The sequence below is a fragment of the Cornus florida genome, unplaced genomic scaffold (genome assembly GCF_030987335.1).
Source record: "Cornus florida cultivar Cherokee Brave unplaced genomic scaffold, ASM3098733v1 CherokeeBrave_3.0.0_Hap2_Chr08, whole genome shotgun sequence".
NCBI classification, from domain to species: Eukaryota; Viridiplantae; Streptophyta; class Magnoliopsida; order Cornales; family Cornaceae; genus Cornus; species Cornus florida.
Window position 1 is genome coordinate 7,376,369 of NW_026775578.1, and position 54,596 is coordinate 7,430,964.

Sequence of the window (54,596 nt, forward strand, 5' to 3'; positions counted from 1 at the left end):
TATATCATGGTTAATGCTTACCATTTCCAAGGAACAAATTATTTTAAACAGAGAATTACAATAATAACAGGCAGTAGGAATCAACTATTTTAACGATTTTTTATTTTTTATTTTTTTGTATAAAAAAATCAGAACTAAAATCATTAAAATATGGAACCGAACTGAATCATCCATAACCGGTTAAATTTGATTCTAAATTATGATTGTATGGTAAAATAGATATTCATTTTAACTATTTAGACTTGAATTTTATCTAATTTTCATATGACATCCAAACACACAACATAAAAAAAGAGGTCATAAACTGAAAACCAGAATCAAAATAAACACCAGTAATACAAATGAGAATACTGGTATCAAATTTATATCATATATGCATCATCCTATTAATTTTTATAAATTTAAGGTAACGCAGATTTGATTGTCAGTTAAATTTTTTTTTTTTTTTTTTAATCGAGATATCGTAGAAGACTAGAAAGTTAGTGCAGTGGTATGTTAATAATAGCTCTGTAAATCTTTTACATTTATATATATTGTTTAACTTTTCAATTATTTATTTATTTTTCCAAAATAGTTATTTATTTATTTTTTAATATAGATTTTCATAGTTTTTTGGGCAATTACCATAAGAAATTTCTTTCTTGTGCAGAGTAAGAAAGAGAGACTTTCAAAACTGAAGAGAAGACTTCCAGGGGAGAGAGAATATAGAGAGAGAAAGAGAAGGTGAATGGTCAAACATCACCGGTGGCGCCGGTCCATGGTTGATATACCCATCTCTCCCTCTCTCTCTCATCTCTTTCTCCGCCACTCTTTCTTGTGCGGGTCTCTCTCTCTCCTCTTGCTTCTTAGTTGTTGAAGGACCTTGTGTGTGAGCTCCGAATCTCTGTATTGGTTTGGTCACAAATATTGAATTAATTTGAACAATCATCCTTCTTTGCCATTTCTGGTTTCTTCCAAGCTCCGTGCCGAGAAATGGCTGTGAGTTTCTTTCTTTTGATTCTTTTCTGCTATGAATTGATTTTTTATTTTATTTTATTTTTTTGTCTTTTGTCTTTAAAGAAATTACAATGATTATGTTGTATTGTATTGTTTGATGAATTATCTGTACAAAATTTTGACGGTTGTGTTGTCTGTTTAATTGTCTTCAATGGTTTTGTTTCTTTGATTGTTTTTTTTTTTTCCTTGGAAGTGTTACTGTTATTTTTCCTGTTAATATCTAAAATTTGGGTGATATGGGTTGGTTTCAAAATTGTTCAATTCAGCATAACACATTATTATGAATATAAGTTGGTTTCAGATTACTTAAATTCTGATTTTGGTTTAATATTTTTAATTGAAGGTGTTCTAATTTGAGTTTTGGTGTTTTGGCATTTGGGTTTGGCTTGATCTGGTTTGTTTGGTAGTATTAACTCATTTTGGGGGAAATAATTCCCAGCTGTTGAGGTAATACAAGGACGAACACAAAGCAAAAATCAAGTAAAAATCATTGTTAGTCCCAGCTGTTGAGGTAATACAAGGACGAACACAAAGCAAAAATCTGTGTTTAACTGATGAATCCAACCACAATCACAAGAATGGAGCACCCAAGAGAAATCCACTTCACTCCAGAACATTTTTTCTTTCTTTCTTTCTTTTGTGTGTTCTGACATGGGGCTTCTGCTCATACATATATTGAATTGTTTTAGCCATTTTCTTTAAGGCTCCATGTCTCCTTTGATGGCCATATGACAACACATTTACCTCCATGACACACCTCACAAATCCACCCGCTAGATGCACAAGAGAAAACATCAATTAACCCCTCAGCAGACTCCAATTCAGCCAGCTTTCATAGCTAGTGCTATTTGATGGGAATGACCTTAGTCATCATATAAGTATATATATATATATATATATATATATATATATATATATATATAGATTCTTGTCAGTTTGAATTTCCTCGAAATGCATACATTTTTTTAATCACCTTACATTTGTAGTGATATCTAACTAAGAAGTACATTTCTAGTGATATCTAACTAAAAAGTACTTACTGTGGGATTAGTATGTTGCATTCATACTCAAGTCAATAGCCCCTCTCATTTTATAAGTATACCACATATTCCGCATCTTGAGTCACAATCCAGTTCTTGTTGGAGAAACTGTTTCATCCACAACATTCCTTACCTACTTTAGTAGTAACAATATATTCAACGCCTACATTACCCAAACAGATAATTGTATTGGGTGCGGGTGTGTGTGTCGTCTTGGACCTCCTTCAATGCCAAAATGCAAGAATATGTGTTCAAAAGTTGGATATGATTATGTGCACATGTACTAAGAATTTAAATACATTATATATATATAATTAGATAAGTACTCAAAAACACATTTCACAAATTGCCCATTACGGGACTCGAACCTCTCACATCCCTTTTGAGGGAGGAGAGGTTATACCATTTAGGATTCTTATTGGTTGGATTTCCAGTTATCTTGGTAGAAATTTGATATCTTTACCAATGACCTATTGGTAAATACATTATATGTTTTATTATAGTGTAAAGTTCAATATTGTTGCTTTATAAGAATATACTCGATTATTATTCAAATTAAATAAGATAGAAAAAGGCTTCCAACTACTACTAAATTTGATTTTTTTCTTCTTTCTTAATCATGACGTGAAGAATAGCAGTGTCCAATTTGGGCTCGTGTGTCGGAGACATATCCTGTATTCATACCCATTTTGGGTCGACATGTGTACATAAAGAAAAATACGAGAATCCTTGTAACTGAGTTCAACCTCAGTTGTAAACAAGGCAACATAATATTGTTGTTGAAGTTGTTATGATATTATTTTCACTACAAAAGTAACAAGGATTCTGATATAGACTGTTTACCATCAATATTATTTGTCATGTTTGCATCTCACAAGACCAACTGCACAAGCAGCGTCATGCCATGTGCAAACATAAGACATTCCTTTGCTGAAGAGTAGAGTTAGGAGCTTCTGTCTTCTGTTCTTTGGTAGAGGGACATAAGCTTTTACTTAGCTTAAAATAACTGGCTTCATGTGTGCTAACTAGACTAACTTAAATGTGCTAAACATGTGCCAATCACCTCTTACATTTCTTGTTTCAAAAGACCTTAGCAGATTTGCTGTGTCGGGTCTAAGTCCTTCGTATCAAAGGGCTTGAGCAACTCCTCTTTGAGTTCTTTTGCACTTATGACCCACCATAAGTAAGTTGAACATTTGTAAGTACCATCTTGATGCTTGCTTGAGAATATAAACATTGTTTTTTTCCGTCTAAAATAAAGCTCGTCCGCGCAAGTTCTTTGCCAAGAACTTTAGATGAGAATGATAACTTGTTTGATTCATTTCCTTGGTGTTGTAAGTTTCAAATTAGGGAAAAAAGAGCAACTTGGGAGTTTGTGCATCTGAATTTTGGTTAATTGCTTTATTGTTGAGCTGAGTCTATATTTGCATAATATTTTTGTTGATTGTTGGAGGTTCTTCAATTGTATGTATAATTTTGGGAAGGAGCAATTTAGATATTAGTAAGTTGTTTCGAGATATGGATTATGTTCTTCTCTTTTTGGTTATAGTTGAGGCTACGGCTGAAGCTTTCTCGGATCTGGGCTGAATATAGCTGGTAATATATTTTCTGATTTTCAATTATTAAAAGTCTAGTTCGTCGAGGACATCTGTATGATGGCTGGGCTCTGCATTATTATTTGATTTTTTTGCTTGCAGAAAATTGTTAACTTATCTAGGAAGCATTTGCACGAAATGGAAAAATATTTATGTACTACAATGTCATTGTGCACTCAGTACCCTTATAGTACAATATCATTATGCAATTGTGCCCAATAAATGTAATTATGTTTTCATGATGCCCAATGGCCTTTACCACAGCTACTCATTCAAACATGTTTGGTGATTTGGAACTTCTCATTTTTCCGGGTTTCATCACCCCAATTGTGGCCTATGTAATTCATGGCTGTGCTGCTAATGGATTGGCCATGTAAACATATTTTTGTGTTTAATGGATGTGATACTAATGATCAAAAAGGAATCTGTAAGAATGATGATGCTCTTGATCTTGTGGTAGGACCGTGCACATGTACCCAAGTTTGGCAATTGGGAAAGTGAAGAAAATGTACCTTACACGGTCTACTTTGAAAAGGCACGAAAGGGTAAGGGTAGAACAGGTGGGAAGATGATAAATCCAAATGACCCCCAAGAGAATCCAGATATGTTTCCCGATGTAGCACCTCCAGCTCAAGCTCAAGCTCAAGCTCCTCCCTCGAGAACCAGAACTGCACCGGAGGAACCAATAGGACAGGTAGCAGTTAGGCCAACACATGAGCGTCGAGTGAGCAGGGAAGATGTTGACGCTATGAATTCTACTGACTCTCTGGCGCGTAATGGCAATACACCCCGCAAAACTGCTAATGATCATCAACGTCATGGAGGCCGTGGAGCGGGTTCTGGTCGACCTGCAAGGCAAAGTGCTGGATCTGAACACAGCATTGAGCGGTCACCACTCCATCCACATTACCAGGCGAGGATTGTTGGGAAAAGTAGTGGTTCTCCCTCCAGGGAAGGAAGGAACTCATACGATGGTAGCCATGGTACTCCTGGGAGGTCCCGATTGAAACCAGTTACACAAGGAGATGAAAGTGTTAGTTTTCTCCTAATATCCTTTCAATTCATATATATATATATATAATACAGTAGACTTCTAGTAGCTCCACTTGATTCTACAAAAGTTACTTCCTAATGAGGAGGTTGTGTTTTGATTTAGCAAGCTCTACTTGTTGCTTTAATTGGTTGCTATGCTTGTCGTGTTTTAATCCTCCTAAATAATGTAATAACCTGCAATAAAAGTTAATCAAAGGAAAGAAAATGTGGAGCAATTTATTTGAACACTTCTCTAGTATGATTCAAAGCACTTGCATCACTGTGGTAATTATTATGTGAAGCATTTTATGAAGATCCCTTTCCCTGAAATGATTTGCATGTAATGGCAGCCTGATAGAGGTGCTGCAGTTCCAAGATTCGGTGAGTGGGATGAGAAGAATCCTTCATCAGCGGATAACTACACTCACATTTTCAACAGAGTGCGAGAGGAAAGACACACAGGGCCTGGAAAGTCACCGGGAAGGGATTCTGAGCATTCTTACAACAACATTCGGAAGCAAAATCAGAATGATAATGCTAAGGTATGTTGATCAATTTCCTTACGCACACTCAATTGCCTATGCTCTTCTCATTTCGGTTTTGCTTTTTTCTGATTCTATTTCTCTCATCTTTCTTTCCTCAGATATGCTGCTTTCCATGGGGTAGAAAATGAGAGACTTTCACTTTGTGCTATGTAAAAGGTTTGTGGGACCTGTAAATAGCTTTAAAGGCTCTATCTATCTGTCTATGCAGAGCTAACCTCTTAAACATTATGCATTCTTTCTCTGTGTTCGTGTGCTTTTTTTTGTGACAATAAATAATATAAGGTTTTGATGGGTAAAACATTTCTGCTGCTGCTCTTCGTCATTCTTCTTTCCTTGGCTGTCCACTGGTGTATATTACTTTCATACTTTGAATGAACTAAGTGTTCTCCGATTCCAATTATGATTTCAATGCATCGAATCGGTGCTCCCAAATGCAACATTCTTTTACGTTTGTCATAGCACTAAGTTGCTGCACATTTTTCTCCTCAACTGGAGGATCCTATACAATCTTAGAAGTATCAAATTGTTAAGCACATGGCTTTCTTCTCTTTCATGTACATCCTGCTCCGCAATTTCACTGTTCTAGCGTTGCGAAGGAGTAGCATAACAATGTGGTTTAATTTTGTATTTTCAAACACTTTTTTTTTTTTTTTTTTTTTTTTTTTTTTTTTTTTTTTTTACAGCTTTACCAAAGCAAGCACTTAAATTTTTTGTTGCAAGGGGTATATATCCAGGAGAAAATTTTATAAAGGTCGAATTATTTCTATCCAAGTTTTTTCCCGGGAAAAAAAAAAAGAAAAAAGCACTAATCAATTGACACGGTGAAAAATTCAACTATTTTTTTTCTTCTCTAATTTCAATTCTGAAGTGCTGATTGATACTCTAAAAAATAAAATAACATTATTGTTTTAAAATGACCAAAATCTCTACTATCTAAAGGCTTAGAGTAAAAATAAACTCCAAACCAAATAAGCTTGTAAGCACTAATTTGTTCATAAATTAATAAAACTTAAACTGCAACAGGGACTAAAAGGCTATATAAACTTGGGTCTCTATTCCAATTCCGGTTCTGGGCATTTAAATAATAATAATTTTCTAAACATCTCATAATGCAATTTCAATCAAAGAAAAATTATAAAAAAAAGGTGTAATACTCATTTGAGCCTCGGGGAAGTTGAAGCACACACTTTTGCCTGTTTAATTTGACTTATAATAAAATAAATTCAACATTCAAACACGGATAATGGTGACTTGAACATGTTTGACTATGTGAGAAGTGAAAACACATGTGGGAATGACATTTAGAAAATGAATTTTCTCCATTAATTTTTTATTTTTATTTTTTTTTCTAATCTATTGTCCAACTTAACATGTCACAGTGTAATTATTTACTATATTATAGTTATGCACACAACTAAATCATAATAAAATGATGGCATGACATGTTTATACTCGTTGAATGATAACTTGGAAATAATTAAAGGAGATGATCAAAATTCATTATTTCAAAAGTGTAATGTTGGTATATTTTAAAAATATATAATACCTATTATATCAAGGACCAAAACATTATTGATATTACTAAGTTCATGATATTTGTTCCTTTAGAATAACATATTTTTTAATCAAAATAATGATAGAAAGTTGAGAATGTCACAAATGTGAATTTCTTGTCAGAAAAAAAAATAAAGTGCAATACAAAAGCAATTATGTTAGGAAGTGTCAAATCAATGGCTTCAAATTCAAATTAGGACGGTCACTCACCAAATCGACCGTTGGGATTAGAATCGGTGGTCCTCAAGACGCAGATTGAGTGCACCAGTCGGTCCAACAGCGTGGACTTGAGAGACGTGTTCCAATTTTGGACCAAACCGACTCGGCTCAGGAAAAACCAAAGTAGTGAACGTCTGGTTACAGTATTCCCCTCTTTCTAACGCTTAAAAGCCCTAGACGGGGAAGCATTGAGACCTTTGTGCTCTCTCTGTCTCCATCTCCATCTCCATCTCCATCTCCATCTCTATCTCTGTCTCCATCTACATCTCTCTCGCCATAATATTACAGAACAAATTGGTTTCAAAATCTTGGATATTAGGTACGATCTTCGACCTAATCTCTCTTTTTCTTTTTCGAAATTGATTGATTTCTTTGTTCTTTGTTCTTTGTCGACCCTTCTACATTTTCATTGCTGTATCGATTGTTTGATTTTGGTCTATACTCCATAGAGTTTCTTTTATCTGTGTTTGTGTATATATATATATATATTCCTTCTGTATTGCATGCTTCATCAATCGGACACATACTTGTGACCTGATTTTCTTTTATTTTCAAAATGGATTATCGGATTGTGTTGAAAAGTTAAAATTTTGTGCCTTTCTAGAACTGTTCGCGATCAAAAATTAAATTTTTTCATGGTAATTGAAATTTATGCAATAAAATTTGGCGATGCTTGATTTAAGTAATAATTGTAGAAAAAGAAGTTGATTAAAATTTAATATGATCATATATATATAATCTGATTAGAAACTAATGCTATAATCTGATTATTTTTTAGATTTACCTTACCATTTTATTGTTGAAATTAGGAAGTTCTATAGAAAAACCATTTCTGACTGATAAAATTAAAAGATTATTATATGTTGGAGTATCTCATTCTTTTGTGCAATTTAAGTTTTAAGGTTGGGGATTTCAAGGGAAGAATCTGTCTTGAAGTAAATTAAGCATCAAGATGAATCTAAGATAAAATTTGATATTTTAGGGTAAAATATGGAATTTTGCATTTATGGATTATGAGAGAGTAGTGTGCGTATGTGTGTGTATTTGATTTAGTTGTTAAGGATTGTGTTACCTTTACAGGAAATCCATAACTAAAAAGAATGAGCACCAGAGGGTTAAGGGGTCCTCCTCTAAAAGGGTATGTGAGGAACTCTCGGCGTAAGAGAACAATACTAGATGTGGACCTTAATGCACCACCTGCGCAGAACAGGTATGAGGAAGGAACTTCAACTCATACTAATTCTCAAGATGTGCAAGCTGGCCAACAAGGAGGATCTGCGCAACCTGCAACTATTGACGTAGAGGCGTTTGATGATGATGTTATTATATCGTCCCCCAGGGCTTTTGCAGAAGTAATATATTTTTTTTTTCTTCAAAATTGTAGTCATAGACATCACACTTATATCTATATGGGTTTACTCACATTCTTGTTTTTTATTTTATTTTATTTTTTTTGTTTTTGTTTTGGTAAGTTAAACAATTAAATTGGTTAAAAAGGTTTACTTACATTCTTGTTATTTGTTTTTTAAATTTTTGATCAGGCTAAAAACAATTCCAGAAGGAATCGTGGAAGGACTGTTGTACTTGATGTAGATTCAGGTAATTCAAGTTTTCCGCTGGTGTTTTTATTGATAGCTGCAAGTAACTTTGTGTGTTTCTTTTTGGTTTTCTTTTGTATTTTCTTTTGTTGATTTTTCTTTTGTATTTTACTTTGTAGTTTGTTTGAAAACTTGAAGCCTTTGAATTATATAATTATTCTTGCTATTATTGCAAAAGTTATGTTTTTGAAAATGCTTAGCTATTATGTTCTGGTTGCATACGGTAATGTTGCTGGTTATTTTTTTGTTGTCCACATTGCATACTAGTTGTGGTTGGATGAAAGTTGTTTTCTTGGATTTCAAACTGATGTGTATAAATTTGTCTGAACTCACTTCAGATTTGAACTGCACGCCTATTATCTTTTCTTTCTTTATTTTGGATGGATGATCTTTTTGAGGTCTGGGTTTTAAAATAAAAAGCCAGCTGCTTGATTAAATACTGAGAAAAGAAATAGAACAGTCAATGAGAGAGTTACGTAGAACTAAATTTTGGAACAGTCCATAAGAGAGTACCATAGAACTAATTTTTGCCTTACAGCGAATGTGATAGGCATTTTATATTTATTCCTCAATTCTAAAGATAGGTGTCTTACATATTTTCCTTTTTTTGACCATGCGGATGAAGCATGGGGAGCAAAGAGCGACCTTACTGGTTATTTGTTAACCTTCCTTTTTCTTGTGTCATGCTTCCAACAGAGCGGGCTACTGGTCATATCCATACATTTAATTTACCTAATACTCCATTAATTGGTGTAACTTATGTTATCTCTCTCTCTCTTTCTCTCTCTCTCTCTCTCTCTCTCTCTCTCTCTGTGTTTTAATACTGAATCGATTCATAATCAATGCAGAAGAACGGTCATCGAGGTTCCCTCCTAATAGTCATAACAAGCGCAGAAGAGTTTCTTCAAACCAAACTATTATAAATTGTGACCTTTACATAAACTTGGAAGGCAGTAGCAACTCTATGGTAATAATCAATTTCCTTTCTTTATATGCTTTTTTTTCCTGCCTTAAGTTCTATATGTCAGTTGAGGCATGTTGCATGGACAGTTCTGGAGGAGTTAAAACTTCACTGTGCTGTCATATATGGATTGACGTGTTTATTTAGGAGGTCGTCATATTTTAATCGCACTATAAATTCCTTTCTCACCTTAGCTTTGTTGCATGTATAGTTTGAACTCCGAAGCAACAATCCAGTAAATACCGGATTTCATATACACTTCAGTTCCCCTAGGGTATGGACCGATTGGCACTTAAACATACACCTTGGGAACTGGACTGTTTGGCACTTCAAATATACACCTTGGGGACTAGACCATTTGGCACTTAAACACACCCGGGAGCTGGACTGTTTGGCACTTAAACACACACCGTGGGGACTGGACTGTTTGGCACTTAAATACTCCTTTATACCTGTGTGTTGCAACAGACAATGTAGACACAATGCACCCATAGCACGTCTGTTCATTGTGATACTTGATGCTTGTGCTGTGGTATACTTGTGCTCTGTATCACAAAATTTAAGATGTTCTATTTACTTTGGACTCTTCCTTTTTTGAATAAATGTTGTTAATTGGAGTCACCATTTGCATAAAAATTAACAGAAAAAGAATCTGTGGATATGATTAGTAAAAGTGAAATGTGCTGGTGGGACCTGCTTCATGTGCATTTATAACCATGCATGGGCATTTGTATGTTGTTTACTCTGCTCAGTAAGATTTGTTGTTTATATTCAATGACAGAGAGAGAATGTTTGTAGTATGGTTCCGCCCCCGCAGTCACGGCCACCTCCGCCCAAGGAACCCACCTTTAGTTGTCCAATTTGCATGGGCCCATTAGTTGAGGAGATGTCAACAAAATGTGGTCACATTTTCTGTAAGGCGTGTATCAAAGCTGCAATTTCTGCTCAGAGTAAATGCCCCACCTGTAGGAAAAAAGTCACCATGAAAGATACCATTAGGGTCTATCTTCCTGCAACCAGCTGAATGCAAGGTGCGTTATTATGTAGTTTTGCTCTTTTGTTCCCATAGTATCTTCTAATCAAGCTAAGTCGAAATGAAAGTATTATGTGCTATTGTTAATTTTAAATTGTAAAGGTGTACAATTATATACTGACTGAATAATTTGTGAAAATAATGAAATGAAATGCAATATCCATACAAAACTAACACAAATTAGTTTAATATTCATCTACTGACTGGTTGATGTGTTGGCCATATTATTAAATTCAGGTAAAAGTTCTCTAAGTTGGTTCTAAGAATTTTAGTATGCAGTTTGGTGGATTTTTATTTTATTTTTTACTAATTATTTTATTTTATTTTATTTTATTTATTTATTTGCATGAAATTAAATGAATGACCCTAAAAGTGATTGTAAGATTGCCTATATGTTCATCGCATCGATTAGATGGAGAAAAAGTAATTATTTCGAAGCTTGTTTTATTTCTGAGACTACCGACTGCAACATATGTAATCAAAATCATAACAAAAACAAGTTTCTACATGGTCAGATTTTGGATGTTAATGATTATTGTACGGAAACTTATGCTATGTTTGGTTGGAGGGAAGGATTGAGGGGGGATGGATGAGAGGAGGGATGGATAAATATTTTCGTGTTTGGTTGGAGGGACGGGAAGAGAGGGAGGAAACAAGGAGGGATGCTTCATCCCTCCTTCCTTTATGTTTTTCTATCCGCCCACTTTTGGGGGGAAGGGAGGAGAGAAAGAAGGCATAACTACCTATGAATTGGTAATTTACATTTTTAACCTTTTCAAAAAATTTTAAATAAATATCTACCTTTTATAATTTTATATAAAATGGTATATTGGTAAAAATAATAGAAGAACTCTCCTTCCCTTCCTTCCAACCAAACAAGAAAAAAGTATCACTCCATTCATCATTTATACTATCCATTCCATTTAACCAAACATAAAATGGGAAAGACACCCTCCCTTCCCTAGGGATATCTCATCCATCCCTCCTCCTATCTCTTCCATCCATTTTTCCATCCCTCCAACCAAACGAAGCATTTGGGAGGGGAAAAAAGGATTACCGTGGTACCATTTAGATTTAATCAAAACAGAACATGTTGGTTTTTGTTGTCCTTTTTACTTTTATAACGTTTTCAACTTGCTGATTATTTCCATGTTTTGTCTGGGATTCTTGATGCACCATTTTTGGCCAAACACTACATGATTTATATTCTTCCTGGTGAATCTTGAGAATTTTGATCTTAACATGTGCATAGCTGGGAGTTAATTTAATGCAGTTTTGTGACCTTTTGTGTCAAATTATTAAATGTTCCATTGCTCTGTGAATATAAAGAAAAGCGATTTCCGTTTTGTATATATAATTTGTATCAATATGTCTAATAAAATATTTTAATTAACAGGATTTGGCTCTTTTGTGGATGCAAGAAGCTAATATTTACAGAGACTGCTTTGCCCTTTTGTGAGAACTAAACAATGGTTGCTGAACTCTATCTTCAACTTTGGAACCAAGGAGTGATTATGTGTTCATTTACCTCTTTTTCCCTTTTTAGAGAGAGAGAGAGAGAGAGAGAGAGAGTTCCTATTGGCAATATTTTTTACATTGTTCTTCAGTGAAAGATTTAGTTATCTTTTAAAAGTTTGTACCTGTAGGCAGTATTTTGTCTTGGACTCCTGGTCTAGGAATAAACATTTTTTATTGTTGGCGTAAAATTCTAATTTTATTATTTACTTGTCCTAGTCGAATGATTGCGTGGCTCAAAAAAGGTTGCCCTCTCCCGCTTTTTGATGTCCATGGTATTCTAGTTGTTGAATTCAGCTGTGAAGAGTTAGAATTTTGTAAATTGGGGCTTTACAGGGAGATCATCTTGATGGGTTAATCTAAGGGTTCAATTATGGTGAACTGACTCGAATCCTTTGAGATTGTGAACAGTTGGATTTTGTAGGTGCCAAATGGTAACCAGTTAGTGAAACCCTATATGCTTTTGACAATTCTGATGCAGCTGAAGTTTGGCGACCGGTCGAGTTTGAACCTGTTGGTTGATGTAACAACCAAAAATATTGGAGGAGTTCATTTGTATTTTACATCTGAGGTTGTTTTGGTGTACGAACTTATGCTGATAGTGTTGGATGTGCATAATTGTCTCTTGCAGCTCCTATAATGCCAGCGTATTGAGGATGTTCAAAATCACAGGTTTTGAAGTTGCAAAGTGAGATTAGATTAGGAGAAATGTTTTATTACAATCATTGTTCAATATGAATCTCTTTCAGCATAAATTCTTATTCACTCCTTAGAATTTGTTAGGAAAATAGTTTTTAATTTTTAAATTCATTCACATTGATTTGAGACTGAAAGAAATTTAGTAAAAATTTACAATCTCAAATCTACAAATCTAGAGTCCAATTCAAGGCCATCAAACATAACAATTTTTCATTGGAGAGAGAATCACCAAACTCCCCAAGGCCAAAATGGAAAACCAAAATGGAAAACTTTGGTTTATGAGATTAGATCATCATACTATAGGGTGCTTCCGTTTATGTTCATAGTCAGTTTTGATTAACACAAGCGGAGCTAGAAATTCAGATCTCCAGTATCGAACTGACATGGTGAGATGAAGTTGGATCAACTGAGTTTGCAGTGAATGACTCGTACCTAGATACACTTCATCTTTGCTCAGTTTATTAATTTATATAAAATCTGTTGATCAATCTACAGACAAAATAGAAGACAAAATCGAAAAATCTGTCCTAACTTCCGCATAAAACCCGAAGCAAAAGCCCTTTATAAGGAAGCACATTAAAAAAGGACAAAAGCATCAAAAAAAGATAAAAGGGCATAAAAGACCACTAGAATAGGCAAAAGCGAAAAAAGGTAACTCAAAACTCATTGTAAAGCCTGGTGAAACCAAGAGGAAGGTACAGCAGACGGAATAAATTGCTCATCTTTGTGGTTTCTTTCTCCACTCGGTGCGACCCCTGTTTATTTCTTGACCATCATGAGACAATCTCAACAAGTGCAAGAACTCACAGCAGTCTTGTTTGTCTTTAGTTGCACGGGGAGATCCATTAGTTCCTTGAAGCTGTAAAACTGCAGCATCTAGTTCTGGATTTGTAAGGGAGTCAACTACATCATCATGTTGGCATTCACGCCTGTAATCTAAGGTGATAGTTTGTAGTTCATGGGTGTCGATGATTTCTTGAGGCATACTCTGTCAAGAGAGAATTCATTACTGTTAGATGGAAAACTGAAACTAAGAGCCACAATCGGATATTTATGAGCAGTAAACTAGGGTGGTATATTCCAACCCTAGTCTATTTCCTCCATATGATGCAACCTGCTGTCACAGTTTGAGAGAGAAAGAGAGTACCCTACAGTTATTCCATTCATGGTTTTTTGAGTCTTCAGATTACTTTGCGCCAAATTATACCAAATGTCATGTCTATATCACCCAACGGGAGAAGGCTTGATAGACACTAGATAATATATGATTTCTCATTTTTGGGTTTTTATTCCTTTAATGAATAGCAGGACGTTATAAACCCGAAAACGTTCCTTCTCCTGAAGTAACAATCAAGACAGTTCGTTTGCCAATAGGCCATTAGCCAAATGGTTAACCACTCCTCCCCCAAAGGGGAGGTGAGGGGTTCGAGCTCCATAGTGGGTCCAACCAAAAAATAAAAAAATTCAAGTCAGTTTTTAATAAACCTAAGAAAGTGTTAAACATGCTTTCCAGTTTTCATGCCCCCGAAAGGGAAAATTTTAGTCCTTGACAGAAGAACCAGCTTCCATCCATGAACTTACGTGGCTGTGTGAGCAATTTTTTATCTTTTGTCTGCAAAAATGCAGACATTAGACACTCTGGAGAAAGATGACCAATATTTAGGTTTACGTGATCTCCTAATCTTTGACCATGAAATGATCATTTCCTAATTTGATAATTCTGGATGATGGTTGATGACGTGTTTATACTTTATAGTGCTTAACCCCTTTCTAAAAGTGTCAAATTATATTTAATCAGGAAAGGGAGATTCTGTATTAAAACAATGAGATCAACACATACTAAAATGAAGGGGAAGTGCATTTCTACCAACCTCCAGAACCCATCCAATGTACGTGACGTTGTTGACGTGCTGGTTCATGTCCAGATCAGCTCTTCTTGGCTGTAAATTTAAAAGCGTGCTGAGAATTTAAAGAACTTGGGTGGAAACCGTGGAATATAGATAAAACCAAATGATCGTACCACCAGTCCCAGCCTGGAATACTGAGCTGGATCCTCCAGCTTTGATATCTTCCTCACACTGCTATTGTTCGCCTCAGGAAATGCTAATCTAGAAGCAAAAACAAAACCGATCAAATACACAAAGCTATATTCATCCAAATCATTGTTTCAGAGAGAACATGAATAATTAGATAGTTTGGACTTCTGACAGTAGGAAGTTGGCGATAATCCACTTTCCATATTTTACAATTTCAAGTGATTTTTTAGTGGATCCTGTAACCTGTAAAGTGTATACCCTATAAACTAGGTTTATTTACCATCATTACAAACCTTGAGGAATCCCATCTAGCATTGTGTTTCATACTGAAGAAAAATTCAGTCACAAGAACTTCATCAGGCATAAAAATTCCAATTCTAAATTGTCTGCCCCTTAAAGAAGATATCATGTATTGCATTGTTGTTGGGGAAAAATAAAAGAAGATTCTGTAACATTGTTAAAGATAATGAAATGGAATGGGATTTTTGGGAAATATAGCATTACAGAGTAGTATTATATGGAGGCATGCAGCAAGAAGAATGAGGTAGCACCGAGGAAAAATGACGTGTCATCCAAGAAAATTCAGATGTGTGCCATGAAGAAGAACAATTTGATCAGTAGGAAGAAACACTCTTGGTCAAGCTGGGGCAAGGAAATTATGCAGTTAGTTCCAAGTAGTTGGGACAGAGGTCTTTCTTGAGTTGAGTGGGCCTGAAATAATTCTACAATTTGAAAATTCTAAAAATAATATTCAAGTACAATCACATATTATATTTTAGATATTTCCAAAGTTGATATGTAGTAATGACGGATAGCTGCTTCATTGAACAATTAGAAATATTTTCAAATTGAAAAAGGGAACCCCTATTCTATGGACTGACCAATAAAATCTGAAAAGGGAAATCCTCTCTAAGAGCTACTGGCACCTAACCAAGCCCATGGGAATAACGATAATAACATTACTACAACTTTAGAAGTACAAGGTCAGTGTTATTAGAAGATTTTAAACTTCTTCTAAATGCATAAAATGGCAAGGAGAGTTATCAAGATTGGAATAGCAACGAACCGGAACAGAAAACACAGCCAGTGATTCTTAACCACAAACCATTTCCACCATATACCTAGATGAGCGAAGGACTTTCTGTATATTGAGATGAGCTAAGCAGCTTAAATAATCAGGTTTATTGTAGGCAGGTAAACACTCGATTGAGTTCCCATCAGTTTGAAAATTACTGTACAAGATTGGAATAGCAACGAACCGGAACAGAAAACATAGCCAGTGATTCTTAACCAGAAAACCATTTCCACCATATACCTAGATGAGTGAAGGACTTTCTGTATATTGAGATGAGCTAAAGAGCTTAAATAATCAGGTTTATTGTAGGCAATAGACACTAGATTGAGTTCCCATCAGTTTGAAAATTTCTGTACACACTCCCCAAATTCCAAGATAATCCCACAAGGCGAGACTCCGACTAGAAGCCAAATAGAAGTATCGATAACATGGAGTACCTTAACTGTCTGTATATGTGTAATGTTTGTTTACATTTCATTACAATTCACCAGTGCAGCACAATTGTTTTTTCAATATATCATCTACAAACATATATTACAGAGAAATTTAGATTATTATCTAGACAAATTTTTATTTTCACAGTTAAGTAATCCATTTGATAACAACTAATCATTTACTAGGTTCATTTGGTCTTGCCTCGTATTTAAAACCACTATCCTACAATTTCAATGTTTGAGATTCTATTCACCAGGGGAGGGGGACTTTTGAGTTGATTCTTTTATGTTATGCAACATTTCAGTTCTTATTAACCAGAAGAACACACATAATTGGAGTTTAATGTTTCATTTGAAGTTGAAGATGTACAGCTACAAGCTTGCTATACCCTGTAAAGATTGTGAATCTAAATCTTGCCATGCCTAGAAAAGACCGTGAATCTATCCATGGCTAAAATGATCAGTAAGTAGCTTAATTTTTCCTAAACCTCAACATGGAGTACATCATCAAGGTATTCTCAATAATTTTATGCTACTTTATGCTGTCCATATTCAATCCCCTAAATATTGAAGTGGCGAGCACAAGGCCTTGAATAAGTAGGTCAAGGGAGGGGCTAAGAATGACTATAATTTTATTATCTCGTAGAATTTAATCATAACCAACTCAGTTTCACTTATGCTTGACACTTCAAACATATACAAAGGCATCCAAAGAATAATGAACTAGATAGTGAGGGCTACAGGGAAAAACAGCTTACCTGGGTTCTATTGGACAGAATATTAAATATTCATCTCGGACATCATCATTGACTCTCTGAAGTCGTCTAGTATCTTCATTCATCATCACCCACTTGCTGCGATTAAAAATTATAAATGGTTTAATTTGTATACACAGATAAACTAAGGAAAAAAGAAAATTAGATGTAAAGTAAAATATGTGCAGTTAATCTGAAACATAGGAAAGAAGCTGCAGCCAACATAGATTGCTTCAAGATGGTTATTGACACAAGGAAGGAATTTCAAATCATTGTATTGAAATTTGGAAAGGACTATGTTCAAATCAAATAAGTATGATAAAGGGAGAAGGAGGGGGTGGGGGTGGAAGGCTTTGTAGGAGAAACATAGAAAACCACCACAATTCACAAACTTATATTGTACAGTTATATGGATTTCCTCCAGATTTTTTAGAAGAAAGTAACTGAATAGCACTTATATTGTACACTTATATTGTCTAGTCTTTATAAATAATTGCATTTAACCGCAGTTGAAAGTATACCCCACCCCAAAAAAAAAAAAAAATGATGCTTCTACAACTTCTTAAACTCTATGGTTTAAGAAGACAAAATGCCCCTTGCAGAAAACAGAGCCCGAAAAAAATCTTTTCCCCTCCCATTTCCACAATCTTCCTCTCATCCTCAACTCCATGCCGCTGTTGACTTGTCACCACTGCCAACAACTATTCCAGCAATAGTGACATCACCAGCGAATGTCTATATCATTCTCTATTTCCTATCCTTTACATAACACCATTATGAATATTGCCTGATCAGGATGAGGATGAGGGGAAGACAACAACCATCACCATTATTCCACTCACTGATGACCTACCAATTCCTCCATCATTGCCATTGTACACCACCTAACTGATAAAGAGTATTGCACACACTGTTCATATCATGCTCATCCTGGATCATCAAATCACTATATACATGAGAAGTCATACTTTACTGAGGTGATGCTATTGGTGTATTTGTAGAATGAATATAGAAAGTAAAGGTGCCTATGGAGGAGTTGAGATGTTACTAACGAAGTTATTGGAAGAGGGGAGTGAGAGAGATAACAGTTGCAGTGCCCACACAATGGCGTAAAGATGGCGTTCTTAAGTCCACCAGCAAGGAAGGATTAGTGAGAAATGGAAGCTACTTTTTGAATAAATTCTTTTGATTTCAAGGGGGCACATAAGTCTTTTCAAATTTTAAGCTTTAAAGATGCCATAGAAAAATCAACCTGGAAGTTCAGTTTTTTTTTACAATAGTTTTATGTTCTCAGACAACTTGAAAAGCAAAAAAAGTTCAAAAGTTTGTTTATTGACATTTTTCTGAAAATTGTTCTTAAGAAGAAGACCCAAAATCAGATTCATGAAAACAGGTCCCAAATGTTTCTTTGGCAATATAATCATCCTCGATGGCTAGTTCAACAAAGCGAAAGAGTAATGCGTTCCCAGTTTATTAAATCTTGCCGCTGCTATGTAGAACTGGTTGCTGAGTTTCAATTTCTTTCAAAATCAGTTCCCTCGTTGAATGCTTAATTCCAACATCTTTTTTTACAAAAACTAGATCCACTCTCTCACAGCCCCTTTCAACTTTTTTTTTTTCAAACGATTAAAAGAAAGAATAAACTTGAGCATTTCCTTGCCAAGTCAATTAACCCCTATCCGAAAATGGCTTCTTCATTTTTTTTTAATAAGTAAATGTTTTCTGACTTCATGTTTCTAGAAACACATCCTTCCTCAGGCCTACGTGATCACCTAGTCTGGAATTCTCAATCACCATCGAATTTGTTGAGGGTTTTATCAAACCCCATACAATCATAACTTTTCTTACTATTTGAACCCGTCTTTTTTCAGTCTTCCTATTTTTCTAAGATGATTCTCAATGTCTGTGACTCTTCCTCAATAATGTAAGCCAGTTGTCTTTGTGCTGCATAACTAAATATCCCCACTTCAATAATATACTCGTAGTTCGGACTATGTTAAGTACCACAACTCCTATTAAACCACATATTATCAAGTCTTTTCCTTGCTTTCAGAACCCATATTACCTTTTCTCTTCCTATTATCTTAACATAACAAAGCCTACATAACCAAAAATCCCTTCATGGTATCGTCCTTTATATACGTCCAAGCCTCAATAGGAAGACCATTTGGCAATGAATTTGCGCAGATTTTTTAACATCATTCTTAAGGAGAGTTCAGTGTGGCGTGTAGCCGTTGGAGTATGTTCCCAGGGCTTTTCTGAAGTGATATACAGCTTTGCAAACATTGGCAGAAAGTTGTCTTGGGTAAACTAAGTCCTGTCAATGAAGTTCAGGTCATTTATTATCATGAACATGCTAATTTGCTGTGATAATCAATTACTTGGGGACAATAATCATATACTTGTTGACAATTTGACAATAATTATATACTTGCTGTTGACAAATTGTTAATACCAAGTGTGGTATTAATTCTTTTGGTTAGGGGAAAAAATTTGAAGTTTAAATTGGCAAACAATGGAAATTGAACATGTAATCTATTCTTTGATTGGGCTAATTTCTGAGAAGCCCCCGTCCCACCAATCCTATCCAACCCGGTATTATATAGTTCGGATTGGTTTGGTTTTGACACATCGGATTGGTTCGGTTTTGATGCTCACATCGGTTCGGTTTGGTTCGGTTCATTTTTTATGGAACCGTTTGGGCAGAGTGGTTCTGGTTATGGTTCTATAGGTAAACCAAACCAATCCGATCTTTGTACACCCCTAATTATTAAATGCCACTCATACCACATATGAAATCTGGTTCAATTTTGATACATATGGACGTCTACAAGACACAATATATATTAAAATCAGTTCTAAGTCTGCAAAATCTTCTTCTTCTTCGAGTTTAACTGTGAGGAACAGAACACAAGAATAGATAAAACACACCTTGTAGCCCTCCCAATGACCTCACCAGTGGCATAATCTTTGAGAATCCAATCACGTCTGGTCCCAATCCTTCCTTCACCTTGGCACCATGTCTCTATTTCAACCACATCACTCCTGTCCGAATATCAATGTATGAAAGGTAAATAAGAATTTCAAACCCAAAATTTTTTATTATCAATGTCATATCAGGAATCAAAAATTTCACCAAGCTGGATATTTGTAGATTTCGATGTGCATGCGAGCAGTCACCCATATGAGATGCAGTTTTCTCATCGTGTGAGTTGTTGCAAAACCATCTGTTGAAAATCCAACACTCTGAGCATGGTTGCATCCTACCTCCTACATTTTGAATTTCCCACAAAAGTTAATGACTGAAGCAAAAAAAATGAAAAAGGGGCATGAATGGTGCAAAAGATCCAATAAACGATTTGCCCAAAATCAACAGTAGCACACTGAAGAAAACTCTAAATTTACAATCGATAGCGATTGCAGCAGAATTTGTCATTATAAACATGCAAGAAACCAAGAAATTATCAGAATGAGACAAATAACCTCCAGTAAACAACAAAACCGCATCTGACAGAGTAATAGAAAACAAACAAAATTTCAAAGTGAATCAACAATACCAAAAGAAACAAAAAAGGTTTGTTAAGCCAACAAACAGCAAAACCACATGACCTAAAGGATGAGAATTTGCTAAAAAACAACAATTTGCCGAAGAAAAATATCTTTATTAAGAACACATACCACATAATTCAAATTAACACATGCAATGCGATTGAGAAAAAGAACGCCAATAAATCTGGCGAACATTTTATAATTAAAAAAAGAAAAATTGAAGTTCAAACACTTGCAATTGCTAGAAAGAGAGAGACAGAAATGCCAAAGGAGAGATTACCTGCAAAAGATTGGCAATGGTTTCAACAGTGGCAGTTTTGTTAATCCCAACCTCATAACACCTCACTATGAACCTCTCCTTATAAGAAAGGCCGTCCTCCGTCAAGCTCCCCAACCGGAGCCGGTCCGCCAGGCTCTTCTCCAGAACGATCGGCCGTTCGGTCCCGACGGCGAGAATCGGAGCTCTGCTGTGAGAAGAAGAAGAAGAAGAAGAGGAGGAACGGCAGGACACGACGACCTTTGGTCGGCGAATTGAGAGGGGGTTACAAGTGCCAACAAAGCGGGAGTGGTTTAGGGCTCGAATGTGATCTCTCGCCGCATTACAAGGTGAAGGTCCCCTCAACATCTTCTCCTTCTTCTTCTCTGTTTCTCTCTCTACTCTCTCTCTCTACAACCACACAGAGAAGAGAAATCTGTGTTTGTAAAGAAAGCCCCCCCTTCTATCAACGAACACTTTCTGAGTCGATGGGACCGAGGGTGTGAACAACAACGAAGTTGCCACCTCTTTTGCACAGTATTTGCGATCTTGCCATTTCTAGTTAGTTTTAGATGTTGACTATATTGCGTGGGGAAGACCATCACGTAACACGTCCGGACTACGAATCCAAGTGGAGTCTGACCTCTGTTAACGTGGCAATGAACAACTTTAATTACCGACTTTTCTTGTTCTCCTTTTCCCATTATTATTATTATTATTTTTTTTGAAAAAAAAAAGAAGATATTTGTGGTGCTAGTGGACCAATTAATTTCCATTCATTGCCTCAAAATTAGTTGAGAGTCCTTGTCAAAACTTTAATTTATAGTATATTAAGGTAAATAATTATGTTTAAAATTTCTTACCACATATCTCTTATTATTTGTGTGTGTGAGAGAAAAACATTTAAAAAGAAATTTTATGATGTGTCTTGTTAATTTATTTTGAATTTTAATTTTATCAGAATAATTAACGAATTAGTGAACCGACGGTATCAAATTCAACTTTCCTTCCAGCCTTAGCAAAGGGGACGTGTGTTAGTGAGTTTTTTTACCTTTCATTTGTACGATTCATACACTACTTTAATCCGATCACTTTTTTCTTTTGACAGAGGAGGGAGTATAACAAATATTAGTGGTGATTTTGCTACCTTAAAGTTTAGGATTTAGGCTAATACATCTGGTGGCATTGAATGAATATGGGATTGAATGGCAGACATAAAAGTAAAAGAGTAGTGGACGAAGTTGACGAACTAGGAAGGAAATGCTTTCATTCTCTCTGGTCTTCATCAACATCAGTTGTCAAAATAGAAATCACCTTTAATCTGTGTGGAAGTGATGTGATAGTGACGTGGCTGAATGCAATAGCTGCAATTTTCTTGTTTTTAATATGTGTGTGTATATATATATATTTTATTGTATACGACGTTCTATCTTTTAAAATATGAAATTAGTAATTTGAGTAAATGAAAATGGATTTATATTATCTATCATTTCTCATTAAAGGTTTTAATTTGTAATTTTGAAAATAATTTTTTAAAATTAAAAAAATAGAGAATAATTTTTAAAGAATTATAAAAAACGTTATCTGAAAATAGATATTTGTAAAACTTAATTTTCAGAAAATTGAACTAAATTAATTTTTTGAATAATTTTTTATTTTTACTTTTTTGATAATAAAAAATTATTTTCATAATTACAAACTAAGCAATACTTGCATGACATACTACCATTCCATTATTCTTCTCTCTCGTTAATTTCCTCCACCATAATTTCTTCCTCCTACCTACCCATGCTGGCAGTACAAGCCGCTATATCAACACCGCCAATTAATGGAATTTAGGCGTTCCATCAGTTTTCACAACCTTCTGTTCCCCCACCCACCTAGGCTGTCCGAACCACTCACATGAAGCCGGTGTATAAATTGGTTAAATGGAATGCGATGAGCCCCATTACACTTGTTTGCTACTGTCTTTTCATATTCATTTGGATCTAGACATGAAATATCTTTTTGTTCTTTATAAATTTTAGATAAATCACAGTACATAATAGGAATCAGAATTATACCATTTGGACTAATATTATTAATATTATTATTTTTTTTTGGATTCTTTCTGCATTGCTTTTCCATCTTTTCCCTACCAACTTGAGGAAAAACAAAGAGGCCACTCGTATGGAAACTTTTACCTCAACACACACACACACACATATATATATATTGGATATACATACAAAAGGTCACTAAATTAACATGAATATATTTATACACCCACACATAGATTGTATCACCATGCAAGTCAAATATAGCTCACTCTGTACAACAGGCATGTGGCATAGCACTACAAGACTCTTACTTTTTAAAGGGAGGTCAGGAGTTCGAACTCCAATAAAAACAGTGTGTGTGAGTCCCAACTGAAAAAAATATATATATACATAGCTCACTTTGAACCCCAGATGCATCATGGTCAAGCCCAGCTCAAAACTATTAATTGCTATTAATTGTTACCAATGCAAACAATGCCAATCCATGAATATTACCCGTTGATTGCTCCATCTCCAGCTTTTTCCATTGTCTTATTCTAGATCCGTCGACGTAACAAAATCTTAATGGTATTACAAATCCACAAGCCAAGAACATATCACAGACACTGCAAGCTGTCATATGGTATCTGACGTTTCCAAGGTAATAACCAATAAGGAAGACCGGACGGAACTTGTTAGAAAAGGCTTACTATTATTGAACCGATATAATAAAATAGTAAGTATCGGAGTTTAGAGGTGCGTAATCGCTTTTTGAATATAGTTGAAGTCTCTCTCACCTGCATTAGAAGCCAAATGACAACACTATCTCCGAGATTCAACTAAGCCCAAATATCAAATTTATATGTTTACGAAGGTTGCACTTCTCTTCATAAACAACTGAAAATATAAAACTCACACACTCAAACTCAATAGTTTGAAAACATTTTTTCAAATCTCTTTTTTTCTCTTACTTGTATTGAGAATATGTCCTTAGGCTATGTAAATTTATATTAGCATAAGTTGGGATATAATAAATTAGTATTAATGAAGTTATATTTAATTTTTCTCTTAAATAACACATAAGTTAAAAGTTAAGGTAAGTTAATATATCATGTATATAAAACTTTATTTATAGTTGTAGACAGTAAAATTTTAAGGACTTTTGTTTGGACAAATTGACTTATCAAATATGGGTCTAATGTTTAATTAAGTTATTTAATTGGCCCAAATTTGGTCCACTTAAATTATTTAATTAGCCTAGTCCAAATGATTAAATGGAAAGATCATTATTCCTAATAAAATATATTTGGAATAATTATTTTTAAGGATAATTATCCTAATATAACCGACCGGCCCAGTTATGATTTTTTTCTTATCGGGAGAGGACACGTGTCATCATCCTATTAATCCAAGAAACCTATAAATAGAGGTCTGAATGAAGGAGGAAAGGGTATATAAATTCAGAGTCCATAAATCTAGAGACTCAGAAATCCAGAAGGTTCAGAAATTGAGAGAATTAGAAATCCAGAGGACTAGAAATTCAGAGAGCAAACCTGAAGGCGAAGAATACCAAATACATCAAAAGTCGTGCCATTCGTCACCAAATTCAACAAATTCTCTCTTCTCTGAAGACGAAGAATAACAAACACATCAAAAGACGTGCTGTTCTTCCTCAAATTCAACAAAGGACACAAATTCAGAATTCAGAAGTTCAGAAATTCAGAAATTCAGACACAAATTCAGAATTCAGAAGTCCATAAATTCAGAATTCAGAAATCCAGAATTTTAGAGAGAAATACAGAAACTTTGCCCCAACATCCAAACCCAAAGACGAAGAACACCAAGCACATCAAATCGTGCCGTTCTTCATCCAAATTCCAAGTGATTCAAGCTCAAGCTCGTGCAGCCCTTGGATCCAACCAACCAAAAAAATGAGATCGAATCAGAGGACTATCTTCTTTGTAAATAATATTATTACATAGGATTGTACTCAAATTTTCCAAATTAATAAAATATTCTATTTAATCCCAATTTATACACACAAATTTTGTAAGTTTGCAAATAGAAACAAAATTGGGAGCAAATAGAATATTTTATTAATTTAGAAAATTTGAGTACAATCCTCTGTAATAATATTCTTTACAAAGAAGACGGTCCTCTGATTCGATCTCCTTTTTTTGGTTGGTTGGATCCAAGGGCTGCACGAGCTTGAGCTTGAATCATTTGGAATTTGGATGAAGAACGACACAATTTGATGTGCTTGTTGTTAATCACCGTAGAATTTGATGAAGAATGGCACGATTTGATGTGCTTGTTGTTGATCACCGTGGAATTTGATGAAGAACGGCACGATTTGATGTGTTTGGTGTTCTTCATCTTTGGGTTTGGATGTTGAGGCAGAGTTTCTGTATTTCTCTCTGGAATTCTGGATTTCTAAATTCTGAATTTGTGTTTGAATTTATAAACTTCTGAATTCTGAATTTGTTTCTGAATTTCTGAACTTCTGAATTTTGAATTTGTGTCTTTTGTTGAATTTGAGGAAAAACGGCATGTCTTTGGATGTGCTTGTTGTTCTTCGTCTTCAGAGAGGAGAGAATTTGTTGAATTTGGTGAAGAATGATACAACTTTGGATGTGCTTGGTATTTTTCTCCTTTAGGTTTGCCCTCTGGATTTGTGATTCTCTCAATTTCTGGACCTTCTGGATTTCTGAGTCTCTGAATTTCTGAACTCTGAATTTGTGCACCCATGTCCTCTCCTGATAAGGAAAAAAATCATAACTGGGCCGGGCTGGTTATATTATGATAATTATCCTTAAAAATAATTATTCTAAATATATTTTATTAGAAATAATGATCTTTCCATTTAATCATTTGAGCTGGGCTAATTAAATAATTTAAGTGGACCAAATTTGGGCCAATTAAATAACTTAATTAAACATTAAACCCATATTTGATAGGTCAATTTGTCCAAACAAAAGTCCTTTAAATTTTATTGTCTACAATAGTTTACTAAAATATCATTAAGACATTAGTTAGAGTTTTAGTAAATTAATGGCTAATTAATTTGAAAATCGTAACTCCAACAATCCAACATGGCCAAAGAACAAACCCACACGCTATTGTTCTTGGCAGCTAACTTCTCTTTTTGAGATATATATCGGGAAAATAATAATAATAAAAAAAATTAATAAAAAATACTTTTCTTCAAAAAATGAGCGATGATGAGACTGTCTATACTATGTGTGTGTATATTATATATATATTTGTTTCCTTCAGCAACCTTTTTCTATCTTTTTCCATACTAAGTTGACACAGCAAAACAAAAAGGCCAATGGAAACTTTTCTTCAGGTAAATACATTTGAACGGAGACTTTCACCTCCGATAAATATTTACATGGTCCGGTAAATAAATGTTTCAATTTTATTCAGATTATTATTTAGTCCCCGATGTATCAAGTATCAACACACACAAGGTCGCTATTATTAACATGAATATATTCATATATCCACACATCATACATGTGTCAAATGAAATTAGCAAAACAACGAGCATGCAGATCAGATATAGCTCACCTAGCACGCTGAGATGATTGGTTATTTACGAAAAAACCAGTGGTTGCCACACCAAGGAATAATACAGGTTGAAGGAGCTCCAATGACAAAAAAGTTTCGAGTGAAAACAACATTCTTGCTGAATTTTCTTATTAATTTTTAATTGTTCTGCACATTTAGTCACGACAAAATTACAGTATAGGCACATGGAGATTAAATGGATGTGCATTCAACCAAAAAAGAGACCAGTTGCATCACACTTGTTAGAAGTTAGAACATCCATCTTGGAGATGAGTGAACTGCAGTTTGGCGGGGCCTGATCGGCTGCTGCTGCTCTGAGTTGTTCCGCTTCTTCATGATTGAAGAAACAGTTGGGCTGAAGTAGTCGTTACTCCTCTGAGAAGTTGCCCCTTGTGAATAGATTTTCCTTCCTTGGGCGAAGCTCTTCTTTTCCAGCAATGCTGTGGATGCCGTGGCGTTCCTTTGAACAGGCCCCCATCTGTTATAATTTACACAGCTCTGACTCCTACCTACTTGCTGAAACCTTTTCTCCCTTGGGCTTGGATAATTACGACTTTCAGCAGTTTCTGCTGAGTACATAGTAGTCTCTCCCTCACTGACATACCCATTATGTGCCTCTGAAACCTCAATCAGCGACGAACTTGACTGGACCTCGCTCCGGGCTCCATTTACAGAACCTGATGAGGCAATCTCAACATCTGCCATGGGACCAGTTTGTACTCTGTCGCTGAATTCTTCTTCTTCTCTCGACTGGGGCAGTAAGGGAAATTCCTTGACACAATTCTCATCTGAGTATGGAACCAGTCTCTTGGCATGCTGTGGCAAGACTGTACCTTTGGCAACCCTTGGAGGGAAATTAATATCCAAAAGCTGGATTTGCGCATTTTCCTTCTTCCCTATAGGGATTGAGGTTAATTTTGGTGATTCATAAATTTCTGGAGTTGGAATCCCCTGCACATGGGTAGCAGCATGTTGATCGGTAATTTGGGTTTCATCTTCAAGAGTATTTACCACAGCAGAACAGCTTGGTCCTGCCCAATTCCTGGGTTTCGAAATTACATTTGATGATGATGGTGTTCCTTCATTTTCAGGCTCTGTTGACTTGAAAACCTGCCGCATTGTGAAGGAAGCACAAGAATGGTCACTCTTCTGGCCGGCAGACATCAACCTCATGATTGGCAACTTGGGCTTGTTGAGTTCATCGAGGTTACCCTCCCAATGCTGGTTTAACCAATCACAGATTATGGGAATGGGTATACCAAATTGCATAGGTAGATCCTTCTTCCAAGATGATGAAGAAGACGTTGAAGTTGAAGAAGATTTTGTGTTTGGAGATGTGGCTAGCTTCATAGGATCACAGACAATGAATGCAAGATTGCCTTGTACATCAAAACCAGCTGACCCAGGGCTCCAAGTTATGCCATCAGTTGACAGCTTTATCAGATTGTCAGTGGCTATCACTACCTTCCCTTCAGCAACTGTCAATTCTTTTTTCTCCGTGTAACCTAGAAGGTAAACTACACTACCCAAATCTAGATTTGGCTTAGCAGAGGTTTTCAAGTAGTGTGGCTGCTGCCCCTGCATATTTGAGTCTCCATCCAGGGCATCTAGACCCACTATAGTAAGATCAAGAACAGAGCTGGTGATGAAAAACCTACAATTAAATGCAAGTACAATAAAATAAATATGAATTCCTTAATACAACCTCAATCAAGCACAATTTATTTTGGGATTATGTCACCACATTCTAAAAATCTAAGCATAGCTCCACTTGGTGGGACAGAAATGTTGCATTAGGCATGTCTCATTATGACTGCATTTTTATTAAATACTGCAAATTTTTAGAGATTTCAGCAATAGCCATTTTGTTCCCTATAAAACGTCATTCAGAAAAAAGGAAATACTATTAACTATCAAAGCAATAGCAGAGCAATGATAAATGTGTAAGCTTGACAATTGGAAATGGAGAGGTTAGGGCCAGTTTTGGCAGGTGTAACCGTGCAAGTGTTACTAATTTTCATCAGTACCCTCAAGAAGTTCTCAAGAATCATTTTGTGCATCTTATCTTACCACTAAAACCACTTCAAGGTAACAATGATAACAGAAAGCATCATGAAGTTTCTAAGAATAGCCACCACATCCATCTTATTCTACTCAGAATGCCAGAGAAGTACATGGACAACGGACCATAACCTGTAAGTATCTACTCCACCATTTTACATATTCCTGAGCTGACTAAATCTTCATGACATCTTCATCCAAAAAGGCCCTTGCATAGCTCCTGCAACTCAACACGTGACACCTTCAAAAGAAATGATTTTTCAATCTCCAATTGAAAAGAGATACATCTTTACAAGACGTGGTCCCTCTAGACATAACACATGTTGCATCTCCATGAAACTCCAAAATATGGAGTCGTACAATGAGTGTTGTTGAACCCTAAGGTCCATCAACGTGTACCCTCTCAACGTAGCAGCATCCTATAGGACCATCCGATTGTGTTCCATCATGCTTTCTAATTTTGTCCGAACGCAAGTAAGCATCTCATTGGACCATGCCAAAAGACGTGGATGTGCCGTATTGGACTGCCTGTTGGTATGAGCACTATAAATAATGTTTGACCTCATCATATTATAAGAGAGATTCTGACACGTTGCATTCCGAGCCATTTTCAAGCGGGATTAAAGCAGCTTTACTCATACTAAGGCAGACTCAATTTTATCTAAAACTGAGAACAGCATTAAAAGGTCAAAGGCAGCAAGGAATTCCTTGATGCATCAAAATGGCTTTTACACATAGATGACATTGTAGGAATATTTGTTAAGATGGTTTAATAGAATGGAGGGACAATGCGAGGCTGAATTTGAAAATGGCTTTTACACAGAGATGTGCCAAGTTCAGTTCTTGAAAGAATTTTTCCTTTAGTATTCTCAATTAAGTCGAATCTCTGTAGGTTGACTTTTTTTAAAAAAAGGTATTTTGTTATTATCTCAATCTGCAATTTTCCACAATTAAAACTAAAGCAAACAAATCCAAATTACCACCAAATAAAGCATGTAAATTCTGACTCTGGTGAAAATAATTTGTGTCTTTTATGACAACTCCAGGAATCATATGATTGATATCAGAATAAGTAACTTTCATTTGCTACACAAAGGAGATTAATATACACAAGAAATAATAAATGCAGAACAATCAATCAGAAATGTATAAATTAAATGTTGTGACCTATTTAAACAGAAAGTCGAAAAATGAATACAAACAAACACTGTCATAAAGCAGAAGAATGCAAGCCTATAAGCATGATACAAGATTGTATGGTGAAGGTTTTTGATTTTCTAAACAGTGTGCTGAAATACATCATAACTTTGTGAAAGGACAAAGGTTACACTATAAACATCCAACTTTTCCACCTAGGTTTTTACACGGTTCGGAATCTTCTAATCAAAACCCCAAGTCCAAACCTACTTCCTAAATCCAAAATAGTAATCGAACCTCAGAATGGCTGCATATAATTGGACTAGGCATGCGAATACACAATACAATGGACACAGTAGCCGTCAAAGATTTCATAACAGTGTTGAGAAACTACAATTAGAGGGTATGAGTGGCAAGTAGTAGTAAAAATTGTGTTAATAGGGTTGGTGGTGCTAGAAAAAGGTGGTTAAGGGGCAATGGTGTAGAAAGTACAGTGTAGTTGGCCATGTTACATGGATTTGGGTTTTGACTTTCCCAATGGATAACAAAACTCAACATGTAGTATATGGACATGTGTCCTCTAAAAGAATATAAAAATGGTGGGAAAAGTTAAATATTAATCTTCAAATTCTTATGTATTTAATTTCCACTGTCTAAGGAGGAATTAAATGCCGCGTGATGATTGAACCCATGGGTCATGGATATCACATTCTATGAGAGGCTAAGAGCGTATCTTCTAATGACCGTTTTTTAGATCATCCATTCCTCAATAGAAAACGAAGGTAATGCGTTTCCACAATCCATTGTTACCAAAACATGCCCCTACCACATCATAGTTTCTTCAGATCGTAACTGATCTGTTGGCGATATATTTCACGCACAAGATCTCCAGAATAAAGAAGTCAATAGGTTGAAGATGCATAATAAACATGATATCAGCAATACCATATGCGCCCATCGTATAAATGCATTTCAATGGTGTTCATTTTGAGCCACTAACCATCTTTCAGATTGATTGGGTTAAGGACCATAATGGTGACTTCCAAAAATTTGTGATCTTTAAAATGGTGAGACCTTCCTACCGACTACTCTTAACTAAATCCTACACAAGCACAAATAATCCAATCCAATGGGAGCTTGGTTCACTATTTACTACCAGAAATATCTCAAAACAGAATGTAAATGTATTTCAAGGTGTTCACTTTGGGTCACCAAAAAGCCTTTTAATTTGATTAGGTTAAGGGCCAGAACCATGACCACCAAAAGACTAATAAAGTTAAACCTTCTCCATCATTCAACCAAGTGACAAGGCATAAAGTGCCTTAATTCCCAATGCTATCACAGGACACTTAGGAGTTAATCAATAATTCCCTATTTCTCTAGATGGTATTGAAATTGGAAAATAATCAATGTACTTAAATATTTAAAAGCTTAAAATAAAGGGGGGAAAACGCATAAATAACTTTTTTAATAATAATAATAAATAAATAAATAAAGCAGTAATGAATTTCTTTAATAGAAATCCCTTTTTTACCCAGGTTTAACCAGACCAAAACAAGAAAGAAATAAAACCAAATAAGCACCACTTGTATCACGCTAATTTTATGCAAAACAACGATTTATCGCTCAGAAAAAAGTAAGAACTTGGTCAGATCCAACACTATAACAACCATTAAGATATTTCATATATTTTACAAATAAATCACATTCAGTCCCCAATGTTTGTGAACAATCCAAATCATCTCTCTACACCCATTGTAAACAATTCAATCCAAAAATTCAAACATCAAGAAGAAAAAGCACAATAACACTGACATAGATAATATAAGTATGTACATTCGTGTGTATGTAAATGAAACCTAACCTGTGAGGAAAAAGGCTAGCGGCGAGACCATTTTGCAGCCGGATCTCCGCCGCCTCAGCGGCGGCCACCGACGGGAGATTGACGTGAGTGGTGAGGAGTAAATTCCGGTGGATCAGGAAACCGGTGCCGGACACTGCGCCGCCACCGGCGATTGTGGCCATTGCTGGACCTTTGCCGGAGAAAATGGCGGCTTTCATTCTCTCAGACTTGCCTCCGCCATTGCAGAAACACCAAGATTCGCCCAAAACCCCCATATCTTGAATGAATGTATGAGTGCTCAGCTCAGAATTTCAGATCCACTATCAGAGCTTGTAATGCATTTTCTCTTTCTCTCCTATCTGTGGCTTTGCTGTAGAGTGTCAAAATGTTCTTCTGCGATGATAGATGTAGAGAGAGAAAGTGTGAGATTACTTCAGAGATAGAGACAGAAGGGGAACGAAATGCTCATGAAATGCGTAAAAGATGGGGTATTTTTAATATGAAATTTTTGGGGCTAATAAGTAGTGATAAGTTTGTTAGAAAACGAGAGACATTACTGAGTAAAGCAAACCAGTAAGCAATGTAGTGAATTTCAAAAAGAAATACTCTTTTTAAATAAATAAAAAAAAAAATTTAAAAATTAAAATAACCGACATCATATGAAACATGTGTGAATGTATTTAGGATGTATTTATTGATTATTTCGTTTTGGGTTAGCTGTTGGGATTGAATTAGCTTGACATTTTATAGCATTTGAAAGATTATTTTGTTCTGATAGTCCCTAGTTCAATAAATAGTGCAAATTTCATAGTTGTCTATCTAGTGTCGGTTTATACTAAAAAAAAAAAAAAAAATGGTTACTTTTTACAAAGAGTCTCGTATATTAAACCAAAAAAAAAATCATATATTAAACCTATAATTATAAAAAACACATATTAAGTTGATAATTATAAAAAACACATATTAAGTTGATAAAAATTATTTTACACAAATAATATTAAATTTTAAAATTCAAGTTGGTATTTGGTCATCTTCTTATACTTTTGTTTTGTGTTATTAAAAACCAAATTGAGTAATGACCTAGAAAATTCAATGATGGTTGCAAATTGCTTTGATAATAGTAGTAGTATTAAATGATTAAAATGTAAATAAAGATCACGTGATATTTTCTTTTAACTTATATAAGAAATTCATTAGCGTTATGTCTATTTTATATTGAGGAGATGAGAAATAAATTTCAAGACATCAATTTTATAAAAACAATTTTTTAAAAAAATTATTAGTTAATTACAATATTTTTCCTAAAGAAACATTAGAACTAGGTAGGATAAAATTTAAATTCGTGATTGTCACGTCTTATGTTGCATCTTATGTTTCCTTTTTTCTTTTCTTTTCTTTTTCTCTCTCTCTTTCTTTTTTCTTTAGTACCTCGAGCATCGGATTCATATGGTACCACATTGGTGCCAAAGTTGTCAACTTTTGGAGCATTCCATGGAGAGACTTGAAGTATTTTCATGTACTCACTACATTACACAGAAAATTAAGTAAAACCAATTCTTGGTTGGATGAACAATTTTTATGATTAAACATGGAGAAGAGAGGAATATTTGTTTATTAATATTGGGCAAGTTATTATCTTATGTTTAACTATGAAAGAGAAGCCGAGGGATCATGTGATATTTATAACTACATGAAAATAATTGAATATATATATATATATATATATATGCGCGTGTTTATTTCTAAATGGATACAATTCAAGTCTTGCCTTCGTTGGGACTCGAACCGGCAAATTAAGAGTAGCATCTCCAAAGGGTTTAGTAATCAAACTCAATTCTAAAGGGCAGGCACAAACCATCAACCTAAGAGCATTATCTTCATGGCTATAACAGTCAAACCACACTCATGCAAAAGGGATCATTTGCTGTTATGCACACGGTAATTTTTTGTTGGGGATTTTTAATATTTTTATACATTCTTAAGTGTCTTCACGTAACCATATCAAAATGCACTTTGATCAAAACATTTCTATATTCATATGACAATGTAAAAATAACACAATATGTAGTATAAATAAAACAATATACTAAAGTAATCGGCAAGTAGAATAACAACAAACGTATAATAAAGTAATAGAGAGTACGAGTTCCGCTAGGTAGCCTCCGCTGTCCCTGCAGTGACTTATCCGGCCTGAGTGGGGAGGTGCCCTTTCGAGTTCTTGGAGATTAATCGGGTTGTTGAGGGGCAATAAGGGTTTGTGCCATCTCGGACACCCTGGATTAATAAAAATTAAAATTAAAATTAAAAAAAAAAAAATAGTAGAGAGTAAGAAATTTCTGACCTGTTTAATGGAGAGACACGCAATACTGCACTGTCGTAAAGTCTTTACAACTTCCCTACGTGCAGGTTATGACGATTATGAAAAACTCCAAGATATAATTTTAATGTCCTCTGTAAACACGTTCACAGAGTAACGATCACCAAGTTTGGTAGTATCATGTTGCCCTAAAAAACTCAAAGCATAAGAATATAATATAATAATATATATGGGCTGCAGGAAGAGAATAAAGAAGGGACGTATAAGGATATAAGTTCATATTTACAGGCTACCTTATGTCTCTAGCCAATAAACACAAACACATTTTCATATTTACTGACACCTCTTTAATTTAATCGTAAAATGAAGTTTAACATTTTAAAAACTTTATACAAGTAAAAACTTTAACATTTTTAACATATTACATATATTTTTCAACAAATTACATGTCGTGAATAACATAAATTTAAATATCTTAAAAGCAGGAGGCAATAGTATTCCACTTTCTCTCTCTCACTCTTCCTCTTTTTTTATTTTTTTAGTTTTTACTCTTTTTTTATTTTATTTTATTAAAACCCTTATCTGTGTGAAAATTGCAGAAGAATCTGAACTTCTGGCATTGATAGCTACAGATACGAATAATGACAGTCTACCTGGTAACAAAATGCATGACACGGGACAGACATGTCACGTGTGTAAGGGACCTTTATTTAGCTCATTTGAAACCGATTGATAGTTCGTTCCATACTAACCCATCTATTCTAAATGATGGAACCCAACCTCTTGCTTTTGTGATTAGAGCCATAAACTTGGAATCGTTGTGACAAACATATCGCCCAAGGGAAACACTAATCTCCCCCGAAACCTATTCTTTGAGGGAGAGGTTATTTATTTGTACTTCACTTTTTTACATTTACAGTATATTCTTAAAAGAAATAATATTTCTATCTTAATTTTATAAATAAATATTTTTTTTAGAGTACCACAATTACCTTTTTAGTTATAAAAAAATATTTCTCCCCTCTCTCTCTCCCCCCAATTAACGTTTCTATATTCTTCATTTAATTTAGGCATAGTAAAATTATGTAGTCACATAGTTACGGATTAAATATCAATTTCAGAAAGAAAAAATGAAAAAAAATAAAAATAAAAATAAAACTTATAATAGCAAACTAAATGAGAAAAAATAAGTTGCAGTTAATAAAATGCATATGATATGTGAAAGAAATTGATGTTACACTCACTGCCATTGAATTGGAGTTGTGTGTCCATGTCTCTTCTTTTTTCATTTTCCTCTATTATTAGTCTCCTCCACACATGCACAATGTCTTACTATTTTATTTTATTTTATTTTTTTGTCAATAATTTTCACCATTTTGTCACTGAATTTAGCATTAATCCATCATTTTAATAATTTTAGTTGTGTAAATTCTCTCCTCATGAAATTAAGGAGGATGCTCAAAGTGCTTTAACTAAGTACTCATCAAGCCTTGAGGATCTCAACAAGGCTTTACTTCACCTGACCCTCCTAGAAATTAAGAGGAAGCAACTTAGGTGGAGGACGAGGTTGAAAGGTTTCAGATGTCCATTTTCAAAAAAAGCTTGGAGACTCTTGCTCTTACCTTTGGTTGCTAAAAAGTGGGCCACTAAAGTTCAAGAATGTCCTTTAGAGATTTATAATATTTTTTTTCAATTTCCACTTCATATTCTCCTCTTTTCACATAAGCCGCCTTATTTAAAGCGTAATTAATATGTTGCGGAAATTGAAAAAAAAAAAAAAAAATTGGAAATGAGGAAATATTTGAAAACAAAAGCCCAGTAGATGTGTATTTGAGAACAAAAAAAAAAAAAAAAAGAAAAAAGAAATGCTTTAGACCAATGAAATCATATCATCTCCTTCAAAAATTTAATTAAAAATAATAAGGGAGGAAAAGAGAGCTTGTGTTACCTGCAAATTGGGTAGAGAGTGGAGAGAGAGAGAGGGGTAATGGATTAGTGTTGGTTTTAGGCTCCCTTTAAAATAAAATAAAATAAAATAAAAAAGGGTAAAAAAAGGATAGTTTATAATGCAAAGAGTAGTTTGGGTATAACGAAATAAGAAATGATGTATTAATTAATTTAGGAATTTTTTTGTCATTTACTTTAAAGAAAAAAAAAAAAAAGTGCAAGTGTAGAAAAGTAATGTGTATCTATATATATATATATACATACACAAATCATTAAAGCATTTATTCTTTTCTCCAAATTATGTTACATTTATTATACTAAACAAAAGGCGACAAACTTCTTCTAAGCATGAGATAAAAACCAAATCAAGAAAATTAATTTTATCACAACAAACTATAACGGTTTTTTTGAGAATCTTAAAGTCACACACAATCAATTCAAGTAGGACCACCTAAAGCATTCACTTGGTTTTCACAACAACAGTTGGTTTGCAAAAAAACTAAATTAAATTTTGGAGAGGAGACAAAACAATAGAAAAATTTCCAATATCAGAAATCTAACAATTGATGATTATTTACAGTTTATAATACACACACAAACACAAACACACCAAGGATTAATTTACAGTTTCGTCAATATAAATTAGCATCCATCTGTAACAATTCCTATTAAATTGTAATAATACCCACCATTATAAATCACATCAATTTTCAGCATCACAGCTTTGGGAGGATCCAATGGTTCCCAGCAGGCGGCTGCTAGCTCACAGCAGCTGCTCTGCTTTATCATCATCAATAAAGCCATCTTTAAGAAAATTACCAATCATGTCTAATCCACCGGTATTCAATCTAGTCGAAAAGTTTCACACAGAAGAAAACAATTCATAAGCACAAACATGAATAACAGTTGACATAATTGCCAAATTTTGTCCATATTTACCAAAAAAAAACAAAGGAATGGCTATTCACTATAAATCACATAAATGATCGGCATAATCTGCTGTGAGGCTCCAGTGGTCGCATCTAAGAAGTCGCTTTTTAAGAAGAGAATTAACAACATCAAACGACAAACAGAATTCAAATTACTGGTACCTCGGTTGGTCAATTTAGAAGAAAGGTTAGATAAGCTCAAACAGTTACAACAACCGGTTACATTACAAGCACATTGCTTTCTTATTTTTTACACTATTGTTCGCTTCATCTATTCCAAATACGAATAATCTAACAGAAATCTCAGAAGAGAAACTTAAACTACTAGATTTTCATGGTAACAGATTTTTGAATTCCATAAGCCTTCTCAGCTGCCCTCAGATTTCTCCAGAGCTGCAAAAAAAGGCCAAGTTAGTCCTCCAATAATAAATAAATTTAAATATGGAACTCGCATACAACTGTGTAGCTCCTCTCTAGTGAATTTTCTCCACTATCATCCATTGACCAAAATCCATGTTATTCACATTAACTTTAAAAAAGAAACACAACTGCATGCTTAATATTACAGAAATCACAATTGGTGAAATGACCTTGTTTTAATCTTCAGTATCAGTTCTGATCAAATTCTTAAGAACAGTAGAAAATTTCTGATGATGTATTTATTGAAGAAATTGTCCTTGAATCACATATAACAACTCAGAGGTACAAAATAATTTTTCGTGCATGTTAGTCCACCAAATGGCATCCATTTAACAATAGCCTCTCATCCTTCTATACAAGAAAAGATGACACAATTTTAGATGTTAAAGGTGGATAGTAGAAAATTCCCAGCAAAGAGCTCCTCCTCCCCAACCCCACCAATAATAATAATAATAATAAAGAAGAAGAAAAATATCCAAATCAACATAGAGAGAGAGAGAGGGAGAGAGGGAGAGAGAGAGAGAGAGAGAGTGTGTACTGTTGTAGTTCAAAAGCTTCTCAATGAGGTCAACATGAGTCATGAGCATTCGTCTACAGCAATATCGAACCAACCCCAGTGCATCAAGAGCATCTCTGCAAAGTGTATACCAAGCAAATAAATGTGGCATTTAGAAAACATCAGTATGCTAAACAAAAGAAATTAATAAAACCTTCTAACTTATTCAAAAAAGAATAATATCTGGATAATGTAAATTATAGTCATTAACATTATGGATGCATATGTTATGTTGTTTTTTAAAAAAACTTAAGTGGTGCAAAATGCAAGGCAAGCACATTTCTTTGTGTCGGATGGCTTCCGTTGAATGATTTTTGATCTTGTATTTTTCAGCAAGAATCCTCAAAAAGATGATCTAAATGAAATAGCAAAGTAAAGAAAAGAAAAACAATGAATAATAATTTAAGTTCTCCAATATACTGAGTTTAAACTCTGGAAATTCAAAAACAAAAATAAAAATTGACAGTCTTCTGTCAGGATTTAGCTAGTGTAAGCAGCCTGTATTAAGTGCTCGTAGAGAAGGGTCTTTAATCGTTCATTTGATCAACACCTAGCGAGAATCACACATGCTTTTTAGGACCATATATCACTTCTAGTTCTAACTATACTAACTAAACCTCCGCGCCCAGTATATTCAAATTTTGATTTCTCAAATTCCGCTACCTCCAGTTTGCATATGCAGTTATTTTACATAATTAGAAACTTCCACAATGAATTTCTGTCCTACTCCAAGAATAATACTTGATAAAGAAAGTTTGCAAGCCCAACAATAAGAAATGGGCGAGCAAATATAACAAATCCTATCCTTTCCTTAGCCCACATGTTATGGATTTTATCCAATGCAGGGGTGCCCAAGTACCATCCGGTGGACTGTGATGCATGTCTTCTTATATGACATAACTATATAAGAGAGGGCTCAATTAAAATAATCTCACTGTCAAATACCTCATAGGTTTAGTAATTTTATAGACATGATCTGAAAACCACTGAAATGCATAATAATATAATGATTCAAAAGATTCAGGTAAGAAGGAGAAGTCCAATTTAGTGGTCCTAAAAGGATTTCTATAAAGTGAAGCAAGAAAAAAAGACGATAATAACAATGGAAGGGACAGTCTCAGTATTAACAATTATATATATATTTTTATAAGTAATCAGTAGCAACAATTATTGAACACTTGGAAAGCAATCGGCCACTTTTTGGTGTAATCATATGCCGATGTTAAGATGCAAACCAAAATCTGATAGAATCAAAGAGGTTAGATTTTAAAAATATTCTTAATTGAGAAATCAATATAATCAAAACATTAGTTGCTCTAGGTACTCACAAAGAAACTTGGGGTTATAGTATAAGTTCTTACTAAGACTATAAAAGGTCAAATACGATACTAGATGATTACTTCAAAAAATTCTTTATGAAGAATCACCGTTATCAATGCATTATTATCTTTAGGTACTCAATACGGAACTCCAAGATATAGTTGAAGCTCTGATTTTCTGCAAAAAGAAAAATGTTTCATAGCAAGTAGATTCTTGTTAATTTATCTTACCAATATATGTGTGTTGGTGCGTGTGTGCGTAAATTATGGTGTATTATACATAGAGCAACAAAAAATTAGATATAAAGGAACAAAATGGCAAACTTGAAATGGGCACTCAGACATCATATGTATAGGGATTTCCATCAAGAAAACCATGTTTTCATTCATCGAATTCTAGCAATTGACAACCAATAAAGCGTATTCTTAAAGAATCTTGATAAACAACAAGAAAATTAATGAAATATAAGTCAAAAGAAGCTACTTAAAAAAATAAAAATAAATAAAAAAGCGAGTGAATGTTTCTCACCCTTCGGTGTAATCCGCCTGAAGAAAATCAAGATAAGTGTCCCATTTGTTTCCAATGACCTAAGAGAAACAAACGCATTTGAAGAACAACCTTACGAACAATTACAAAAACAAGTGTAATAACGATGAGGGGGGAAAATGTTAATCAATCGCTTGAAGAACAAAAGATTATCTATCGGAGACAAAAAGTTATAATACAGTGATGTACCTTCCCGCAAGTGAAGCAACGGACTGGTATGATCATCTTCGCTTGCCCTAGTTTTCGTTCTTCCTGTCTCTCTGCTTCTAATTTATATTTATGCATATGTTGTATATATATATGGTCCTGATTTGCATCGTGGCTCTGCTATTGGAGCCCAATGGAATCAAGCCTTGGACTTGGACCACCGGTCCACCGTCATGACCAAAAGTTTTGGGCTAAAATTGGATATCATATCTACTGAACGACTATGGAGACTTACCATAACCGAATACCACCCTTAACCCATATGGCTGCCTGAGTTCGATAACTTTTCGATCCAATCAAATAAAGTTTTCCATATGTGTATTTGTTTAGCATGAAAAATTTTTAAAAAAATTTGTGAGAAAATCATTTTATAGTTTGAGTAGCGTTAAACTTACCGTATAAAAGAAATTACATTATTATAAGTACATAATTTTTTTTTTTAAGAAATCAAATTTTTCCGGAAAACTTTATGGAAAAGTTAAGTGGTTTCAAAGTGTTCAAAAAAATTCCAAACCAACTAAAGCCATAGAAAAATTTTGCTCTTTAGAAAAAGTTTCATGTTAGAAATACACTTTTGGATTCTTGAAAATGTTGAAAATACCTTCATGCCGTCACAATGCTGTCAAATTAAGAACAAAAATTAAATCAGTTAACAAAAATGTATTTGCATAATTGGATCCGATTTAAAACCAATTGGCATACTTGAAATCTCAATTTCATGAATAGACCACATAGTTTATGGAGATAGTCACAACAAATTTGACTTACACAATTCTTCTAAACATGCGAATCAGATCTTTCTTCTAAACATGCGAATCAGATCTTTGGTTATCTTTGGTAATATGGAAACCAGTGCATACAGTGCCCAGAAATAAAATATATAAACGAGAACTCCATTGAAAACAATAAAATGATTATAATGATAGGAAAATTTTAACATCATTTGCCATGAGAAATCAGTATATGAATTGCATTTGTACAGTACCGTTATTGATTAAATGCTCTCATTAGCTTCAACTATTAGACTATCAAAAGCTGAACATAACCCTCGGAGATGTTTTTATATTCCTTCCGAAAGTATCAAATGAGTGTCAAAAGAGTTCAGTAAATGAAGTGCTCATTGTCATCATCTGTTATTTGTGGTTCTTATATCTTCTCAAAGCCAATGCGTACACTGCTGTAAAAATGTTAACAAGGCACAAAAAGTCTATGACTCCATGCTGATTCCATGATCAGTGGCCCCATACAAATCAAAGGTATACAAAATTTTGCTTCCTGTTAATTGGATTTTGATTCCAACTTCAAATTCAGTTGAATTAAATGAAATTGTAGACCCGTTAATCAACTAATTTGATAACATTTCCTGATTTTTCTTCCAGATGAAGCAATTCTCTGTCAAAGACAACTCCTATGCACAGGCCCAGTTGTAGATGGTGAAATTCAAGAGACATCCATGTTAATTCTTTTCCAGCTTCAGTGACGAGACAAAATAAATAAAAATCCTTTGCCGGTCAAATCATTCAGAACCCACGTCAACCCCTCTTTGCTTTAGAAATTCCTTGGCCTCGATAACGTCCTACAAAAACAAAGCTATCAATTATGCATCCATAAATCATTCAACAAATTAAATTATGACCAAATGAATGAGAAATCAGCCACAATTCTATCAGAAGAAAACTAAAAATTTTGATTTATCAGTACAATGGTGAAAATACAGGAAATAATAAGTATATGATAATCTAGCCCAAATTGAATCTGCCAGAACAAACCAACCCAGAAAAAAAAATAATAATAAATAAATAATAATAATAATAATAATAATAATAATAGTAGAAGAATACCGACAGCAAAATAATTACTAGAGAAAAGAAAATGTCACATTGTACAATAACAACAATTCTTAAAGCTCATCTAGGTTTGCGGTTTGACAGTCCAAAAGTATTTTCAGTTTAGCTATGTCTTACATGCACCATTAGGCAGTCTCAAGCCATTGCTTTTTTGCTGTAGAGATTTTAGCCCCACAGCCAGAACAAAATTTGGTACCTTCTGAGTTGCATTGGCACATAGGGGAGGAATTTATTTATATTTCATGGAATTTGTATTTTTTTTTTTCCTGGGTAATTTGTATATTATTTTACTGCTTCAAGTACTGCATAATAAATATCGAAATTTTTTTTATTTTTTTGACAGCTCTATAAAAAAATTGCATTTTTAGAATCTATATATAAAGTCCAAACAGACACTTAGCCTAGCCCACACTGCTTCAACAGCAAAATAACCAATGAAAAAGAAAATCACAACGATAAGAACAATCAAATTAAGTATAGAAGTCATAATGCCCAAGAATAACACTAAAAGAAATTGAACCCCGAGGAACTTAAGGGGGTAGGTTAGGGGTGTAGTTCGTAGTCCAGCAGCTTGTTAAATGAACTTCTCCACTTGAATGGAAGTACTTCCAAAACACATCTTTTAAATAGAACTCCACAACATAAGTAAACTTGCTCATTGAGGTGAACAGAAAATGGTAAAGTGAAATACCTGTTGCAGCAGCACTGCCTCATGGGGACAAGTTGGAAATCGCATCAAACCAACCCCAACCATTAATAGGCCATAGCATCCTAATGACACAATAAAGTAAAGAGGAAGCTGGGAAAAAGAAGGTAACACCGGTAAGCTATAAACTATAAGAAACAAATTGTAAATATATAAATGATGTAAAAGCTAGAAGAAGGAACTCACCAACCAAGCATAGCTATGAGAAATAATTGATGTCTGCAAGAGGCCAATCCAAAAGGCAGATATTGCCACCAGCAATGTCATAATCTTCACAATATGCTTCATCGGAGCAATGAAAAGATGCCTCCTCACTCTTCAATCCTGATTGTTTTTAGAAAACATGAAATCTTACAACATAAATTTAGCGATTGAACAATAATAACTCAGATAGCCCCATGTGAACTCTCCCTGCACCCCTGGGAATATTTAATGCATACATAATTATCCTATGGTAATGAGCATGCTACAAAAGTGCAATGCCCGCTAAAAGACTACCGTCCTCATGCACACATTGAAGTGTAGAAAAATAAGTCCAGTACTCAGAACTAACTATATTTGTCCCTTAATGTTTGTTCAAATACTTTGAATTTACATCACAAGAATTTTAAAATGATTCACCTAAAGCATGCACTAAACAAAACCTCAAAGCACAAGCCTTAATTGCCAGTAAAACAACCATAAAATATATGCAACTTATGCACACCCATAAAGCACCACAGCTATTAACCATGGTTCTTCAAAGCACATGCGTTAATTGCCAGTAAAACAACCATAAAACATATACAACTTATGCACACCCATAAAGCACCACAAACCTGACATGCTATTAACCATGGTTTTTTTCATTAATATTTGATCCATGAATTGTAGAGTAGAAAAAATCAACAAAAAAAGACTTCCGAAATGAAGTAAATTTCAAATCATGAATAAGCATACACATGCTCAACTAATAAGCCTAATCCCAAGTCCCAACAACTTGGAGCTGTTATAATCATATATAGAAAAACAAGGAAAATTCAGTTAAGCCATGGCTTAAATTACTACTGCATGGAGCGGTAAAAGGCCCGAATGACAACATTTGACATTTGATGTGCACGCATTCCTCTCAACACAAGCATACCACACAGGCCAATATATTTTAAAAATAAAAAAATAAAAATAAAAATAAAATCTGTTAGAAATATCCCACTGTTTGCAACTCCCAAGTTCTCAATTCTCAATATTTATAAGCATTACGACACCCCAAAAAATATATAAAAGAATGATAATAATAGGAAAAAAACGTGTTGTATCAGATAAGTAAAGTTGCTTCAGTCCTATGATTCTTCATTTAAGGGCATCAATTAAAGGAATAAATCAAACAGTGTCCTCTGAAACATGCAGATTGGTAAAATTCTGTGTGTTGCTTAAAAATCAATCAATATTAGAGCCATCAGAAGGGATATGTAGTTGAAATTTTCTCAACGTTCCATTTTTGGAACATTTGCTAAATGGAACTCAAAGCCCTTGCGCAATTTCCCAAACATCATATGGCAGCTTGAACTCAAATCACTATTCTCTAAAAAATAATTAAAACCTATATGCTACCGGCAAAGAACATTGTGAATGCCAAGAAGTATTTATAAGATGTTACAAATCAAATATAATTTAGCTTTTCATATATATATATATATATATATATATATATATATATTCAAAGGCATCAAGTTGACGAGAATCAATGTTACGATCATTTATATACAATAAAACAATTGTATGTATATTACAGAATTCCAAAAGAAACCTAACCACCAATCCATCTAATGAACCCAAAAAAAAAAAAAAAAAAAACTTGAATCTAGGGTTTTCATGTTCCAATCATATGATCATTAAAATCACAATTTTTTATGGAAAACCACAATTAAACCAGTACATCGCATACGTACTATATTTTTCAAAGAGAAAAAGAAATTTAGGGTTTTGATTTTTCACATACCTTACTTATTCGTTCGCTGCCTGCGATCTGGCCACCGACTTTGCGAGAGTATGAATTTGCCAATCAAGTTGGATTTTGGGACCGAAATATATATAAACAAGAGAAAAGTGCATAAAACCCCCCGGAACTATGGGGATTTTGCAAGTTACCCCCTACACTACAAAAAAAAAAAAATCCACCAGGTTAATGGCTGGTGCCGGCAATTCTAAAAGACAAGTATACCCTTAAAATAAACGACGTAGTTTCAAGTTTTCAACACCATCTCGCTGATCGACTCAATCTCCTCTTACTGTGTCGACTCGCTCTTCTCGGCCCTTGATTGAGGCACATATATCCAAACCTCAAATACCTAAAAGTCTTTCAGTTCGTTCTCTGCTCTCTGCACCAAACACGCAGATTCACCGATAAAATAAAAGTTAAAACCACAAAATTGATCACAAATCAACCAAACAAGCCACACAAATTGCCACTACATAATCAGATTAACCTCCCAGATTAAAATTTAACAATAAAGTTAATCCTATATGATTAAGGCTTAATACTTCGAAGTTACGTTAGTTCACCTGTGCGTGGAGTCCAGAGAGATAAATTGCGCGTCGGCGATCTCTTCGTTCACTCTTTTTCTTTAAAAAAGGTGTCGTATACCACAGTGTGACCGACCTCTTCTCTTTAACACACTGTCACGCAAGACGGAATTGGGTCTTCAATGGGAGTTTCTGTTCGGAGCTTTCGCCGGGGTCAATGGGTCAAGGTTCACCGGAATTTTGCGATGGGTTTGCTTGGCTGTTGGCTCGGTCGTGGAGAGCTTGGGGCGGTGAGCAGTGGGCTGTGATGGTGAACTCGCGGTGGCTAGCTCGGCTTTGATGGTGTCGGCTGTGATGGAGGAGGCGGCGAGCTCAGAACGGGGAGGTCGGTGGATGAGGCGAAGCTCGGCGGTTAGCTTGCGGCGGTGCTCGGAACACTGACGGCGGTGTGCTCGGCCGGTGGAGACGGCTGGTTCCGGACGGCAGCGAATCAGCGATTAAAGAAGTCGCGATTCCGGTGATGGGCCGTGATTGGGTTTGATGGCGACCGGCGGGACTGAACGGCTGCGAGCTTGGCTTCGGATGATAGCTGCCGGCGGCGGAGAGGACGGCTGTGGCGTGGCTGGTCCTCACCGGACAGTTTGCTCATCGTCACCGTCGTCCGGTCCGTTTCTCTTCGCCGTCGCTGGAAGAGTGGATAATTGCAACAGATTTGTGGATAGGGAAGAGAGAGGTTTAGTGGATAATTTTGTGAAGTTTGAAGCATCAAGGGACATTTTTGTCCTTTCCTATGAATAAGGGTATAATAGTCTTTAAATTGTAAATTTTGCATCACGTGATAGCATGTGCTATTTTTTACGGTCATATTCAACCGGCGGTTAGGCTGATGAGGCAATCTGCAATTTTTTTACATAGTTCAGGAAGTTTTCTACAATTTTAATATTTTAAAGGGTCAATTACAAATTTTTCAATAGTACAAGAGTTTTTTTTTTGCACTTTTCCCTGTAAACAACGTTGATGGTTGATAGTTGATACCTACTTTAAAATGGGGAAGCGAAAGGACGTAAACACCCTCGTTTGATGCTTTCATTGGAATTTGGATAGATGATGGTGAATCTAGTTTAAAATGATGGTGAATCTAGTTTAAAAGTATGATGGTGCAAATATGTAATTCGTTGATGGTACTTTGGTCACTCGGGTCACATCTTGCTGAATGATAATTGGAGAATAAAATTAGCCGGCCTTTAAGTGGTGTTTGTTTGCGGGGTTCTACTATCCTGAAGGATAAACTACGATAATTTATTGTGAATATTTCTGATAGAGATTGTTTGGCTCTGAAACTTCTAAGGAACTAACGAAGAAATTTTCATACCTTACAGGCAATTGCACAAGTCCAAAATTTTAATCTTATCAAATATTTCCAAGGATTAGAAATCACTCAATTGACATTTTCCGTATATATTTTTGTTCTAAACTACATTGTCCCAACTTCAAATCATCAATCAACGCCAAATTGAAAACCACATATGCTTGGACAAGAGTAGTAAAAACCTATGTGAAGTACTCGCACTCTCTCTCACTCACGTCATTTGGTACTTTTCTTGTTACGGTTTAGTTCTGTGTGGGACTAAATTTCTATTAGTCCAACAACAACAATTTGCAGAAGTACCTTGAAATATGGAACCAACCAATCAATATTTTTGAGACAATCAAGTATTACATGATCCAGAAGCACGTGATCTCGACCATTCACAACTTGACACGCAAGTAAATATGTCAATTTTATTCAAATTTTTGCTTGCGTGTCAAACTGTGTGTGAAGATAGAAGGAATATGAAGATTTTTCTTTCCACAAAAACTAAAAATTCCGAATGTTCAATTTGAAAGAAAAACAATAATAACAGAAGTTGAGGTTGGGTCGAATAATTACATTCTAGCAACTAATTGAATAGGGTTTATTAACTTACCTAAAACTAAAACTGAAGCTTTACCCATGAAATGGATTAAGAGACATGTAAAATTGAACTCCTTGTTTTGTTGGAGACAGAAACCAGCTACTAACAGAGATAAAAGTCCACCATGAACCACCTTGTTAGGGCCATTTATACACCATTTAAAACTAAATAAATAAGAGTCTTAATGGCTAATACAACTGTTAGAACCAGGTTGTTCAGCCTTCTTTCTGAAAATCAAGATTTCAAGAGACAGATGTGTCTGGCTCTGCTTCTTCCAAAGCTGAGAAGCCATCGACTCCTTGCTCCCCCTCCAAGTCACTGTTCTGCATTGAAGGCTCGACCTTTCTTTGCATACCTGCCCCACTTCTTCTCTGGTGCTCTGAAAATTTCATGTATGGCAACAATTGAAATACCAGAGGATAAATGACACAAGTGGGTTAAAGAAGAATGAGACAACTTTACTTTTGCTAGTAATTGCAGAACGAGTCATTGCGAGGAATTCCACCCACTTAAATTTCCTGAGTTCTTGCTTCTCTTCCTCTGCGAGTTCAAAGTTCGGTTCCCTCCCACACATAAAAGCAGCCCTACAAACATGGAAAAAGTACTAATGAGTTATCCAAACGTATAATTCTAGCACTTCTATCATGCAGAGAGTTATACAACAGGCTACAAGTAACCAAATGTGTATTAAAAGTACATGATCCAATAATGGAAGAAAAATTAAATAGTTACTCAAGAATAAACGAGATAGCAATAATTATGTGGTTACACAATATACCTGACTTCGACACACGAGGGGTAATAATATCCAATTTATTGAGTATAGGAAAGGACAGAGAAGACAATTGGCTCGTAAGCCAGAAATAGTTTGCCAGGATTCTAAATACGTCAAATAAATGAGAAATTTTCCCATATTAAGAAAAGGAGACATTTCTGAAGTTTAAATAACTCTATGTTTGCCATGACTGTTCTGAAAACCTTTTAGTCTTTAACTATCTAAGCTACTCATTACTGTGTATCTTATTAACCAAAACGTACTATAGTTCATAATACTAGTACCCAATTGGATCTAGTTTTACTCGATGATTACTATTACCTATTACCCAGAGTTTTTAAAATGTTCAAGTCCATTTCCACACCGAGATGACAATAAGTCAATTCTATTACCATAAAGAGCATGTTCCTCCACACAATCAAAAACAGTGTATGCATTTAATCTTTACAAATATCTCTTTTCTCGATTATTTCCCTGGCATTTCAAGTCCAGTGGCATCTCTTCAGCTGGGAGTAAGAGCAAATAGGTATCTTGTCTGTAATCCCACTACCTAATCTTCTTATCCCTTACATTCACTGCACATGCTACACAACAGAAATGGATTTCTGTAATATACATATTGCAGTGTGAACTACTTGTCTGAATATTGAATATCTGAGAATAATTAACTATTGAGAATTCAACTCTGCACGCAATAGTTCACCATCATGGGAAGCCCAGAGGAATCAAGGAAAATTAGAAATAATTTCATGTCAATATCTGGCAGCTACTTAGAGATTTTCATATTATTTCCTTCTCTTGCTTCTAAGGATTTCCTGCCATATCTCTATCCCTAGTCCCTACCATTCACAAGTTAATATGAAGAGGGAAACAGAAGTAAGGGCATCTGGTAAGCTAGGAATGTGAAATATGGAGAAAATAAATAAATAAAGGAATTAGAGATTTTCATTTCAAAATCTTAGAGGGAGAGACTGCCCATAAGCTCATGCCATGTCAATCTTATCAATTCAGTGATAATTACATTTATTTCTAAAATAAAATGAATTATAGGGTCAAATGGATGAAGAGAGCACCTCAGTCAACACATTGTTGCGGGCAAGCTATCTAGGCAAATTTACTTCGGGTAAGGCAGCTCATAAATACCAAACTCATTTTCAACATCACAATTAAATCAATGCTTATCTTACAGAACAATAAAGATTGTTAAATGTTCTTTCAACAGAACCTGAACCCCAGTAATACGGTTATTGTGGTCCAGCAACCAATCAAAACTTCAAACTAGTTAGGACAGGGGAATTAGTGAGCCGGCACATTAAATAATAAATAATTAAAGTTTTATTTCTAACAATTTCCCAAGGTTAAATGTGTGTCATTTTCCATGTGTTTTTACCTTCTCCTTTTTTTTTCCCCAATCTGTTTATTTAATTTTGACTTCGTTAAGAGATTTACTAGCAAAGGTCAAATTCATTTTTCCTAACTTGGAAAGAATATGAAAACGGACTGCATCTTAACAAAGAGATTTTACTTTTTTTAAGTGATTCAAATATTCATTCAGTTTACATTTTATATACTATTGCATCAATGGAACTCTCAATTAGATTGACTTATTTGATAAAAATTATTATTTAAGAGCTTGGTAGGAATAGGATAGAGTTCCAAGTTATGGATTATTAGAGTTTACTCATTTTTGTTCTGTTTTATACCATACAGTCCATACTAGCGGAACACCGAAACTCAGAGGTCTCCATTCCAATTCATTTCACATCCTTCTGGTCAAATTCCACCCATTTTGGTTTTCGAACAGTTATCTAACAATTCTCGAGATTTTGACACTTCGAAGCTTTCATCTCAATTTTTGTAAAAAATACTACTTACAATTTCGTAGCTTTGATCATGTATGGTTAACCCAAGATAATTAACTTATATAAAAATAACAAAAAAGAATACAACCCAAAATGAAACACTGCACACCTTCTATACGGGTAATATTCCTTTCCAAATTAAAATGGAAATGCAATTAACCAATTAAACAAAATCAATATATCATTTGCAACGAAAGACCAATGGTTACAGCTGTACCAGTAAGAAGCGTGGAGTGGTATTGTGATTTGATACAAAGCGCTAATAATAGGCAAAACGGTCTACCACTTGATATAGGGTGAATTTTCCTTTTCCTTTCTTTCCTGAGCAGATACACAGGATAGGAACTAAAGTGGGTAAAATGGTGAAAAATAAGACATCTGAATGACCAACAGGGATAGAGCCACATTGATGTATGTAATTTTTTAAAAATTTACAAAATGTCCATATAAAATTATCCCTTTCTATAAATCTCTGTAACTCTTTTTTAATTCTCTTTTACTTTTTTGGCTTTTCAAGTTTTTTGATCCCTTCAAAAAAAATTGCATTCACTTTCTTCAATCAAACCATAATTTTTGCATAGTTGGTACACACACACACATGCCTCCAGAGGCTTGAACCCTTGACCTCCCTTTGGGAAGTAAGGGCCTGATACAGCTAGGCCACCGACCCATTGGTATATATTTTTCTTCTTCAAAGTTCTTTCATTTTTCTTTTCTTTTTCTTTTTATTTATTTTTATTCTTGCACTCATATACTATGTATGTGAATAACCTTTTTCTCGCTTATTAATTCTTTTTTTTTTTTTCCTCTTGCTCTTTAAATTTCACTACAATTTTATGACTATAACGTTCATATTTTATATATTTTTAGTATATATTTTTCAGAAAAATGACATAATATTTGAATCTTGATTACTGAAATTCTATTTTTTGGCTTCCTGATTTGCTGCACTGTTAATTGGAAGAAAAATAATATTTGACCATGCTCAGTGTGCCCCCCCCCCCCCCCCCCCCCCCCCCCCCCCCCCCAATAAATTCCTGACTCCGTCCCTACTAACCGAGGCATTTATGTGTTTAAATTGTCAGTAGTCACATGTGAAGGGAACCTCAAGGTACAGAGAGCAATAGGTAATAATTCCCTCAAGTTCTGCTAACTACAGTCCTTTCTAACATTTGCTAGCACTATAAAGGTGAAACTCAATATTGATACCTGTCATATAAACGAGCAGCTTCTTCTTGAGATCCAACAGTCCCCAAGTGGATTTGCTTCTTGTCTACTTTTATGGCTGCCTGCCATTTCATATTTTTGAAATAGACACCCCTCATTACACATGGTTCTTGGTTTTCAACGTGCTTTCTCCTGTGTCGCTTTCTGCGTTTGACTTCTTGCACTGCAGAAAAACATGACAGAGGAGAAAGGGGAAGGTTTAGCATCTCTTTGTCTTCTATACATAAAAAATAATAAATAAATAAATAAAATATCCTGTAAGAAAGGTGGAATTCCAAAATCAGAAGGAAGGTCTCAAGAAATAAAGAAGAAAATGAAGAATACAAACAATCAAGTAGGGTGACATTTGCATTGCCATTCTGATATCCAGCATTATCATATTTCAAAATAAACTCGCATTTCTGTTTATAGATCTCTTGAAGACGGGCATTTAACATTTGTAAATATTCAAAAGAAATTAAATTAGCTGTGCCGCAAGCTGCGTGTTATTAGTAAAATAATTGTAACTAAGTTCTTTGTGCAATTTGTCCATAAATACCAAAGAGTCTTGTGTAAAGAAGGTGTTTTAGTTGTTCTGCTGAACTGATGGTCTTCATTGTCATAACTACATGGGAGATAATGACATCTGAGATTTTAAAGTGTGACAATTGTGGATTATTTTTGCATTGGTGAATTCTATAAGTAGACTTGCATTATATACTCAACTCTTCACTTGATAATTCAAGCAAACACAAATTGAATAATCATCTAGGTTCATAAATAGTTACAAAGATTGCACGAAACATGCATAATAATCAAACAAATTATTTTTTTAGCTTTCACACAAATGCATTCCCCTCACTAGGTCAATGGGAACTTTAATATGTAAATATGAATAAAAGACAAACCTGGAATATGTTGATCCTTTGACGAGCTAGACCCCGATGCGTCAGATGATCCGTTACCTATTTTGGAGATAATTTTCTGGGAAATAAAATATTTAGTATGAATATAACCTTCAAGTACAGGTGGAACATATAAACAACTGGTAACCTATATTTTATACCATAAAACAATTAAATCCTGTGCCAAAATTTTATATCTCTGCAATTTAAACATATCTGTTGTAAACAGCTTGCAAATTACATAGAACCACTAAAAAACAAAATGGTGGTTTAAGAATCTAAAATTCAAATAATTATATCCAATCAATACAAACAGATGTTGTAACTTTCAAGTTAAAGCCACTAATTATTAAAGAGAGAGTTAGTTGCATGCAACTCCACTTGATGTTGGGAAAAACACATTCCGAAATTCCATTCTATAAACGTGAACGATCTTAAGCATGGACGGAGATCCAAATTTGAACTAAACCTCCCAAGATAAGGTCGCAACCAAGTCATCATATATCAACAGGATTTATCAGTTCATTTGTATGCAAATAAAGAAAGAAAAATATGATTTTTGTCTGGTTTCCATATATGTACAAATAGTTTCAGAAATAACCAAATTCAACATTTTGGAACAAGCATGTACCATGTTTTCAGTTATTCAACTCAATGTTTTGAACAAGTGGTATTAGTCAATTTTGGTAACTCCTTTTTTGACAAAGGGGGGAGCTAGAAAGACAAATAATATCACACTCAGATTATCACAGAGCAAAAGCTCTAAACACAAAAGAGTTATAATTTCTTACTCAATTTTTCACTTCAAAATGGGTGTATTGCTCTTCAATATAACGTACATATTTATATGCAAGCCTGCGGCAATCCCGACCTTTAGCCCGCCTATGCCTATTTTACTAGCTTGCAATCACTGACTTTCACCAACTAACTACCTTCCTATTCATTTTGCTGCCATTTAGTGCACTCACATAAAGAAGGCTTCCTAAAGGACTATTTATGGCCTCACGGGCACTCCTGCAATCACTTCGACTCTTACACACACACACATATCAATCATGTGCTACATAAATATCTCTTTGCACACACCAAATCACCTTTTTTCTTTCTTTTCACCTTTTATATGTGGACCATGTGTTTTCTCCAATTACTACATTATATATATATATATATATATACATATACACATACATACATACATATCACTACACACGCATTACCATTTAAATCTAATACCACACCCATGCACACACCATACACACACCACTACACATTCACACATTATTTCTCATTTATTACCACACCCCACATTCATTGTTTGCTTCTTTTATTGTTTTCACTTTCTTGCCACTATTGTCCTACATCAGTCCCCTCCACTTCACAAAAACTCCTCCTCAAGTTTGGCGGATAAAGTCGTTCACCGGGTGGATGATACTCGAATAAATCACCAACATTAAGGTTGAGGAAAAAGAAATGTCCCAAGAAGATCAACAACATAGGCACATCCCTCTTTCATTTTGAAAGCACACTTGTCTCCAGGTCTAATATGAATCTGATGATAATTGCTCTAGTCAATCTTGGGGAAGATTTTTTTAACCAACCACCATATCCAACATATCATCGAAACGCAGTGTAAAAACCAACTCCTTAATTTGCCTTACCAACTCTTTATTCCTGATTGGACCAATGCAGTAATGTTGAAGGTTTGGTAAACTCACATCAAGCACCAAATTTTTGTGAGGTTGATTATCTCGCATGAGAGGTAACCCTTCTGGCAACTTATTTGAGGTCAACTCTTGATATTCTACCAATAAAGGTCGCAATGCTTCCGAAATGAGTGCTTGTTCCTTCACCTCTTCGCTCGTAACAATGAACGTTATAATCTCATCTGACTCCTATACTGCCTCCACGAAATGTGCCTTAGCCATAGTAGGAAAAGGTTACCCCTCCACTTTACAAGCTTTGAGTAGTTCTTCTCTCGCTGCCTTTTTAATTTGATAGTGGACTGCCACCTGCAATCCTCCAATATATCTTACTGCTTGCCGGCTCTCCCACTTTGACTGATCATTGCATTCATTCAATTTGTTGAACTCATTTGTATGGTTCTTAATACACCAATTCTTTTGCCTGCAATTTTGATTTTGGTGATACAACATATGTTCGTAATCTAGTGCTAGGAATCTTGCCATCAATAAATTCTTCATCTTAAGCCACGTCCGCACAGGTTGTTTTCCTTGCCATCTGTGGTTGCTCTTTGTCTGTTCCTACCAAGCATAAGCACCTTTTTTAAGTTTGAATGCTACAATCAGAACTTGCTTGTTTTTAAGTATGTCAAAATACTCGAGAAAGTGTTCAACTTTATCAAGCCCGTCCAAGACATCGTCAACATGAAACTTCCATTGAAAGTGAGTCAATTAAACTTTCTCTGAAACTCACTATTGTCCAGATATCTACAATTTTTGTCGCATCTACATCGATCACGTTGACCCATCGCAATTCCTCTTAATCCGAACTTCTCATCATTGGAATTATCTGCATAGGCTGGAGGCCTACGCGGATATATAGGATCATAACCCATGTTTAGTTGGCTGTGAAAGCCATCGTCAGCACGATCCCCCAAACTGGAACACAAACCTGACACCAATCCCAAGACTAGCAATTTGTTTAGATCATTGAACAAATCACTGTTCTTGAGTATGCATGGCTGCCCAAGGGGCCTGCACTCTGCAATAATCATCGGCAAAGCAGATGTTGCCGAAACCATCATTTGCCATTAGATCAGGGTAAATCAAGGCTCTCATACCAACTGACAAAGCAAAAGCTAGAAAGATAAATAATCTCACATTGAGATTATAACAGAGCAAAAGCTTTAAATTCAAAAAGTTATAATTTATTACTCAATTTTTCATTTCAAGATGGGTGTATTACTCTTCAATACAACATACATATTTATATGCAACCCTACGGCAATAACTACCTTCCTAGTCATTTTGCTGCCATTTATTACTAAAGCTTTCTAGAGCACTATTTATGGCCTCACATGCAATCCTGCAATCACTTTGACTCTTACACACA

General features: G+C 34.8%; 7 protein-coding genes across 14 annotated transcripts in view; 2 read left to right on the forward strand and 5 right to left on the reverse strand.

Annotated features, from left to right (window-relative positions):
- The first annotated feature begins 653 nt into the window (after positions 1-653).
- Positions 654-5,506, forward strand: LOC132269153 (RPM1-interacting protein 4-like). The gene is made up of 4 exons (XM_059770235.1): positions 654-978; positions 4,092-4,664; positions 5,014-5,205; positions 5,307-5,506. Exons 1-4 carry the CDS (start codon positions 973-975, stop codon positions 5,334-5,336), a joined length of 801 nt encoding a protein of 266 aa, XP_059626218.1. The 5' UTR covers positions 654-972; the 3' UTR covers positions 5,337-5,506.
- A 1,579-nt stretch (positions 5,507-7,085) lies between these two features.
- LOC132269155 (uncharacterized) lies at positions 7,086-12,306 on the forward strand. The gene is made up of 6 exons (XM_059770237.1): positions 7,086-7,300; positions 8,062-8,333; positions 8,523-8,580; positions 9,428-9,546; positions 10,322-10,571; positions 11,970-12,306. Exons 2-5 carry the CDS (start codon positions 8,082-8,084, stop codon positions 10,562-10,564), a joined length of 672 nt encoding a protein of 223 aa, XP_059626220.1. The 5' UTR covers positions 7,086-7,300; positions 8,062-8,081; the 3' UTR covers positions 10,565-10,571; positions 11,970-12,306.
- Positions 12,307-13,224: 918 nt separating this feature from the next.
- Positions 13,225-21,351, reverse strand: LOC132269154 (oleoyl-acyl carrier protein thioesterase, chloroplastic-like). Its single transcript, XM_059770236.1, has 7 exons — positions 20,917-21,351; positions 20,224-20,357; positions 20,019-20,132; positions 17,091-17,186; positions 14,808-14,895; positions 14,659-14,727; positions 13,225-13,775 (listed from the first exon to the last, which is right to left on the reverse strand). Exons 1-7 carry the CDS (start codon positions 21,259-21,261, stop codon positions 13,506-13,508), a joined length of 1,116 nt encoding a protein of 371 aa, XP_059626219.1. The 5' UTR covers positions 21,262-21,351; the 3' UTR covers positions 13,225-13,505.
- Positions 21,352-26,577: 5,226 nt separating this feature from the next.
- Positions 26,578-32,050, reverse strand: LOC132269156 (uncharacterized). The gene is made up of 2 exons (XM_059770238.1): positions 31,546-32,050; positions 26,578-28,137 (listed from the first exon to the last, which is right to left on the reverse strand). The coding sequence occupies exons 1-2, from the start codon at positions 31,797-31,799 to the stop codon at positions 26,733-26,735; spliced, it is 1,659 nt and encodes a 552-aa protein (XP_059626221.1). The 5' UTR covers positions 31,800-32,050; the 3' UTR covers positions 26,578-26,732.
- Positions 32,051-36,837: 4,787 nt separating this feature from the next.
- LOC132269157 (DNA-directed RNA polymerases I, II, and III subunit RPABC5-like) lies at positions 36,838-39,876 on the reverse strand. The gene is made up of 4 exons (XM_059770239.1): positions 39,749-39,876; positions 39,542-39,600; positions 37,676-37,770; positions 36,838-37,110 (listed from the first exon to the last, which is right to left on the reverse strand). The coding sequence occupies exons 1-4, from the start codon at positions 39,842-39,844 to the stop codon at positions 37,085-37,087; spliced, it is 276 nt and encodes a 91-aa protein (XP_059626222.1). The 5' UTR covers positions 39,845-39,876; the 3' UTR covers positions 36,838-37,084.
- A 1,010-nt stretch (positions 39,877-40,886) lies between these two features.
- On the reverse strand, positions 40,887-45,556 carry LOC132269158 (dolichol-phosphate mannose synthase subunit 3-like). Its single transcript, XM_059770240.1, has 5 exons — positions 44,861-45,556; positions 44,298-44,676; positions 42,506-42,643; positions 42,305-42,412; positions 40,887-41,342 (listed from the first exon to the last, which is right to left on the reverse strand). The coding sequence occupies exons 3-5, from the start codon at positions 42,605-42,607 to the stop codon at positions 41,283-41,285; spliced, it is 270 nt and encodes an 89-aa protein (XP_059626223.1). The 5' UTR covers positions 42,608-42,643; positions 44,298-44,676; positions 44,861-45,556; the 3' UTR covers positions 40,887-41,282.
- Positions 45,557-46,661: 1,105 nt separating this feature from the next.
- Positions 46,662-54,596, reverse strand: part of LOC132269159 (ethylene-responsive transcription factor-like protein At4g13040) — a 12,565-nt gene continuing 4,630 nt past the window's right edge. For all 8 annotated transcript variants that reach the window (XM_059770248.1, XM_059770245.1, XM_059770243.1 and 5 more), the window contains 4 exons: positions 51,528-51,603; positions 50,623-50,803; positions 47,239-47,360; positions 46,662-47,155 (listed from right to left, as the gene is read on the reverse strand). In XM_059770248.1, the coding sequence (XP_059626231.1) occupies positions 47,019-47,155; positions 47,239-47,360; positions 50,623-50,803; positions 51,528-51,603 (516 nt within the window). In that variant the 3' untranslated portion in view covers positions 46,662-47,018. The remainder of the gene's footprint in view (positions 47,156-47,238; positions 47,361-50,622; positions 50,804-51,527; positions 51,604-54,596) is intronic.

Coding starts and splice junctions, on each gene's coding strand:
- LOC132269157 (XM_059770239.1), bottom strand. CDS start 39,844: ATGCATAAATATAAATTAGAAGCAGAGAGACAGGAAGAACGAAAACTA. Junction 37,771..39,541: donor CAGGCGGATTACACCGAAGG/GTGAGAAACATT, acceptor TACACTTTGCAG/AGATGCTCTTGATGCACTGG. Junction 37,111..37,675: donor GAAGCTTTTGAACTACAACA/GTACACACTCTC, acceptor CTTTTTTTGCAG/CTCTGGAGAAATCTGAGGGC.
- LOC132269153 (XM_059770235.1), top strand. Junction 4,665..5,013: donor TTACACAAGGAGATGAAAGT/GTTAGTTTTCTC, acceptor ATGTAATGGCAG/CCTGATAGAGGTGCTGCAGT. Junction 5,206..5,306: donor ATCAGAATGATAATGCTAAG/GTATGTTGATCA, acceptor TTCTTTCCTCAG/ATATGCTGCTTTCCATGGGG.
- LOC132269154 (XM_059770236.1), bottom strand. CDS start 21,261: ATGTTGAGGGGACCTTCACCTTGTAATGCGGCGAGAGATCACATTCGA. Junction 20,358..20,916: donor CCATTGCCAATCTTTTGCAG/GTAATCTCTCCT, acceptor TTCAAAATGTAG/GAGGTAGGATGCAACCATGC. Junction 20,133..20,223: donor ATCTACAAATATCCAGCTTG/GTGAAATTTTTG, acceptor ATATTCGGACAG/GAGTGATGTGGTTGAAATAG.
- LOC132269156 (XM_059770238.1), bottom strand. CDS start 31,799: ATGGGGGTTTTGGGCGAATCTTGGTGTTTCTGCAATGGCGGAGGCAAG. Junction 28,138..31,545: donor GCTAGCCTTTTTCCTCACAG/GTTAGGTTTCAT, acceptor ATTTAATTGTAG/GTTTTTCATCACCAGCTCTG.
- LOC132269155 (XM_059770237.1), top strand. CDS start 8,082: ATGAGCACCAGAGGGTTAAGGGGTCCTCCTCTAAAAGGGTATGTGAGG. Junction 8,334..8,522: donor CCCCCAGGGCTTTTGCAGAA/GTAATATATTTT, acceptor ATTTTTGATCAG/GCTAAAAACAATTCCAGAAG. Junction 9,547..10,321: donor AAGGCAGTAGCAACTCTATG/GTAATAATCAAT, acceptor ATTCAATGACAG/AGAGAGAATGTTTGTAGTAT.
- LOC132269158 (XM_059770240.1), bottom strand. CDS start 42,607: ATGAAGCATATTGTGAAGATTATGACATTGCTGGTGGCAATATCTGCC. Junction 42,413..42,505: donor CTCATAGCTATGCTTGGTTG/GTGAGTTCCTTC, acceptor TCTTTTTCCCAG/CTTCCTCTTTACTTTATTGT. Junction 41,343..42,304: donor AGGCAGTGCTGCTGCAACAG/GTATTTCACTTT, acceptor TTGTTTTTGTAG/GACGTTATCGAGGCCAAGGA.